Source organism: Notechis scutatus, chromosome 12, assembly GCF_049901735.1.
Source record: "Notechis scutatus isolate UNSWTSFEM ecotype Mainland chromosome 12, rNotScu1.2, whole genome shotgun sequence".
Classification (NCBI taxonomy): Eukaryota; Metazoa; Chordata; class Lepidosauria; order Squamata; family Elapidae; genus Notechis; species Notechis scutatus.
Genome location: NC_142020.1, coordinates 16,575,184 through 16,636,131, shown reverse-complemented (window position 1 = coordinate 16,636,131; position 60,948 = coordinate 16,575,184). Strand labels below are relative to the sequence as shown.

Here is a 60,948-nt window from a genome sequence, read left to right as displayed (position 1 = left end):
TGTGTGAAGCTTCATTAGGGTTTGAACTGAGTAGCTCTGAAAACCAGAAGCCAGACCACATTTCATGGACAGAGGAAGCCAGACGAGCAGCCCACCCGAGAAGCCACAGGCGGATGGAGACCACAGAGAAGGCAGCTCTTGAACATGGTTGCCTCAGCTAAATGTGACACAATGTTGGCATTTCTCGGTGTGTCTGCCTCTTTTCATTTGGGACTGTGACACCTGGGGAAACATTCTGACAAGTGATGGAAGGAAAGGCTTTCAAAAGACTCCCATTTCCTTCCCTTCTTTCATTTTTAAAAGAATGTCATCTCCCCAAATGCTTCACAGGATGTTATAAACATCCTTGAAAAGCCAAAAGGAAACCCTTCGAAACTGCCAGTTAATTGCCGGAAGGTCTTTCTCCAAGACCATGTTGGCTTGGCCATGTGGGAAGCCACCGACTAGGTTCTCGGTTAGAATCCCCTGGAAATGCTGGCGGCCTGGTGCCTGTTTTGGAAATAGATTTCCAGGTGTCTGAGGGGAGGCTCTGCATTGTGGCCCTCATCTCTCTCCATTGCCCACAGAGGTCGTCTTCTCCCTCAGACCTGAGGCTGGGGGTTGTTGGGGGTTTTTGTCCTCCACTTTCTGCAGCCCTCTTCTGCTCATGCAGCAGCCACACCTGTCTTTCCAGGTGGAGAAAAGGGGAGATCAGGTCAGAGCCCTGGCCAAGGGTCCTGCAAGTGCTACAGATGCCAAGAACAAACAGCCCAGCACCAACCGAGGGCAGTGCAAAGAGGGAGCGGAGGGTCAGCCCAATGAAGAATGCTTGCCATGGTTGATGGCGGTGGCACTGCCAAGGGTGGGTAGGAGGGAGAGAGTCTCAGGAAGTGGGTGATTCCTTGAGGAAGGAAGGAACATGGACTGCAGAGCCTTTCCGCTCTTTACACACGCAGCCCCCACCCCGAGGATGCCCCTGTGCTGGAGCGCTTGCATTATTAACACCACGCTAAAAGGTTTGCTCCTATTTCTCTCCTCTCCCCTCAGTCTGCTGGCTCAGTCATTTCAACTCGGCTCTGAAGTTATCAGAAGCAAATCTGAAGGCCGAGTCCAGTTGCTCTGGGCAATGTCAGGCGGGTTTCTATCATGCCATTAAGGGGAGTTGGCAGCTCCTCCCTGCTCTCTGCTTTCTTTCGGGGCTGCAGCAGGCCTGTGGTCTGGGGATTGGCCCCTCTCTTCCTCTCCACCTTTTGGGCGAGGTCTAGCCCCAGGCTTCAGGCTGGTCCAGCAGAGAGGCTGCCCCTGAGGCCAAGGGAGACTAAGGGGCATCTCCCACGCCTCCTCCTGGAGAAACTCTCAGCTGCTCTCCCTGCAGGGGCTGGCCAGGGGGCTTGCAGACAACCAAAGGGAGGGGTCCAAAGGGGGAAAGCGATGAGCAATAGATTTGGGACGGGCAAAAGCCACCCATTCCTAAAGAGACGGGCCTTGCTCCCTGAGAACTTTCGGACTGACTGCATCTCAAAGGTCAGCAAGGTTTAGGGACTGAAGGAAATAAAACCTTTTTTAAAACGAAAGAATGCTTAGCTCTTGTAAATGTCTCAGCCACCCCAGGGTTTGTGTAAATGGAATGGAACTTTTAACTATCAGCTGAGATTAAGAGTGAACAGACATCCAACTGATTATATCCAGGGGAAAAAAAACATACCACTTTATGTTGCTTTCTCATTACTCCTGTTTAAAATTCAATTCCTGACATGCATGTGTTCTATTAAGATTCCTAACAGGCTCTTCAGCCCCTGATCCCTATCATAGATGACCATAGATGAGGTAGCTGAAAAGGGTCCAGCCTTGGACGACACCCCCTCCTCTTGTGTAATCTTCCACTTGGAGAGATGCCCACTTATTTTCAACCTGTGCTTTTAGTTCTTTTAAAAACATGGAATGATTGCAAACAGCTCAAAGCTCCAGTGATGACTAATTCACTGCAAAGGAACTTCACTTATATTAGCACACAGACTAAAATTGGAACGATACAGAGGAGATTAGCATGGTCCCTGCACATGGGATGTAACGTTGATTTATGGATCTGGGCTTTAGAAATAAATAAAACCCAAACAAGCCAATATCCACGGCTTGATGGTCTTTTCCCTTCTTCATTTTAAAAGTCATTTTATACAAATATGCTTTCCTTCTTCGGAGGTCAAAGGCAGATCTGGCATCTAAATGCTAATGTTTCCTTGCACTTAAGGCTAACAGAAGAGGATGAATTTAAAAGAAAATTGACACAGTTAAGAACCGGGGGAAGAATTTTCCTTCTACAGTCTTTGCAACAGAACGAGCAATTCTATATTCTGGTTTTAAACTGTTGACTTCATTGTGTCTTGCACAGTCCATTGGTCAGGACAATTATAGCGCACTGCAGAATTTGCCGGCGGTAGGTGTGCAGCTCAGCACAAGGAGGAAGGAAGACAAAGTACCAGGTGCTTGTAATGGGTTCTTGAGTTTGTCAGGTTAATTGGGGCTTTTGCTTATGATTGTCCTCCCCTTGTCACAAGACAGCTGGGTTTCTAGAGCTCAGAAAACAGTGTGTTTTACTTAGCACAGTAGACATTTGCTAAGGCAGACCAGGATGTTGAGATAAGAACAAGACCGACCGACGGGTGAGAGGCAGAGTAAGCTGAAAAAAAGATTGACAAAGCAGGACCAAAAGGATCTAAGGAGATATATCCAAAGGATATAAGGTGAATTTGCTCCAATATGCCTTCTTCCATGTGAATGTGAGAATTTTTTTTTAAAATGGAGGTGAAAATTCATACACCTTGAAGGCACGTTTCTTCCAATCTTCCCCCTACCCAGCAGTTCAGCCTACTTAATTTCTTCTAGGATGAATGTCTCCAGAGAAATGGAGCAGAAGATTGAAATATTCAAAAAATATGGAAATCAGTTTGTCCTGTTCCTGAAAGTCCCCAAGGTGAGAGATATGGGATTAATTCACTGAAGTATGGAAAGAAATGCCATAGCAGGGCCTTGTCGATTCCAGGTTTTTGATCCTTTGCTGCTACACTTTTGTGTTTCAAAATTACTAGAATGAGAGAGTGTGGAACTGATCCCTTCTTGGAAGACTTAATCTGTGCTACAAAAGATTGTCAAAATTCTGTCTGCAAATGCACAAATCATTCACTGTCTGGTTGATATCAAAAGTCTCATCATGCACCTGGACCGGCTGAGATGCCACCCTGTCGCTAGGGCAGGGCAGAATCGGTGTTTTATCCTAATTCTATAGTGTACAAAGTTGAACTCTGAAGTTGTGAACTGAGCCAATCCAACATAGCAAAGAGTTCTGTTCTCACTTCTTCCAGAAGAGATGGAGAGAGCAGGGGAGACAACCCACAGAAAATTCACACAAATCTCCCTTGGAGCTGAATTGCATTTCATAGGAGGTTGGGTTGGAAGATGGATTCTGTGGAATTCTCTGGACTTTGAGGCTGTCCCAGGCTCAATATCCTTCTCTGGAAACTCTGTCGGTCCCTGAGCAAAACCTTGTTGAGCTTCAAGGGATAGAAAGAGGAAGGAGAAGGCTCATTTCTTTTGCTAGCATTTACACCGTCCCTCCTTCAGGCTAGCTAAGGAATTACAGCTTGCCTTGTGTTCTTGGGCATCATCCATACCAACCCATATATTTGTATATTTAGCATTGCATGCTTGATTTCTATTAGTGCAGGCCCATATTGGGTTCCTGCATAGTTCTCAGAGGTTGTGCTCGTGCGTGTGTGTGTGAGAGAGAGGGAGAGTATTAAATCATGTTTTGTGAAATTGAGCTTGCAATTCATGACATGTCCTCCTTTTTCCGTTCTCTGCAAAACATTGGCACAACTGAGGGGCTTTGAGCCGGACAAAGGAGTGAAATTTCATTTCTATTCGGCATCCAGGAACAAAAAAACAACAACAAGCCTAAGCAGTTTTTGAAAATAAATGCAGCTTTTCTACAACACCAGCAAGAGCAAAGAAACCACTCCTGCACAATTTTGCTCCAAGGGACTTACCAGCCATTTAGCTCAAAGAACAGCAATAATTAAAAAAGGAGGACGCTGAAATGCCATCAGCAGAATGAGCTGTTAAGGCCCACTGGATTTTGTCGGCTACAGCATAATTGCTGTACCGATTGGCATGGCTCTTTTCTCCAGGTCCTCCCCCACCCTGGGGCGAAGGAAGAAGTCTCTGGCAGGGATTCTGTGGGAGACAATTAACGTTTCGTTTCTCAGCTTGAGGTAGGCAGGAGGAGAGCACCGAAACTTCCAGAGACTGTCCCATCCTAAGACCCTTCAGGATGGCTGATTCAGGGTGGATGCCTACTGTGCTCCAGGCCAGCACGTCCCACCAAGAAGTCGCACGAGGAGACCACTAATCAGGATCTGAGCCTCTTTAGTGGTAACACAGACTGGCAAAGCCAGCAGAACTTCCGGACATGGTTAGCCCCACCTGAGGATTGCCACACGCCAGGTGAGCATGCCCTCAGAGGAACAGGTAGATTTTCTGGTCATGAACCATTGCTCAACCGGGAGCTTCGGCCCCAATGCTGGGCTTCTTGAAAATTAGGAAGTTCTGAGAAAGGCCTTGCTTGAGGAGGGACGGCATCATAGAAGCAACAAGACTCAATACAGCCCCACAAGGTAACCATTTAGGGGGCAAACACTTCAGACATTGGAAGTGGGGTGTAGAAAGCCGCAGTCAACCTTTGGCAGGTTGAAGACTGCCTAGAGAGGTCTTACTTCATCCTGTGGCCACTTGTGATCCAAATATAAATATCCCTATTTAATGCTAATAGAGCTTCAGGTCAATTTAATATCCCTTATTAACATTTGCATCGGCAAACCTTCCTTAAGTAATTAGAGGAAGAGAATTACAAACACTTTGCTGGGAGGGATAATTTGAGGAAGATTTGCAAAAGGCTTAATTGGGGTCATCTGGCAACTTCCATCTTGAGGGACATCCAAGCCAGGAAACCTCAGGACTGCCTGATAAAGCAAGTGATGGCCTGGCTAGAACTATCTCTGAAACAGCCAGAGTGGTTGTGAGGCTCATAGTTATTAGAGGGAAGTTGTGGGAGGCCTCGGGAAAACTTTTTTTTTCAACCAAGGGCATTCCTGTTTACTTACTCACTCTTTTCTCCCTTCCTTGACTATCATATAAAGGCCTTTGTGTGTGTGTGGAGAACAATTTTCAAGTGTCATTGATTTGGCCCAACGTTATGGGAAAGGAGTTGAAGGATACATCTCAAAAAGTTAACCTTTGATGCCAATGGCTGGCTGGTCTATATTACCCACATGAGGATGGGGTTGCCTGATCAAGGGCCCTCTTGGAAGGGAGTAGATTTCCGGAGTAGATTTCCGGAAGAGTCCCAAGCAAGGCCATTCCAGTGTCTGGGTTCATCGCTGCTTTCAGTCAGTTTCAGTTTTTATTGTGGCAATGCAAGGCTGCGCAAATGCATGTTTTTCCCCCTGCTAGATTCTGAAGGATTATAAAACGATGAAGCCCCTTTCCAAGGCTGCTCTGAATCATTTAGTCACAGCATGAACACATGATGAATAACACCCTATTCCACTCTGCTATTCATTTTTTTAAAAAAACATGTGGTACATCATGTGCAATTAAGTCACATTTCAATACCTCTTAATTTCCTGAGATTAATGCTGGGTGTTTCAACCTTGTGCGCAAGCCTTTAAGAAAGCCAGATTTTTATTAGCTTCATCTGAATATCAAATTATTCTGAGTAATAAAGCAACAATGATTTAAATTTTGCAGACAACCTCTTTACTGATGAAAGGAAACTCGCAACGACCCTGGACTTCTGGAGAAAGGGCCATGTGGATGCCATTGATGGAGCCGACGAATTTGTAATTGATCTGAAGACACAAGTCCACCCAGATCCTTCTGCTCTCGGTTTTTTGGAGAAAGGTTCAACCATCAACTGAATGGCAGCTGTCATTCTCTAAGACACAGACTTCTTTCCTAAAACTATGATGGGTTCCAGTCCCTCAGAGCATTTGAAGAACTTGGAGGAATGTCCCCTGAGAGAGGCTGAGGCCCGCTCTCTGTTGTGGTGGTATGTGGGACAAAGACAGGAAGCCCGTCACCAGCAGAATAATAGAAAACGATGTCCAGCCAATGAGCAATTTCAGAGGGCAGTCAGAGACCTGAAAAGCTGGTAGGATTTCCCTTCTCTTGATGGGTTCCCCCTGGACATCCACCCATCAGGAATGCTTTGATTTTCTGCACTAAGAAAGGGGATGGAAATCATGGGCTCAGGGGCCCCATCCGACTTGCCAGAACGAAACAGACTAAATCCAGACATCTGTTTTCAGAGGTTAAATATGTGAAGGGCATGATCTACTCGAGCAAGAGTGCTTTTCAGGCCCTTCTACAGAGAAAATGTGTGGGCAGAAACCTGAGTTTTGAAGGCTAATAAATAAGTAAAAACTAGTTTTTAATTTAATGCCACTTGTCCTTTGTTCCGGAATTCTGACAAGGATGTTTCCAATTCCTGTAATGTCTGTTTTTCATGTTGGCTCTTTGGCCGTTCACTTTTAATCTCCTCAGTTTAGTTCATTTGAAGGAATGAGTTGCCTAGCAGGAGGAGGGAAACTGGGGGAGGAGAAGGCTCGTTTGATATTGTTTCCTCCTTTTATGCTTTCCCTGTTTAGGGGGGAAATGCATCATCAACGCACCAGAGAAGATGACAAAGTTTTGGTCACCTCAGACTTCAGTTTCCTCACTGGGAACTTATGAGCAGCCGTCGAAGTGGCAGCTGGGAGCCATTCCGATGACAGAGCTGAGCAGTTTAAGTAATATAATAGCATTTCTTCTATCCCATTAAATTTCTAATTTCTTTTGCAAAAAACATGCATTGAATAAGGGGGAAAAAACAACAACTCTCCACTGAATCTGTGGCTTATTCTATTTAATTAGCTGCCTTTTATGAAAAGCAGGCAAACATCAGCTGCACTTAAACACACGGAGGGAAATACGTTCTGGTTAGGCAGCTCGCCCGTCTTCTTCGGATGGGACCATCAATCATTTGCTGCGCTCCCTCTTTCCTGGGTGTGGAGAAGTGCTGGATGAAGAGCTGAATCCGTGGGACCAGAATCCGTGGGAAGGAGGAACCGCTGGGGATTTCGGGGGGTCCTTCTAATGTTTGCAGCCAGGGAATGTTTGAAATTGACTTCCAAACCATCAGGAACCTTTGCTGTCATTTGAAATATGCGCCTGGTGTACTAAGGAGGGCTGATGTGGGGGGGAGAAGCTGCAAGAAGGGATCTTCTCCCAACCTTCACCCCCAGATGGGGAAGGGGCGTCTCTCGAACCAGCTATTAGAAGAAAGCAGAAAGAGCCATGCGGCTAAAATCCCAATCTGTTTTTTAATTTGTTGACATGATACGTATCCCATCCATTCCAGCCCCTCTGGGCAGCTGGCTCCAAAATAGAAGAGCTATCATAAAGTTGCTAGTTGCTAATATTATAAATTGCTAGGGGCTGAGGAATACCCACCCCCACATCAGATGAGGAAGATCGAGGTAGAGACATCGAAGAAGCATTTTACCTGGAGAAGGAAGGACCGTGCTGGTACGCTTGCAAGGCCTCCAAAACCCAGGCCATTGTAGGGCCCAGAAAAATGGCCTGGAATGATAGGAAGGCAGACCCCAAAGAGACTGGAGAGCCACTTGTCTGAATCGAAGAGGGCAAAGGTGCCCAATCTTGGTAAGTTCAACTCCCAGAATTCCTCAGCCAGCCACGTCTTAAAGTTGCCAGGGTTGGACACCCCAGTTCTCCTGCTTGAGCAGGAGGTTGGACTAGAGGACCTCCAAGGTCCCTTCCAACACTATTATTCTGAATGTTAGGTGGAAAAAGGATGCAAGGCCATTCCTTAGCCTGGAAGGATCAATGATTATTCCAAACTTGGTTGCTTTGTAGCATCTGACGCCTGTCTTCCATTCTTTGGTTCGGTACCTCAGAGGCCTCCTTTGGAACGAAACATTTATGAGCTGATGCAGACTGTGTTTACCCACAGAAGACCTGCCTGTTTCTTTTTCAAAAGGAAAACCCACCTTTACCTGGGCTTCAGGTTTCCCTGGTCTGGCCGCGTGCTTTTTCTTTCATTTTGCTTTTGTCCGATTTGTATCTTTTAAACAGCTGGGAAAAGGGGGAGTGACAGGCCGTCAAAGTGTTCCACTCTCATGGCAAAAACAGCCCGTTCCTCCTAAAACGCCTCCCAACGTTAGCAGCCGCCATTGGCAGATCAATCAATGGAGGCTTTGGTAAAATAGGAGTGGGCTGAGCTCTGATTTCCAGGCCTGGTGGCAGCTCCTGTTCAGAGGCTGGTTCCTCCCAGCTTCCTCCATTCCACTTAGTGGTGGGCAGAGGAGCCGAAGGCTTCTTCTCAGAAAGACAGAATTTATGGGAGTCAAACATAGTCAAGAAACGTTACCTCTCAGCAACGCCTCCCTTTGAAACAAGATCAACACGTGTCTTTTATTGTATTTCGTGATCTTTCGTGTACCTCCCGTCTCCCTCAAGGTTGGGGAATTCTGAGAGCTGAAGTCCACACGTCTTCAAGTGGCCTAGGTTGAGGAGCACCGGCCTACAGATCACGATAGCTTCTCACATTCTTTGTTATTTTCAATCAATTAATGCTTGCTTTAATTTATATTCCATCTTTGTATGCATATGGCCCTGAAGGCGACAGTCAGTTGACCCAAACAAACCATAATACAGGCAAATATGAGAAGAAGAGGAAAAGAGGGAAGCCGCAATCGTTGTTAAACCGATTCTGGGCATGTGGGCATGGATGAAGCCTAGCAGCTGCAGCTGGCAATTCCACTCCTCTGATAGGAATATTTGCTGCCCCAAAGCACCACTGCAGAACAAGAAACATTTAGAAAAAGAAACAGCCTCTAGGCTCTCAGCTGACCTTCTTCCAGCCCTCCCTCTTCAATCCTCGGTTTGCAAATGGCAGAAGAGAAAGATCTGAAAAGGATTGGCCAGCGCAGCTCTCAACATCTTCCCGGAGAGCTGGAAACAACGTTGCCTTTTGATGCAAACAGGACTGTGCAGATGTCAGGGAGGACAGGGGTCATTTACCCCTCCCCCCCTGAAATGGCCGAGAGAGCTGGCCCTTTTGGACGCGCGTCCCTCCTTCAAAGTTGTGTCAGGCTCCATTGGCTGAAGCCAAAGGATCAGGCTCCGTTAAGGGCCACTGCGCTCGGCTCCAAATGAACGAGATCGCAAGAACACACAGAGCACTGGAGGTGAAGGAGAAAATACACAGAGATACAAGGCGACATGGGCAGCACCACGGCCTGATGTGAGAAGAAATGAGACGGCAATCAATGCAAACCTCGCGATTTCACACTCAGGAAATGAAGCAAACGCTATTACAGCTTAATGCGTTGTACTTTTGGAGACCCAGCAGAGTTCAGGCTGCCTGGATTTGCACACGGGGCCAAGCCATGGTTTGTTGCACAAGTCGCTGTGTTGGCCTTTCTGGAGAAAAAGGCAGGAGACTCACTAGCTCAAGTGACCATCAAATGCTTCCCTTTCAATTAGCCATCAGAAACCCAGGGTGTAATTCTTACACTTTGCGAAGCAATTTCCAATTGTTTAGCTCATTTACTTGATTCCTGCCTTTCACAGTGAACTTGTGGTTCGATTGGCATAAGGCAACGTGAATGATTAGAATTAACCCCCCACTGCTCATTTGAATTGCATAGCCAGAGCCCCCTCCAGGGCAGCCTTCGTTTCTACTATTCCTTCCTTTGATGGGTCATAATATGATCCCTTTCAAGTACTCTAAGTAATAGCATCACATCAAAGTAGTTTCCCCTCTTTATCTTATTCACAAATTGTTACAGTGCATATTAAAGGCGAGACAGTTTTAATATCACTTCCGTACTAATTTGCCAGTTGAAAGGTATCATTTTCCCTACAGCCGTTGCCTTCTTCCTCACCCCATTAATATCTTGGCCTCATGAATATCCCTAACTTAACATGTGTTTCCAGCAGTTTTTTCCCCCTTCCCCAGTCTAGGCAAATAATAGATTTTTTTGAGACAGGTCTAAACAGAAGTGGAATGCTTTAGATTGGATCAGTTCATGCTACAAATGACAAATCTAATTTTCTAAGGGTGAAGGATGCTGCACTCTATCCCTGGTCACCTGTGGGTGGGGCAAAAAGGACGGGATGTCCTACATCCACCTCGTGTCACTTGTGTCCTTGTCACAATGACATCAGGACACGTGAGCAATGAGGTCATGGTGGCTTCTGTTGGAGATCCATGAGGCCAACTCCTCCTTCTGTCAAAGTTCAAGAGAAATGTTCATATCCTCAAAGTGACCAGCCCTAAGCCAAGTTTCTTTGGGTCATCCCTGAACACGTGACAATTGGCATTGGTTGCCTGGCATGTCAACGGAGAAAATGCCCTTCTCACCCTTCAATGGCTGCCTTTCAAGGCCCAGGAGTCTGGCAGACCAGATGCTCCCTAAAGAATTTTGCTGGCCAGGACTGCATGAGGACGTTTTAAAGATTTGTTTGTAGATCAGTTGCGGGAAGAAAATATCATTTGTTGTGTTCTAAGAGAAGGTGATGGATTACTAAAATGGTTTGTAGTTGTTATGATGAAAGGGAAAATCATTTCTTTGTTTCTTTTCTTTTTTCTTACTATATTCTTATTTTCCTTTCTTTTCTTTTCTGCAATTTCTACTTTTGTTTTTATTCTTTTATTGTTCTTAGTTTGTATTCATTTTTATCTTTTTAATTGCCATGATTAATAAAAATTGTATGTCTAAAAAGAACATTCTGGGAGTTAAAGTCTGCACTTCTGGAAGATATCTAAAGAGAGGGAGAGGCTGCCAGAAACCAGAGCAAAAATGCTGCAGTGGGCTACCTCAAAGCCAAGCAAACCACAGGGTGGATTGTCCCAAAGGTGCTTGTCCAAGAGGCAACTGGACTTCCTTTATTTATTTATTTTTGATGGTGGAAGATGGAAGGAGTTACATTCCTTGTAGTCATCTGGTCATTACCACTCCCTCTGAGAGCCATTGAGGCCACTTGGAGGTTGATCTGTGCCCGAAGTGGGCGTGGAGCTGCTGAAAGGATCGCCTTGTAAACAGGGGAGAGGTTGTGTTGTTCAAGGAAAAACTAAGGAAGTCCAGCTGCCTCTTGGACAAGCACCTTTGGGACAAGCATGACCTGGAGGACTGAGAACCTCCATGGACACAGGATGGCTTCCGAGCATAAAGTAGAAACCCCGCCCGGGTGGTGGGTGAGATCAGGAACAAATCAGATGTGGAAAAACTCCTCCGAGTTTAATTTCAGTGAGATTATCCTTTGTCCTTCGCAGGTGGAGGCGATGGGTTGCACTCGATCAGATCCTGCTTTCATCTTCGCCTTGAGGGACTTATTGACTTTGGTTGGTGCTTGTAATTTATTTGCAGTCAAGAATACTGATTTTTTTTTTTGTCTGTTTTGTTAGTCTTTGGAAAGTGAACTGTTCCTGCTGGGATCTTGATCTCAGTTTATATTTTTGAGCTGTCTTTGCAGAATACCCGACTTCTCAAACTTGGCCACTCATCCTGAGCTGCCATTGATTAAAAAAAAAAGGGGGGTGGCTGGCTGCTATTTTTGGGAAGAAAGGGACTGCCTATCAGAAATAGTTGCAATCTGTACTTAAACCTTTGCCTGGCCAGAGCCTTATGTAAGAGAATTAAACAGAATTAAGATTTCTATACAACCCACCGCATCCCAACCTCCCTACTTCCAGAAGTCCTGCCGCCCAGAGACACAATGGCTGCTGTTTCGCTCCCTTTATCTGCAGCTCTGGTTTTGGCATCATTAATAGATGAAGAGCCCTTTTACCTCGCCTTCCTTCCCTCCTTTCTCATTCTCTTTCAGAATACTTAATGGTGAAGAACAGTTTTAAAGTTTTTTTTCTTTTCAGCCCAGGAAATGAAACGAAATAGAAAGGCTCATTTGGAGTGTTAAAAAATTGAGGAGGTGATGATGGAACCTGCCCCCCCCCCCGCCCAGCCGACCAGAGAAGGCGCTCCTGTCTCAGGGACCGAGATTTCTCAGAGGTCCCCTGCAGCGACCAGCATTGCCTCCCCCCCCCTCCAAACACGGCCCCCTTTCAAACCCCTCCAGGAGCAACTAGGGCGCCCACCCAGCAGGGTAAGGCAGGGTGGCCCAATTTCCGCCTCTTTGTTCTCACCGCTTCTCATCACTTCTTTGGAGGAGGGGAGATATAGAGGTTGTGGGTGTTGGCTGGCAACTCTGCAGTTTTGGTCCCAGCACATCTGGAAGGCTTCAGATGTTCTATGTCCTTTTTCCTCTTCAGAGCTCCGAGTGGTCTCCATACAGGACCCAGGTGCGTCTGGAGCAGAGACCCGGCATGGCTCAGGGGCCTTCTTATGTTTTCCATCCTTCCTTCAACTGGTTCCGCTTTTTAATAACAGAGTAACAGGGTTGAAAGGGACCTTGGAGGTCTTCTAGTCCAACCCCCTGCTCAAGCAGGAGACCCTAGACCATTCTGGACAGATGGCTGTCCAGTCTCTTCTTGAAAGCCTCCAGTGGTTTTTACCTTCTCCATGTAAAGTGAGCATGTTGGTAAAATGGAGGGCAGCTTATCTTGATCGCTTGTGGAGGATTTACTTGGGATTTATGGGAACACAATTTTGTGGCTGTGCTGGAGGGGCTTTGGCTTTGCTCTCCCCCCACCGGCCCCGCTCCGTATTCTGCAAAGCAACTGTGTCTTGATCTCCGTGTTGTAAGGAGGGTGCAATTCAACCCTCTTCCTTTTAGGGAAGGAGCACCCAGATTTACACCTCAATTGCCAGCGACATTTCCAAACGGGACCCTAAGGTTGATGATCGACATCTCCTGGAGTTTTCTTCAACCTTGATAATGAAACATCTGACAGAAGTAAACCTTTTGAGCCATAGACCCTCCCTTCAGGACCTTCTCTCCCGGCCCACCGCCTAGTCTCCTTTTAGGTGGAAAAAGAGATCTTTGTCATGGTCTTTGGCAAAGACTTCCAGGGCTGCATTTCAATCACCGTCTCTCCCAACTGGGGGCATCTTGTGCTGCTGAGACCCACCCTCACAACAGGGTCTCTTTGCAGGAAGGGGCCAGCCATTCCCTCTCTCCCTGACCCCTTCTGCAAAGCTGCCGCGTAAATTGCCTTCTCTGGAGGCTGTAAATCCAAAACCCGGGGAAAGGGACAATAAATTATGACATTTTCATTTTATAGGATAGATTTTGATCGGCTTGACCAGCTAGCTATTCCCCCGCTCCCCCCGATGCTGTGCAGGCCGGCCACAGCCTTCAGCCAGGGAGAATGGAAGACATTGGGGAACCAGGTCTAAGTCATCGTGTTATCTGGTCAGGGCCTTCAGGGGCTAATATAGCCGTTGGGTGAAGCTCTGAAGAATGGCCTGGGGGGCAAACCCCTCTTCTAGGACTGTCCCCCCAAACCCTTGGCCTTCAACGGAGGCTGCCTGCATGATTAGGACAGACATCTTCTGACTATTAGCCTCACCTACTCTCTCATCCATAGATTTGCCATGTCCTCTTCAAACCTTCTAAAATGACTATCCTCACCTCTGATGGCAATGAAACCCATTAGAGAAAGCAGCAGTCCCAAAGGAGCTTTTTGCTCCTCATCCAGGGAGCTTCTTAAATTCTGACTGAACAGTTCAGTTCTTCAGTCAGAACTGAAGAAGCTTCTTGGATGAGAAGTGAAACGTCTTCAAGGACAAACCAAGAAAATCCAGTTGCCTTTTGAAAAAGCACCTTCGGGACAACCATGACCTGGATGGCAGAGAATCTTCAGAGACAGAGGAAGCAGCATCGACTTACGTTCTCTTTTTTCTAGCAGATATCTCCCCCGAGAATCACCCTTGGGGCTCTTTGCTTCTAAATGGGTTACGAGCCCCGAGGTGGAGGTTTGAGGGCAACATCTGAAGAAGGGCGAGGAATTTGCACAGACACCTTCTCTCTCCCTCATTAGACACACGGCGGTAATCTCTCTCCATCTTATCTTGAGTCGTGTCAGTCGAGGAAGGAGCTCTACTGAATGGACCCGGAGAACAAACATATTTGATTATCCGCTTTATTTCCAAATCACCCTTTAGCCATTGACAGAGTCTACTCTTCATTGCGTGTTTAGCCGAAACATCAATATGGCGTGTGAGTTTGCCAATATTTGCAGAAGGATTTTTGCCCTGTCCACGTTTGACATCTGCTCCGTTCTAGTTGCAGAAGGCTAGTTTTGTTTTCCAAAAGAGAGAAAGTCACGAAGGATGAATGGAAAGAGACCGACCAGAGGGGAATGTGTGCAAACATCAAGATTAAAAAAAAAAGAAAGAAAGGGGGGAGAGAGAGAGAGAGAGAGAGAGAGAGAGAGAAGAGAGAGAGAGAGAGAGAGAGAGAGAGAAGGTAAGTCAGAAGGAGGTAAATGCACGGCTGGGCTAAGGCCATTTCCCCCCTAGTGACTTGTCACATCTTCTAAAGACACCAAACATCATTGACCCAAAGTAACAACCGTGAGGACAGGGTTTTATGGCACTCCATCGATGGCTGATAATGTGGTGGAGATGCTAAAAGTCACTTGGGAAATAGCCGTACAGAACAAGAAAGGAATCTGTCAATTTCACCGTCTCATTTTCGCAAGTCGGTTTTGCTCCATTTTTGCAGGAGTTTCTTTTTTTAAAAAAAAGCCAGTTTGTGCCCATATTTCCCAATAGATACACCTTGATATGGAATTCTGCCTCTAGTGCAGCTTTTGGGCCACGCTTCTCTGAATAGGAGGATTTTTAAAGACATTATTCGTTCACACACAGAGAGAAAACATAGATCCTTCTCACCGTATTTCCATAAAGGTTTTAAACAGGAGTACAGTGAACGATTTGGAGACCTGCACATCCAGAAGGAGACCGGGCTGCTTCAAGAAATTAAAGCGCTTGCATTAAGTTCCAGCTGAACTCATTTCTTTCTTCCGTCTAATAAAGTGCCATTTCTACATGAATCTTTATGATAAACGATTCCAAAGCCAGAGGCTGTGATGAATGATCTAACAGAAATGCAATTCGGTAATAAATAGGAGAGCTATATTTTCCATCTTGGTCGAAGGAGGAGGAGGAGGGATGGATGGACCTGAATTTTATGTCAAGGTTGCTTTGATGGGGAACTTCAGGCTTCGCTACTCCCTCTAAAGACAAGAAGGGAAACTGGATGGAGTGGACATTCTTCATCTGATCTCTCAAATCAGCAGCAAACAGTCATCCTACTCCAAGCTAGGTCTGCAGGCACTCCAACACAGGACTTAAGGAAGAGAGCAGGACTGTAGTCCATTCTCCATGTTGCTGAGATGAACTAGGTGGATGGAAGACACCCCAAAACTGCAAGTTTGAGCTTGACCTAGCCGAGGTCTGGTTCAATAGAAGAGAATCTCCGTGGCTCAGGGTCAAACTGCAGAGTCCTTGGTGCCCTCTGAACTTGGCTGTTTTCTTGCAGACATTTCGTTACCCATCTAGGTAACACCATCACTGGAAGGGAAGGTGGGGTTTTCTCCCTATTTAAATAAGCAGCTTCCTTCCTTTCAAGGAATCTGGGCGTGCTCCGTCCTCTGCCTCCCAGCAGCCCTGAGAAGGGATCCCTCCTCCACGCAGGAGAACAACTTCTCCGTTCTTGCAGGCTGTACCGGTTCTTTTCCGATGGCGGATTTTGATGGGGATTCTGAGATTCTCACTTGGCTCAGAGACCTCAGGATCTGGTTCTACCTCCCATCAAAGAGTCAAGAAATGGACTTCGAGACCCCCAGCTTCTCCTCCATCCTGCAGGACCTAGAGGTGAATGTATCATTCTGATGAATGTATCATGCTGGGTTTTTCCCCCCCACAATTGCCATTTTTCACGAGGCTGTTTCAGTTTAGTTTTCACTTCTTCCATGCTGAAAAATTGATTGTTGCCAACAAAATCCAAAACAGCCAAGGACTTGCGATTTTGATGGATTTTATATCTCTGTGTTTCTTTCCTTCACACCAAGCCCAAGGGGTGTTGCTTGGAAAATTGAAATTAATCAAAATTAAAGGCTTTGATATGATTTCCTGCCAGAACCTAAATCACCAAGATGGACTTGCTTGATCTCTTTCTGGCCCACTTGGTTTATCTCTATGGAGTCGATAAAATTTTCATTCTCTTTGTTTATTCATAATAATAACGGTATGAAATGATTTGGCTTCCCTGTTCTTCCACCAAATTATTTTTGTTTGCGTTGATTCCTAAATATTGGACTAACTTCAAGCGATAATGCAGGATGGAGGTCGGAAATCTAAAATATCATCTGCTGGCTAAATATTTCGTGGCATTTCTCACCACTTATTTTGACATAAATAAAGATGGGCTACTAAAATATTTTCAGCTTCTGGGAGCCTGTCAGAGCCTATCAATGTCTCCTTGAGCCCCTTCCTGACCATAAACCAAGAAGCTGCTTGGTTTGGGTAGTCAAGCTTGCTCAGAGGAAGGACTCACAGCGTGTTTATTGCTTGCTCTTCTACCTTGTTGCATTCTGGATGTTCATTTTTCCTGGAAAGCACTTATTTGTCCTTCAAAGGGTCTCCACAAACTATGGTCAACAAGTCAAGATGACGGGCATGAAGGCACGTAGGAAATAGAAGCAGAACTTCAGCAGTACAGCTGGCATCTTTTGACCCTTCCTTGTGTGCCTCCCATGGAATCTTTGCCATGCCCCAATTGGGCAGATCTTAGAAAGGGATTATAGACGGAGCCCAGGGTTCACTTAGGGACTCAGTTGGCCAAGCAAACCGGCCCCTCAGAGGCCTCAAATGCTTCCGGTGGGGCTAGAAGAGTTGGACTCCGGGGTGTTCAACAGTTGGGTAAGATTTACACCCTGCTGCCTGGCCGTCTCCATAGTCCACCCTCTTGCTGGCTCTCTTGGCTCCTGCTGAGCTTCTGACAGGACTTACCAGGGAGCAGAAACGGCGTTTTGCTCCTCATCACAAAGGTTTCTTGCTTTCCTCTCGAATTCCAGGCTCACCTCAACCTCTTAAGTTGGGCTCCCAGATACCCCATTTCTTGAAGTGAGTCTACCCTGGAGAACATCGCAGGACGTATGTGGATAACGAAGGTCATTTCAGTGAGTTGTTCTCTTCACCTCATCTTCAGAACATCCTGCTCGGTGGAAGTTCATTCCTATGAATAATCGTATTGTAATTTGTTCTGCGTATAAGGTACATGCCTTAGATCTGTTTGGAACCATTGGAGGAAATTCAATTCCTCCTGCATATTAGGGGATGAAGCTTCAGACCCAGCTAGCTCCCTAGAGAAGAAAGACCTCAGGCCTCATGACTTGAAGCGGACTTTGATAGTGGCCACCAGAACCCTCTGAACATGGCTGCCAAAATTGAACAAAGGGGGAATTACTACATCCTTGGAAAGAGATCCTATTAAGATATGTTATAATTTAAATTGAATTGTATTTCAGTGGCAATTAAAATAAATTTAATTTCTGCCTTGGCCAACGTACTCTTCACCCTGTCCATATTCCCTTCCTTGGAATGGGCTCTCAAGTGTCCAGTAGAAGGCCCCTGACCCATGTCTGGGCAAAGTGTCCATGGGGCCCCACAGAAAGGAGAGCCCCCCTCTTCATAGAACGGTGAGCTCTCCCTCTCTGGCAGCAAACGCATTACATCCAGTGAAGGCAGCCAAGCTCTTGTGAAGGGAAATGACAAGGCCTCTATCAACTTATCCTCAGATCACTGAACAGGGAAATTAGCATGGGAACCAGCAGTGCTATGGGAGCAAAATTAAATCTCAGAGACTGGCAAAAATCTGGCTCCAGTTGCAAGCCTTTTGACCTTTCCTTGCGAAGAGGCGAGGGCCAATGGAGCTTCAATTACTGGGAGCACGACCTCCCTCCAGTGTTCTTCGGCTACTCAGTAATCTGCTCACAGCCTGAATTTGTCCCTGCAAACCTAGACATTTGCTATCTGATCTGCTGGCACAGATAAACAGCTGTCTCCCCCCGCCCCACCTCCCCAATCTAAATGCATTGACTTCCTGGTAGGGAAGATAGCCTCCGCGAGTCCATCTTAGATTGCGGATTATGCGAACGCCTTGCTTGCCACCTTCATCCTGGTTTGAAGCAGCCCTCCCCTTCAACGCTGGGTTGGTGCATCTCATTTCAGGCAGTGCACAGATCTCTCTGTGCATGTGGGCTCTGGGAAGTTGCCAACAAAGGGTTAGAAAAGTGGAGCCGTGCCAAGCTTTGGTTTGGAGAAATGTCGAGGGCGGTGTGGTCAAATCTCTTGATCAAAGCAACTTGCCAAATTAGATCAATGATTTGAGTTGAACTAAATTAGGTGGGTCCTGTTTTTATAACGAATTGACTTCCTGAAGTGAATCAAATGGGTTACGGACTTGAATCTCTGCACCTGATCAGCTCCTGGACTCAACCAGTCCAAACCAGCTTGCTGACCTGGATCAGATCAGATTCTCCCCCTGCCCCTCTGGCTTCCCCTCCCAACAAGGATGCATCCAGTCCAGCCTGTTGCTTCCCACAACGGTTGACACAACTCCCTTCCTTTCAGTCTCCCTGCTGTCCCTGTGAGCTATTTTAGGCTGAAAGGAATGTTGAATATTGAGATGGGACTAAGTTGTGCCCTTCTGGTGTTCTTCCCACTACAGTTTCTGTGATTCCCTGTCAGTCCTGGTCACAGCACCCGTGGAAGGTGAGAGGCCTGGTCAAAAACACCCCAAAGCCCCCCAATTTTGGGGAAGGTTCCCTGGGGTGGGGGCTCTTGCAGGCCAAGTTCCATCTTTTTGGAAGCCCTGAGGCACCCTGGCAGATAGACGAGACCAAACGCCCCCAGAGACCAAACTTCCCAGCCTCTGACTCCCCACTAATGTCTTCCTAAGGTTATTCCGCCTTCCCCAAGCCAAGAATCACGAACCTGACAGCGGCTTGAGAGCGGCTTCGATCTTGAAACAAAGGGGTGGGTGTGATACACAAGGGCTGGTTCACAAGGTCTTGCTTATTTAAAAACAATCACTGGCGCCTCCCTTTCCTTTCTCAGAATAACTTCTTGCCTTCTGGAGCAGTCCGGCGATATGATTGGGGCCTCTCTGAAAGCTGCTCTTCAATTTATTCATAGAAATCTCTCTTTGGCCAAAGGCCTGAATGTGACTGATGGAGAATTATGTCATCTCTAATAAAACTTGAAATTGATTTGCACTTCCTGCCTGCCAGGACAAGACAAAACTCTACCGCGCAAGGCTCCGCCAGCCTCCTCGTTGTGGTTGAAAAGGATGCCGGCTCCCGAAACATTTATAGCTGCCGTGGAAAGGAGTCACATCCCTGTCTATAGATAGATACCCTTGATATGCAAGGCAACCAATTGGTTTCCTCATTGCACTTTCCCTTCCTCTGCCAAAAAATGACCCTTCCTTTCCAAAGGCAGCTCCAGGCTACCTTTACGGACCAAGCCAGGCCCCCTTGCTCTCCCTGCCAATTGAAGGGCCTCTGGGAACCTTGCACCCTCTGGGAAGGTTAAGCCGACCTTCGTCTGGACTCTTTCCAAAAGCTTCGGGAGATAAGCGCCTCCTTTTCCTCCCTTGGTCGTGTGACAAAGGCTCCAGTGACATGATCTTGGCTCACTTCCTGACCTTGTCAGAAGTTGCCCTTGCTGGGAGCCTTCTCATTCTGACAAATATTGAAAGGTTGGGAGACAAACATCTGCTAAAGTTTAAGACTGCCAAGGGCGCATATTTATAAATGCGGAGTCCTCGTTGCTCTCTGAGCTTGGTTGTTGACTTGCAGATATTTCATTGCACAAGTAGGTGGCATTGCCAGGGTGAGGGACAGTGGAGTTTGCTCCTTGTGTACAGTAGCTTGCCCTGCGAGTGTGGGGTGTTTGCACGTGGTTTTCTCCTTTCTAGTTTCTTGATGAGGGCGTTGCATATGTATTTGTAAATGATCTGCTTGACAGGTTAGGTGATCAAAGTTGTAGGTGACTTTGGTGAATTAGAGGGGACGGCAGACACCTCAGAGCATGCGAGCCAGGAGGGTCCCAGAAAGGTACAAGAATGAAGTAAAAAGGACAGGAGGGACTAATGTGAGGACCTTCATTGGGTCAGTAAAAAATCAAAGGTATAAAAAGGAGGAAACCACATTTGGCAGGATCTGGGCATCTCTACGGATCACAAACCGATCACAAAGCAATAGCTTGCTGGCACTAAAACTGGGTTTTGATAGAGGAAGGGGAAGAATTGTTTGGAATTCCTTCAGAAGATAGGAAGAGAAAGAAACAGATTATACCGAACATCAACAAGAAAAAAACCTTAATGGATTTTGATAATTGCAAAAGCTGAGGAATGATGGGGCAAACCGCCTTGAGAGCAATGGAGGACTTTAAACAGAATTTGGACTGCGTGCAGTTGGGGGTTCTACATTGGTGACGAGGGGGTTGGGCTGGATGATCCCTAAGGTGTCTTCCAAGCCTTTATGACCGCCCCACCTGGACTCTGCCGTCTCCCTGGTTCCCCGTTCTTCTATTCCGCCCCATGAGTAGCCCTCAAGAGCGAACGCTGCCTCCCAGGAACCTATTCCAGGCGGGGGAACACGGGCTGATGCTTCAGAAGGCTGCCAAGGGGAGAAACCATCGGAAGGATGCCCTTCCCTTGCTTCCAGAAGTTGGATTCATGTCGAAAGAGAAATCTAAAAGGAATTCTCCGGCAGAATAAGGCAGAACAATTTTCTTTTCAGCGGTATGAGCAACTGCAGCTGGTGTGCGCAGGAATGCAAACCCATCACTGATGCTGGATTTCAGAACTCTGGGTTGGATTTATTATGCTACCCGATCATTTTGATGTCACATGTGTATCACAACATTTCCTTCTGTTTGCACAGCAAGCTTGGAGGGGATGGGAAGAATTAGTTCTCTTCCAATTGGCAAAAGCAACTTGATGTGGACACCGGCTCCAGTGCAGAGAAAGGTTTAGAAAAGGGAGGCCGTTGGGCTATTGATCAAGAAAACAAAGCTAACCTTCAGAGCAACTGCTGGCGTGGAAGAGAGAGTCTCCCTTTCTTCTCATCAATCTTCCTCCACACCCACCTCCTCCTCCTCCACAAGGGAGGCATCAATCACTCTGAGGCTTCCTCCGAGGAGGTGGACGGAGATCCGTGCTGATCTGGTCAACTGGGGAACCTGTCTCTCAAGGCCTCCCTTTGGCCCTGGGCTCTCTGAAGCAGCCTCACTCCACTCCGTTTCCGAGCGTGGAAGGGCAAGGCAGCTTCGTCAAAGGAAAAGGGAGAACAAGTTGGAATCCAATGCCAAGCGAGACTTGCGAATTGCCCTCCATTCCAATTAGCCGGGCAAAAGCTTGGGATGAGCCGTGGTGGTGCAGTGGTTGAAGAGCAGTGTTGCAGGCTAACTCTTTATATAGCTCTTTAATTTATATAGCCACCCATCTCACATATATGACTATCGGCAGCTTACAAATAATTAAAACATTAAGCAGCAGAAATAGTGCAACAATTAAACACATGATATAAAAGGTCTATAAGGAACATCATCAAATTCATAAAACTCAAGGCCGGGATAGTCACACCAATCAATAACAATCCCTACACCATGCAAGTGAACTTCTAGAAGAACGTGAGAAGCCAAAGGCAGCTGAAATGGTCCATTTTATGGGATCACTGCCAAAGAAAAGAGAATCTGAAACTCTTGCAAGACCAACCTTTGGGAGTCCTTGTCCTAAACAAATCAAACAAAACACAACGGAGTTTGACCTTCCCCCAAGCATGACACCTTCTGTGGTATGATTTCTACCGCTCTCTGGTCTCAGTCTTTGTATTCAGAATCAAGGACATTGGCTAGCCATGCTTTGGAAACCTGTCTGAAATGATCCCAATTCTTCTTCCGTGGTCCATCTGGCAGATGTCCCTGGTCTTCCTCCTCCTCCTCCATATTTCAGCAGAGTTTTCATTCACAAAACAAGTGGTAGCATTTAGAATCAGGAATGCCACATTTCACTCTTCTTTAGTTATGGACGTAGTTCGGTGATATCCATGACATTGTCCCAAAGAAGTCCTAGTGAGCCATCAAGAAGAAACCAGAACATAAGGAGCTTGAGTTGGAAACTTGAGGTCCAGAACTAACCCAGAATGTAAGTAGAAACCATATTGTATCACATCAACAAGCTGAGTATGTCATATCCTCCGGAGTTAGAGGTTGTATCACTTTAGGAAGGCCCTGGGCACGACAGCTCCAGCTCTGAGGCTGGTTTCCCCACAGTTTTACTAGACCCCAACCACACAAGAGGGCAAGACAGCAATAGAACAAGACGTTTAAAGATTCAGTCAGAACCAGTTTTGTAGAAATAACACCTTGAGCATCAAGCACAGAGTTGTTCGTCATGACCTTTATTTATTTATTTCCAGCATTTACATCTTGCTGACTCTGGAAGGACGCCTGGTGGTTTACTCAAAGCTGCACATGGAATCTATTAAAACCATCAAAGAGGCTCTGTTCCCTCATCGGCCTACGTTCTCAATTTTCTGAAGAATATTTATACTTTTCCTTATTCAAAAGTTGCCTTTGTTTGGATCAAATAAAAAGAGCTCATCCTTTCTGCACTGACCTTATTCCCATAAATAGAAAGTAGGCGAGCTTCAGCAGGCAGTCAGCTTAAAATGGTTGGTTGTGTAGCAATGAAATAAGAGATTAATTTACTGTAATTATGAAGCAGCGAATCTGTTCAACTGACTGGAATTAAACTTAGCGAATGTTTAGCATTTAAATACTGCATTTGACACCAACGTATTTCTTACTTTCAATTAACAGCAGTTCCTCTATGCTGAAGAAGGCTTCATTGCCAAATTGTTGTGAGCACACACTCACACAGGCACACAGCCCACCACACTAGAAGGGAAAAAAGAAGTCCTATTGTTGTTAATACTTTGGATAATTTGGAACGGAGAAGCACTCCCATTAATCTTAGCAGCTGTAAAGATCCTTTATGTAAGGACAGTAAACAATACACTTTCGGAAGATGGAAGTAACCTACTTTCATAGACTGCTAAATGGGATTCAAGTGAATATTCAAGGAGGAATAAAATTCCCCCAAGAATTCTTTCTTCTGAACTCGACCAAATCCTGGAGTTTTGCCCCAGAGTTGCTCCTTTATTTCTAAAAGACCTTCTGGTACCAATACAAGAGAATCTCTGTAGATCAGGGTGGGATTGTGAGCTTGCTAGAAGGCAGTGGGACTTGTGGAGAGGAGGGGGAGGAGGAGGAGGAGGAGGGGGCTATGGGCCTCTGGTCTGGGTGGTTTTCTTGCAGACATTTCATGATCCAGCTGGGGAACATCATCAGTGACAACGTTCCCTAGTTGGGCCATGAAACACCTGCGAGAAACCAGCCCAGCTCCGAGAGCCCCAAGGGCCCCACAAGCCCTCTTGTTCTTGTTTTGTTCCTCTGCCTTCCTCAAACTGCTGGGTATCCTTTCACAGCTCCGTCTCGGCACTTCCTCTCCTACCAACCAAAATCCTAATCTGCTCTCTGGGGACCCGTAATTTGGCCAGGCTGATTTCCAGCCAAAGATGGGAATATTTTGCACTGATATTGTTGATTCAAAGTGGTTGCGCTCTTTAAAGCACGCGCAAAAGTTCTGAGGAAGAGGAGGAAAACTTCCCTGAATCACAGGTGGAGCTTGTTCTGCCCCTCCCCCCCCAGCAATAGCAAGTAGATTTCTTACCTGTTAGTAGACCCTGGATTGTGAATCAAGGTCTCTTGGGATGGATTGGCAGAGCAGCTGCGCTGGATCCAGGATCTGCAGTGCCATCCTTGGTGTCTTGACCCCCTTCTGCCATTACCATTGCATCATGGCCTCATTTGCGCGATGGGATCACAACGCAGGGGTGTCATTACGGCTTGCATCGATATCTAGGCCAGCGCACCTGGATGCACACACTGCTGGAAAAGGAAAGAAGTGGATTTTCCACCCAGAGCGTTGGAACACCTTGAAATTAAAGTTTCTTGTTTTAAAGGTCAGGCCGTTCCTGTGCAGAGTCTAAAGAGAAGGACATTTCAATTCAGCAGAGGAGAAAGGCCTTCTTGTTCACAGGTGACTTGTGGACTTGGGCTTAGTGTGCCACGCTAATGAAGGCCTCCCACGCACCTTCTTTTTGAGTCCTGCTTCCAGGGGGGCAGCCCCAAGGCCCCAGGTAGCATCTGTCATCCCCAGCCCACCCAATTTCCACCTCCCCGCCTGGGAGGAGTTTCCCCCTGGTTGAAATGAGAGACTCAAATGCAGGGAATCTGAAATGCCAGGCTCTGACCTTTCCTTCACTCATATTTTCCACTCTAGCTGAGCATTAACCTCCCAAAAAGGTTCTTGGACAACTGGGGAAGGGAGAGGAGGCGGGGCGGCGGTCCTTTGAAAGGAGCTGAGCAGATTGGATGGCTGTTCAGCAAAGGTCTTTCATCAACCCCAGTTTGATCTTTAAATCTGGTCACGGGGGATGCTGCTGACCTTTCACAGGGGCACAGAGGTGTGGCCTTCTCCAGGACCACCCCTAGATTTTACCCCCCCCCCTTTCTGGCTTCCTCATCCCTTGGCTCACCTCTCACCTGTTGAAGTTAATGACCTGAAGCTCCAAGATGCTCTGATAACTGGTCTTTCTGTGGAGCAGAGAAGGAGATGCATTTTCTTGCAGCAATTGGTCACCCAGTACCTGCAAAAAAAAAGAACGGGCTGAATCAGGTTTGGTGAGGCCAACTCTGGCAGGTAGCCAGAGGGACTGTAGAAGGCCTTTTGCAGAAGTTTTGGGGTTTGGGGGGGTTAGAACAGTCACCAGAGCTCAGGAGCGTCAGGTGCCCTTTCCACGAGGATGCAATGATAGAGAAGACGTCACCGTAGCTTCTCCTGGACACCTTTGCTCCAGTTTTTTGGAAAATGGTCTGGCTTGGAGGGGTTAAAGATGGGGGCGATGGAATGGTGCTTTTCACTCCCGGTCCCTGACCATGTAGTGGGCATAGGAATAACTTGGAGAAACAGGTGCAAGAGCCTCAAGCAAGGCAGTGGCTAGATAAAGGAAGTTTGAGTCTGGGGCAGGTCTGTAACCCGTGTGAGCATCCCAGGCAAGACCCCTCCCCCCATGCTCACAAAGGCAAAGGGAAGCATATAAGGACTTGCAGGATCCTGGTACTGTAACCTTATAGTAAGTAGCATAAGCATCCATCATTTGGATTTCCTAGCCTGGCCCAGGAGCTTGCAAGAGCTGGCAGATCACAGCTCCCTTTTTCTGAATCATTTCTAGTTTATCATAATCCTCCTTAAGGTCAGGGGCATAGAATTGGCTACAGGAAATAAGGTGGAATCGGGCAATTGCCAAGTAGGATGCAATCATTATTTTCCATGATTCAGAAATATACATTATGTTGCTTCCGTATAAACTTATCTTTGCTTTTTTCTCTCCCTTCTTCTTCTTCTTTCAGCCACATCATCCTGAACTAATCACAAAACTTGACTCGATTTTTCCAAGCCAAAGTTAGAGAGATTCATCCATCTCGGGTAATAAATATATTATCCAGCTGGGGACTTGCAAAGGAAATCATTTTCAGTGGTTCAGCGCAAAAGTGGGAAGTGAGGCTGAGATTTCCTTCCTCTCGAAGGTTCTACCTGCCTACAAGGAAGGTAAAAGGGAAGGAAAGTGGTTTTCGTTGTCGAGAGACTGAGGGGAAAGTGATGTGTCGTTTAGGCTGGTGCTGTTTGCTGAGCACGGAAGGAGGCGTTGACTCACTAGGTCGGGTCTCTGGAGGCCCAATTGGGCAGCGCTGCAGAATTGAAAAGATCCATCACGGGGTCCGTCCGTCTCCATGTTGAGACCAAGAAACACCAACCAGGACGATTAAGAAAGACGCCTGGGCTCGCCGATCTCCAGGTCTCCGGTGCAAGGAGACCAGCCCGGTTATACTTTGACTTAAACTTTGATTAGGCCTCTGTGTTATTTTTACTGAGCTATCTCTTTCGTTTCATATAGTTGCAAATTAGTCCAACCGTATTTCACTGACAGGCCACTGAATCTACATATTAGCAAAACTACATTAAAATGCGGTGACATTGGTGGAGCTACAAGAGAAGCTCGTTAATTAAAAGGAAAATTCCCCCCATTAAAACTAAGCTGGCAGAAAAGAGCCTAATTTTAACTCCTTCCACCTTGCTAAAATCTACTCTTCCTAATTAATCAACCTCACGATGGTTAATTAAATCCCCAGTGGAACCGATTGTAGGTCCTGCCTTCTGATGGTTCAGCTTAGACTTCCAGCTCAGCCCTATAGTGAGATTAGGATTGGAGACCCATAAGTTGAAGGAACCACAGATTCCCTGCCACCTGCTCTGTCCCTGGATTGACCCAAAGTCCACGTCATAACTCTAGTCATTGTTGAAGCCCACGAAGAGCCTGACATTTGGCCCACAAATGGTCCACTTTGAATTAATTTCCTCTCTAATTACAAGGCGGTGATGGCCTGTGCTGTTACGTGAGGCCAAATACATTGATGGAGGGTTTTGCATAATGTTGACAAGCAGATTATGCAATGCAGGACCCAGTTTGGCCACCTCTCAGCTCCACGGCCTCAAGAGCACAGTGGCGAGTCCCATGTGGGATCTGATCCACAACCATGTGTGAAGGGACGGGATAAGAAAAGAGGCAGGCAGGGAGGCACCACGTCAGCAGTGTCCTGTTCTGAATGACTGACTTGAAAAAGGATGTTTTATCGCTCAAAAGATGCACCCCGCTCCAAACAATGAAAATGGGGTCTGGAGAGAAGGTCTCAATGAAGGAAGATTCCAAACGGGACCTTCCATGTTCCATTCCAGCTGAATTGCCCTGGCCGTCAAGAAAGGACCATGCACGAGCAAGTCCAGTCGATACCGTCTTCAGAAGAAGGGCACCCACTTTCCAAGAGGGGAATCTCAAGGGGATGGCAGATCTATTTAGATCTGCTGATCTTTCATCCTTCCGAAACTCTTTTATTTTCAATAAACGGAAAATGTTTGACTTTCAGTTCTTTCAACTCGGATGTCTGACCTGAAAAGGATGGAAGCCAACCCAACGTGTTATTTCAGGGTTGGTTCAGTTTTAAGCAAGAGAAATGGATGAGGACGGACCACAGTGAAAGCAAGGAAGGCGTGAGCTTCCAAGCGGCGTCTCTGCAATGCCGCTCCCCCTCCCCACTGCCCAGCCCCCAGGAAGGGGAGCTTCAACTGGAACAGATGGAAAGACAGGAAGCAAAATCGTGCAGTCAGATGGTGGTCATCTGAGTCGGGTCTCTTTAGGACGTGGATCTCGCCAATTTCTTTCTGCAGCCTGTGGAGTAATTGTGCCCCAAAGAGTGAGGACTTCATAGGCTGGTGGTTTCAGACGGTGGAGAACGGCTGCACAGCTGGTTAAGCATCTGATTACAACTCGGAAGGCTGAGCAACCTTGGTGTTGGAATAGATAATTAGATAACAAATTGGGGGGGGGGATAATTTGAGAGAGAGAGAGAGAGAGAGATGACAAAACCGCTGTCTTCCCCAAGTGGAAATCAAATCTCCATTTTCTTTGGAAACCTATTATTCTCTTTTCTAGGTGGCCACGGAATAAATCATGTTGCCGGGAACTCCAGACAATAACGGGAAAAGGGTGGGTGGGTGGGGGGTAAGAATCCAAGTATGAGGAGAGAGGTAGAAAAACATGAAACCAATTTTGTGAGTCTCTGGAAGACTCCAAAGATGCTTGCTTCAGCAACATAGAAACCGCCCAAGTCAGGCTCTGCCTCCCCCCGTTTCCCCATTTATCCAGCTGTCCATTTTATGCAGTGGAAAATGACGAGCGTTTAAACATCACTGGTGGACGTTCTGGAGAAGGCAGGTGGCAATGAAGCCAAATCTTCTTGCAAGAGGTTTTTCTTGCCCAAAGGTCTGCCGGGAGCATCCGTGGGATTCTCTACCCCCCCCCCAGCTCTTACAACAAGCCCATCCGATGGTTGAGTTGCAGTGATGATCCTCCCCGGTGGTTGGAGAGAGGAAACCAACGGCTGCATTTATACACGGAGCTCTCAATTTACACAGGGAGTGGGGTGGTGGTGGTGCTGGTGTATCTTTTTCTATTCCCCCCCCATCCATACCCCATGTCAATCAAGCTCTCTCCTCCCTTGCAAGAGGCAAAGGCAAGGAGAAAGCGGGGAGGGAGCCTCATGTCAGGCAAGTCCTGCCAGTCCTGATGGGAATTCTTTCAGATCTGCAGGTTGCAGAGTTCAGCCACCGAATGTTGCAACTCCTACAAAAATTCAAGGAAATGAAGAAAATGTGGGCTTCCCCCCCACCTCACATTTCTTCCCTGCTGTTTTACCTAACCCTTCCCTTGTTTCTTCTTCTGAAGTGGGCCTGCTGAAATGCCCTCCCTTCCCCCCACAGCTTCTTTTTCGTCCTGGCAGGGGGAGGCTGGCCAGGTCCCGTCATGAGATGTTTCCTCCAGCCTGGGAGGCTCCGCTGCTGCTCTAAATCCTGGTGACTGGATAAAACTTGGGGTTCTATCATAGTCCCCTCCACCAGTGCATTGAGTTCCCGAAGACATTTGGGGGTTCAAGAGGCTCTTACGGGGAGGTTCCACTTTCCTTTAGCCAGAAATTTCCAGGACAACCTACTGTACACCAATACAAATAACAGAAATCTGAATAAGGACATTGCACACCTAAACAATAAAAGCAGCAAAAAAAGGTCCATGCAGTGTTCAAAGGTTGATGTATTTGCATAATAGATAATAACATATTAGCCTACTGTGCTACCGTCAAAGTCCAGGAAAAAATAACCATGTTTTCCTTGGTGCAAACAAGTCAGAATTAGGAGGGTCTCCTTGAGAAAGTCCTTTCCAAATTGGGGCTGCCAGCAGAAAACGTTCCCTCCCCACTAATCGATAGACCCTTAAAGTTTATCCCCTACAAGTTTATCTCTGCTCTTCGCAAACCTTTGCTTATTTTGCTCGAAGTCTAGTATTTCTGGATGGCAACATCTTAACCGAGCCAATTCCCAGTTAAATGTCCAAGAGCCGATTCTCCATGGGTGTCTTTCTTTGGCTTTGTTAATTTAAAAGCTCTGTATTGATTTGCTCTCTCAAGCTAAAGCTCCAGGCTGTGCAATTTCTAACAACAATCTCCTTTAATTGGCCAAAATCCTCATTGAGCCAAGAGAGGAGGAGGAGGAGGAGGAGGAGGAGGCAGCACCACTGCAGAGGGAACCATGGATTCTTTGGAACCTCTCTTGGTCTTGTCTTGATAGTGGCTGCTGTTCTCCTTCGTCATCCTCTCCCAGAGGACCCTGTAAGGAAATGATGGCTGGAACTACCCCAGTGGTTGCCAAGACACCAAAGTAAATTGTCCATCCTTGTTCAATCCTGGACTCTTTGAGGCTTTGAGACCAGAGCAGAAGAGAAGTTCCTTCAGCTGGATTGGATACAACCCAGGGCAGAAGAGAAGTGCTGGTTTATACCAGATATTCCTGGTAATTAAATGGTCACATCTCCTGGTTTGGCCCAGGATGATGACCTCCCACAGACCCAAGAAGCTGGTCTTGCAAAGCCAGGTAAGCCTAACCAAGTCAACAGCAAACCAGTTTCATTGTCTATCTGCAATCACTGACCTGGTTGAAGGCGTCGTCTGAACCCATCCAAAGATCTTGGGTTGCCTTCTCTGTTTTCCAGGCACGGCCACCTCATTGTCGCTGCAACAATGGATGCCGTGGAGAATTAAACAGAAAGAAAGACTGCCTGTGTGGCGAGACGTTGACTTCATAAGGAAACCACACACCCTTTTCCTTAATAACGTTGGGTGCCAGCCAAGAATGCCACATCCTTATTTGCAAGCAAATTGCTTACAACTGGATTTTAATTTAGTGCTCTGCACCACCGCAAATGCCTTTTGTCGCATCTCATAAACTCTCGCAAAGTCCAAGCAGCAAGAATACAAAGAAAGCCACACAAAGTTCCTTTCCTGAATTTACTAGCTGGATTTCATATGATTATCATTATTTGGAGTAGGCAAAAAAGAGAGGGAGGAAAGAAAGTTAAGCCGATGGAAAGGGGCAGAGAGAGAGAGAGCGACGGGACTTCCGGTGAGGAAGCAGGAGGGCTGGTCGATCCAGGACTGCAGCACAAGAGCCACATCCATGCGGGGAAGGACCATCGCTTGGTCCTGGGAGCAGGCAGCAAGGGGGAGGCCTCCTTGCAGGGGTCCTTGGTGCCCTCGGAGCTCGGTTGTCTTCTTGCAGGTGTTTCATTACCCAACGCAGGTAACCTCTTCCCTACATTTCAGCCCTGAGCACAAATTACGGAGCCCTCCTTTCTTAGCCAGAGGCCTTCCTGCCCCCGCAGGCCCTGTGCAGTGAACCCCAGCATGTCCTAACACCTAGAATAGCAGTTGGAGGGGGGCCTGCAGGTGCAAAGGCAGAAGATCCCGCAAGGGCTGCACTTGGCTGGTAGGCCTCCCAGGGTCGACCTGGAGAAATTGGACAACACGTTTGTCTGAAATGCCTAGGAGCATAAATGTCTCCTGCTTGAGCTGGGAGTTGGACTAGAGGACCTCCAAGGTCCCTTTCAGCCCCATGATTCTATGAAACAGAGGCGGTCTTCCTGCCATCCACCCAGCTACCAGCCTCTCCTGTCTGTTCAAGGCTCCATCCCTGAGCCAAGAGGAGATTCCCAAGAGGTGGGAACCGGGTGGGGCTTTCAACTGTTTCACCAGGTAGGCAGGTGAGTCTCAGGTGCATCCTTAGCGGCCTTTCTTCGCCTTTGAGGTGGGCTTGTCAGGCACCCATGGTTGTGGTCTAGCTCGGCCGGCATCCCCCAACACACCCAGGACATACCTGGGAGGAGGAGAAAGATGTTCTCCCCACCTGCAACGCAGGACGACTTATAGCAGCCCAGGAGCTGCGACCTCGCTCCCAAGGAAGGAGAGAGGGGAGGGTTAGGGCGACGGCTCAGATCAAACCAGGACCACAAAGTCATTTTGGCTTTGTGCTGCCCTAATTCTGTTCCTTTTGGAGCACAAGAAAGATGAGGTGAACCTGCTGGGAACAGCTGGGTAGAGACCAACTAAATGTGACACCTGTCAACAGCTGTCACTTTCCAGGGCTAACAAGTCCGTGACAGCTTTCTAGGGTATAGTAAGGAGGAGACGGATCAAATGAACCTCCCGAGAGAAATATTTAGCAGCTGTAAATACCCACAAGTGACGAATGCCACCGCAGTGCAGGCAGGCAGGCAGGCAGGCAAGTGTCTGGCTCAGATGTAATACGCCCACATTCACACCCAAGGAGTGGCAGAGAGGGGCCATTTCCCAAAGGACCTTCTCATTTAGAGGAGCAGCAGCAGTTGTGTACGCACCTTGGATAATTCCTCCTTCCTTCCTTCCTCCCTCCCTCCCTTTTTCCTTCCTTCCCTCCCTCCCTCCTTCCTTCCTCCTCCCTCCCTCAAATGGGTTACGGAACAAACAGTGTCAAGGGGGGGGGGGGAGCCCAGGGGTTGAAGAAACCTCCCTGGCAGACCTGATCTGCCTCAGAGCCCTTGATGTCACAATCTGTTTCATGGCCTGCTCCTCTTCCAGGTGGCTGAGGGGTGTTTTTTGTGCCTTTTGTGGGCACAGAGGGAAGGACGTTCCTTGAAATGCCAGAGTTTCACCCATTTTATTCCTCTCCCATCCTTGGTAGAGCCACCTGCATTTCCTGCGATAGGTTTGGGGCCGATCAATGGGGGCTGGGGGTCAGGATGGACCAGGAGGATCAGGACTTCCTCAGAAGGGAAGCGGCTTTGCGAGGCGCCATTGAGATGCTGAAGAAGCGAAACAAGAAGAGCAAAGAGAAGCTGCTGGTCTCCTGGCAGAAGCTCCGGCAGATTTCCAAGAACACCAGTGGGAGAAATAGAGCCATCTGGGAGCAAAACCTAGAGCTTTGGACAAAGACCATGGACCTCTTTGGGGCCATCCAGAAGATCTTTCAGGAGGAGCAGGATCTTTGGCAAGAGGAAGTAGACGAGTGGAGAGAAGCAGCGATCCTTTGGAAAGAAGAGCTGGATCACTGGGACACGTTCTCAGGAACTTTTTAGATCTTTTTTTGGGGGGGCAGAACAATCTCAAGATGAAGATGGAATCCCAACCCTTGGCCACATTGTTTGAGTTGACTTGAACTTAAGGAGAGCCGGGGCTTGTAATGCACACTTATTATTTCTCTCCACTTCTCTCTCTTGTTATTCATTTAAGTATCTATTAGGATTGTTTCCTAATAATCATGATGTTCCTTTCCCCCTCGGAGTATCCAAACACATCTCCTCTCTTGATTAATGAGCTTGTTGAAATCTTGCTTGTTGGAGCTCAGGGGGAACCTGCAGCCGGTCTCCTGTCAGGACCTGTCAGAGAGCTGCAGATGTTCTAGGTTTGTTTGCTTAAGATTCCCTGGCTGCCATAGCAGCAGAGCTGTGAACAAAGGGAACATCAACAGAACAGGAGGAAGTGTTGCAGGTCAGTGGCCGTTCCTGTTGCTTGCATTCCTTTGAATCCGTTCCTGGAGTCAAAGCTATCTTTTAAACTCTGAAGAAGAGCCTTATGTGGTCCAGAAGCTGGCTTCTCCCAGAGGCCAACCAAGTCCTTCCCTAGGAGCCCTCAGGCAGGACACAGACTCACCACTCCCCCACCTCCCTTGAACCCCAGAGCTTCAGATCCGCCTCCCCTCAAGCCGTTAAGAGTCGCCTGTTCCCAACATTTCCCCGTTCGTACCTGCTGTACAAATGACTGTGTTTGGTTGGCCTCTTCTGGAAGAATTCCTAGCAGCAGGCAGGGAGGAACATATTTCCCCCAGAGATTGAGCTAAATCTTTGGCTTTCAGACCCAAAGACGGTCTTCATCAGCATTTCCGGAGACCCTTCACAGCAGGCACCTGCGTGAAGACAAAGCCCTTTTGTTTTTTCTGTGCTACGGATCGCTAAGATTCCCTCTCGCTCCTACTCAAGGTTTTGGGGTACAGTGTTTGTCTATCGACCCCTCTCCTGCGTAAGCATGACTAGAACACAGGGACCTGGCTGTCCTCCCAGTCTTGGGGGCAGAGGGATAGGTGGCTGAGCCCCCTTTAATGGGGGATTTGGGTTTATATGTTTGCTTTGGGTTGCTTATAATTTCATAGTTGTATATATATATTTTTGGTCTTGCTTTTAATTGTAAGCCATCTGGAGGCACTTGGAGTTAGACAGCTTATAAACACTTTAAATGTAAACTATGTGAAGATAGAAGGTCTAATGATGCCAGCAAACTATGGGTAACAAAGTGTCTGGGGATAGAATCAGGGTTAGGATCCCAATTGTGAATGTGACCAAAACTAAGACCACATAAAGGGAAAGAAGATCTTTAGGTTCGTCTCTGTGATGGCAACCAAAGTTGAGTCAATTTTCATTAGGGTCGGGGTCTCTAAGAAAGCCGGAGGTGGGTGGATGAGGAGCATAGCAGGCGATCCATATTTTCTCTTACAATATTCCAAATAGAGGCAAAAGCCTCCTTTCTAGTTTCTTCACCTCACCTGCAGTCCTAGAGAAGGTGGGCGAGTCCTCTCTCTAAAAGTTCTCCAAATTTCACAAAGGCCCCACCTACTGACAGGAAGTTTGAAATCTCCCTTTAACTCCCTTTTCTTTCCCTGCTTCTAGCTTTGGTCCAATGGATAACAGGAAGAAGAAGCTGGACTTGTCTCCGAGTCATGCAGAGTCCTGTGACGGCAGCCCCACTGCCCCTTCCCCATCCTCTGGCCACAAGGAGAGCTGGCACCATGCGGCCCCCTTCCCAGCCCTGCAGAAGGAGATGGTCCAACGCAATCTGAAGGAGGAGAAAAAGGGCCTGCAAGAAGAGATCAGGGAGCTCTGGGAGAGGTGCAGGGAACTGAGAGGGGAGATCAGGGGCTTCCAAGAAGACAACAAGATCAAAGCTTTATGGGGAGACATCCATGTTTTCAAGCACAAGAACAAGTCTTTCTTGGATCAGATCAAAGACTTCTTGGAAGAGAACTGGGTTTTCATGGAAGAGGTGAAGCTGTTTCAAACCCAAAAGTCAGATGTCCGAGAGAAGGTGAGAGTCTTTCAGGAGAAGGTAGAAATTTTCCAGGAGAAGATCAAAGGAGCAGAGGAGGAGATGTCCTCCTTGGAAGAAAGAAACGAATCCTTCCGTAATGTCATCAAGGCTTTTCAGTTGAAGAACAAGGAGATCCAGGAGGCGAACAAGGGGATGCGTGAGAAGAACAAAGCCCTGCAGGAAAAGATGGAAACGGTGGAAGAGAAGAATAAGGCCTTTTGGAAGGAATGCAAAGCCTTCTGGAAGAAGGACAAGAACTTTTGGGAAGAAGACATGGCCATCTCCAGGGACAAAATGAGCCTTTGGAATGAATACATCGCTCTCCGGGACAACGACCAGGCTCTCCAAGAAGAAAAAAGCAGAATGTGGGACATGGTGGAAGCTCTCTGGGATGCCAAGTATTCCATCTGGAAGCAACTCAATGGTTTTCCGGAAGAAGCGCCACATGACTTAGGAATTGAAGTGGTGGGGAATGGGGCCGATGGCGACCACGACAGTGTCCCTGAAGAAGACAAGCAAGGGTGAAAAGATTCCACTGGTCAGGATGACACAAGTGAGGACATCTCCTAGACATTGAACTCTGGCCTGCACAAAAGGGCTCCTTTGACATCAACAGCTGAATAAAACCTTGATGGAACTCCATGTGGTGGCTTCTGTGCTTTTGGTGGAAATCTCTTAGAGAGAGAGATTGGACCACTGGGTCACTGGCAGTCATGCAGGTGCCCTCACTTAATGCGTCTAGTTCTCTAAACTCCAAAACAGACTGACTAGTCTACAGGTCTAATTTCAAAAATGCTAGCTGATGGATAATTCTATCTTCCTGTTCTTTGTTTTTTTTAAAAAAACCCATCCTGATATTGTTCTACTCTGTGAGAAAAAATGGCAGAGAAGGCAGGAGCCTGCCTCTCACTTAGTCACATGTTGAAGATTTGTGTTTCTGTGAGACAGGGTGTCCCCTAAAGTGGCTTACAATGCATGTACACAAAATTTAAATAAAGCACAATTATTTATTCATTTAAAATATTCGTTTCCCACTTTGCTACTTAAAAAGCAGTCAGAGCAGCTTGGAAAAAAAAATAAACAAGAGGCTCCCAATGCTAATACAATGACCTGGAAGAACCACTGAAAGTTTGCTCAGCGGAGGAAAAGAGACACCAGAAGGAGGTACAGTCAGGAAGGACGTAGCCTGCCTCCACCTGGATACTCGAGCTCCCTTCTCAGGTGCAAGTGGAGATCTGGGCAGCAGAAACTTGGGCTCGAAGCAACATTAACATTGAAACTGTCTTTCCTCATCCTTTAAAAGCTCTCCATATTCAGGGTGGGGGAGGGGAAGAGAAACTGGGTGAACACCTTTTCCAGAAGGAGAACGCCTACGGTCCTTTTCCAAAGGAAGGGTTTCCTTTCAGTGGGGACAGGCGCACCACTCCTGAAAAAGGCCCCTGGTGGGATTCTTCCTCCTTGCACCTAAGCAAAGGGAAATATTGTTTGTGTGAATCGGAGGACGGAACATGCTTCTGGGAAAAGGACGATAGAACTGAGAGAAGACATTTGGACATCCGACATGCTGGCGAGCTTATTGAAGCCTGGCATATTCCCCAAGCGATTCCATCCATGGACACCTAGACCTAAACCATCCTACGAGTCCCTCAGAATTCAAATCAACCAGCGATAGCCCTGACCTCAACCAACCCACACAACACCCCCCCCAGCACTTCACTTCCCAATGACCCTCACCTGACGTGACCTTGCCCCGCATCACAAGTCCTACTGACCACACAAAGCCCTTATAAGCAGGAGGACGTGACGTTCCCTAAATTCTGCTGAAGGCGTTGCTTAGCCTGGTAACGAAACATTCGGAAGCCAACCACAAGCTCGGAGGACGAACCTCCATCCTCGAGACTTCCAAACCCACCTTCTTTCCCCAGGCCATGACTGAATGTGGAGGGACACCAAATCTCCTTGGAAGGAGAGGTGGCATTTCAGAGGTTACTTGTCAAGCATGTCAATTTGTCAGTCAGCTTCCCAGGAAGACTTTCCCTACTCAGGTGGACACGAAGCTACAAGTAATTACATTAGTTTTCCTGCTGTTGCATGGTGTCGGAGCAAAATTCTCAGGCCCCATGCTGGCTTGTAGCCAGGAACGTTGCAGGAAGAATCCATTCTCCAAGGGCTTAATTTGATTCGGGTTATTTTAACAAACTGCCGCCATTCTACCGTGTGACTTCAATTCATTTTAATAGCAGAAGTGTTGCATCCCAAATAGCCGAACGCGGGGAGGGGGGAGCAGGTTTAAGTCTTAATAAGACATTTCTCCCTCCCTCCACCTCCCCTACTTGGATGAAGAGATTTACCCCCATTGATTGTGAGACATTCGCCTTGATGGACTTTCTTAGGACGGCTTACGCAATGATTTTAAAAGTAGGACATCATAAAACACAACAAAAGCCAATAACTATTTTCAAAAATACATTAAAATCAATAGCAGAGAAACCAAAATGAGAGAGAGAGAGAGAGAGAAAGAAAATGAGAGAGAGAGAGAGAGGAGAGAGAGAGAGGCAGAGAGGCAGAGACAGAGACAGAGAGAGAAAGAAAATGAGAGAGAGAGAGAGGAGAGAGAGACACACACACAGAGAGAGAGAGAGAGAGAGAGAGAGAGAGAGAGAGAGAGAGAGAGAGAGAGAGAGAGAGAGAGAGAGAGAGAGAGAGAGAGAGAGAGAGAGAGAGAGAGAGAGAGAGAGAGAGAGAGAGAGAAAGAGAGAGAGAGAAAGAGAGAGAGAGAGAGAGAGAGAGAGAGAGAGACAGAGAGAGAGAGATCCTCAAAATATCCAAGGAAAGCCTTTTTCTAATAGCAGAAGAATATGAAGATGGGACATCCCTCGAGAAGTCTACCCAGAGGAATATCATTTCAGAAGACGGCTGATTCTTGAGGGTTGTCATCTCCAGTAGCCAGAACTTTCCAGGAACTTCCCACCCTTAACAGGTCCTGCCAATGGTCAACCATGGAGCCATTCAGCTGTAACCCACCAGCAACATTTCCTGTAAACATTTTAATCTGGTGCTATCTCTTCCTAGAATTCGGAAGATGATACCTAGTCTAGAAGTTACCTCTTCAAAACCTCCGTGGGTGTTTCTTCCTATGCAAGGAAACGATTTAGAACTTTAAGCTGTTAGTCCCTAAGATGAGCTCCATTCTTTGGACCACAAGCGGCCACTTGAGCTTGGTGCAGCATTTATCATAGCCACCAAAAAGGGAAGCCATCACAATGCTGCCGTGTGAAGTCCCTCCTTATTTGACACAGTCCATAGGCTTGGGAGTGGCTGCAACCTATACCACTACCTGGCATGCCCTAGCTCAAGGGTGGGGGTGGAGAAAGTCAAGACGAGAGCCCCTCCCCCTTTCTTACAAGGACCTGCCTCTTCTGACTGCACATCCTTTTACTAATCCAGGGAAGGATGGATTTGTTGCGCGTGGCTCTCTAGCGCAGCAGGCCTTAAGATCCCACAGATGCTAATAACATCTTCCAGAGTTATCGGCAGCAATGAAAAAAACTTTCATCAAAGATCCCCTCAGTTAGAGGAACACAAACACCAATTTATGTCAGTAAAAGAAAGAAAGAAAGAAAAAAAGAAATTCTTCCAAAACCACTTTAATTCTGGCTTCTAGTGAAAGGGGTATTCCCCCCCCCCCCCGGTGAGTCTGGAATATGCATTTATAACATTTTAGAGTTATTTTACTGCAGACCATAAACGGATAGTTAGGAAGAAGCAGAAGCAACTCAAGATGCACTTTTCCACCATGGGAATCCTTGGCTTTTCTCTCCCTTTAGAAACCCCCCACCAGCCCCCTTCTGAGGCCTCAGTTTCCCCCGCGTGGAAACTCGCCCGGTTGTTAGCTCCTTCCAGTGGCAGGAAATCCTTTTCCACCAAACCACCAGCAGGTCTGAGAACCCTTGCAAGGTGTGAATAGGGCGTGGTGCCACCCCCTTTACACACTTCCTTGGGAACCCAACCCACTGACACTCCTGTGCCCCCCCTCCAGCCTCTGGCGCCGCTGCAGGGAACCCACCCTGGCACGGAAGGCTGTGCTGCAGGCAGGGGGGTCTGGAGAGGGCATCTTCTGCTAAGAGATGCCCACTTAAAGAATGCAGGCGAGGGGGTTTAATCTCGGAGCGTATGGATCACAGCCCAAAGTCAAGCCGACAATAATTCCATCCCAGCCCACTTTTCCTCCCCTGCCACTCATTCCACCTGCAGCCGTGCCAAAGCCTCTGCCTGTTTCTGCAATGACTCCAAAATTAATAAAAGCGCCAGGAAGGCAAGGAAGCCTGGGTTTCCCCCCCCTGGGCAGGCATGGAGAGGAAGCGGGGAGGCTGCTTGTGCTGGGGTCTGCGCCTTCAAAGTGATCCCCAACATAATCTGATCAGCATTCAGATATACGGTGTATGCAAATCAGAGCTGCATTGCAGTCCACAGCAAAGGATCCGTAGCGCTGCAGCATGCAGGCTCAGGTGGGGCACACTTTTCCTCCCTTTTTCGACAAGCGAGGCCTCTGGGCAGGGCAGTTAATTTCATGGCTCAGCTGCACAGGCCTCGCTGGCCAATCTAGGAGTGTACAAATGCCCGCCCCCGCCTCCGACCTAGTGATACAAGGGGACGTATGGGGTGCGTGTGAAACAAAAGTGTCAGCAGCCACATTTTAGGTCTTGTGGTTTCTTACCAGGAGAGGGCACTAGGGAGGGCTGGAGGGAAATATCTGCAGCTCTTGGGAGCCTCTAGTGGCAGAAGGAGGCATGACACAGAATGAGCTTCCTACCTATGCCCAAACCGGACGTGCTGGCTCTCTTCTGCCAGGAGAAACAAGCTAGGCAGTGGACCTTCTGAGCTCCCCCTTCATTACTCCAAGCCTGTGCATGGCGTAAGGTCTCACAAGGCATTTGTACGGTTCCCGCTCTCTGAACATGGCATGGAAAATGGTCTAAAACATCAAAGGTTCCAGATCGGGTCCAAAATAATGTTACCCTAGAATTTACACAGGCTTTCCGAGTCCCAGTTTTGAGGTGGACGTCCCTTTTCAATCTGTCCGGAGCAGCTTCCTCCAAGCATTCACCCTTTGCTCTCCAAGTCTGCCACGCCTGGAAGACACGTCTCATTTTGCTCTACGCAGCGACTCGTGCAAGAGAGGACAGCCCTCTTCCTTGCACAGAATGGAAAGCGCCGTCTGTGGCACCACCACACCTCCCTGTGCCCAGCCTGGTCTTCCCCCGCGGTGTTTATGGCTCTGCCAGAGGCGGGTTGGGACCCTCACGAACGATGGAGCTTCAAAAGGGAGACCAGCGCAGCCGCGTTCAGAGTCCTGCCGTGTCCTTGGGAGTGGAAGGGGACAACTCGCCAACTTGCTGTGGGACAATGGGACAATACTATTTAATTATTATTATTATTTAAATACAAATATTAAAGTATTTTGCAATTCACGTTTCACTCTGTCCCTGCTCTTGTATCCTTCCTTTAATGATTCTGTCCCGCTCTTGTCCCCTGGCGGTGGTGAATGGCCCTGGACCCTCCTGAGAAGGAGCTCTTTGCTTGAAGGGCCCATTCAGGATGGGGGTCCGATGCTTCTGCCCATTCCACAGCTGACCAGAAAGGGTCGATGGCCGAGCACACAAGCTAAGGCATACTTATCTCTACCAAGAAGGTGCTATCTTAGCCTTGAATGATGGGTGAGATTTGCTACTGTCTGTTTTATTTAATCTGAAGGCATTTCCCATGTAGTTGCAACCTTATCGACGCGCCCAGCCTTGGAGAAAATCTGATTCCTGCTAAGATTGATGCTTGCAGGCCTTAGCGAGTATTTCTCCCTGCCTGGAGATATCCCCCCCGCCCACCTTCTGTTTGTTTGGTGGCAGAGAAATCTTAAAGGACTCATCTATTCCTGGCTAAATTAGAAGATAATCAGAAATATCCCAAATCCATTTGAGAAGCTGCAAAGTCATTTGAAATGCGACGGCTTTAACCAGGCACATTGGATGGGGCAGCTTTTTCCATTAAGGTCTGTGTTTTATATTGACTGTGGTATGAGATCCAGAGTCACTTCTCATGAGATGGGCAACTATATAAATTTGATAGATAAATAAAGGAAGAGAATAAACTTCCGAGGTGCAGGTGCTTGGTCCTTATGAGACCCAGAATGCTGAATCAGGGGGATTTTGAAGCTCGCTCAAACGGTTCGTTCACGGGGCCCTTGGTGCCGTCTCTGCCTGGTTGTTTCCTTGCAGATGCTTCATTACCCATTCATTAAAAAGCAGATAATAAAATAAAAAGAGCAGCAATGTCGTCAGTCGGTGCCTGAAGTTCTAAAAATAACAATTTAGTGATTAACTCTGAAAGATTAAAAATCAGGGAAAGCAAACAAAATACCCCGAAAATAGCCAGTGCAAAGCATTGCTGAAAGATAATTACGGCTTGGCTGAGAACCCCTGAATCACCTTTTGTTCCAATATGCGAGCGATCACCGCCCAGCTCTAATCCTCTGCCTTAGATCATCTGTGCGGTTCTCCCACTTCCTTCAAAAGTCCTGAATCAACTTTTCGATGGAAGCTGAAAGTCCCCACAGTAATAACAGCAATTCTGCAGCAAGTGCATTTCTGGATTTATGAGGCTTAATTGGCCTTCTCAGAGAGGAAGGCAAAGAAAGGGATGGAGATTCAGGCGGCTTTAATGAACCTTTCCCCCCCCTCCTCTTCCACAGACTCCATGTTGTTTCCCCTAAGTTTACTGACTTTAATTGTTCTTTGTTTAATCTCGGGAAAAATGCAGCTGAGATTTTCTCCCCAAAGGTGGGTTGGATTGAGGTTGGCTGCATGCAAACCAGAGGTGGAATTCAGCTGGTTCTGACCAGTTCTGGTGAAATTTGGAGTCATTCGGAGAACCGGCCAATCCCACCCCATCTCTTCTCTGCCTCCCATCAAGTCCCAGCTGATCGGCTGGGTCTTCTTTGGTTGCCCTGTACAGGAGAACGGAGCTGGAAAGCAGGTCAGTGGGTGGAGAGAGAAGGGGGGATTTCACAGTAACCTTCCCCTGCCATGCCCACCCAGCCATGCCCACCCAGCCATGCCCACCCAGCCATGCCCACCCAGCCATGCCCACCCAGCCACGCCCACAAAGCCACATCCAAAGAACCAGTAGTAAAAAAATTTGAATCCCACCACTGATGCAAACAGTGGGAGCCCGTTCTGTTCAAAAAGCTGCACAGAGCCTGGGTTCAAGGCTGCAGATTTTGCAGGCAAGAAGCTTCCAGGCCACCATGAGGCTTTCAGGGGCAGCCAGGTGACGTTGCGAGGCCTCCTTCCAAGAGAGTCTGGGCTCCACCTGAGCCTCCACAGAAGAGCCACAGAAGAGGACGGGGGCCCTTCAGGGTGAAGCAGTGACAGACCCCACAGAGGCCAGAGGGAGAGGGCTGCTTTCAAAAGGTTGACAGACAAATAAATAAATAAAATAAAGGCCAGTTCACAGGTGAAATGGGAAAACAGGACTTCCTTCCATCTGTGATCTTCGATTCCCTCAACCAAATGCCCAGTTGTGTCCACTGTTTGATCTGAATACTTCTGTAATGAAGACGTCCACTTCTGAAGAGGAGGAGTTGCTCCTCAGTGCTGCTCTTGGCTTAATTTTGCATTTTCCCCTTGAGGAAAACCCTCGTCACTTCCCACCACTGGCAGCCAAGGATGGCCTGAAGAGGGGCCTCTCGTAGGTCGCCCTTCCTGACAACCAGGAGAAAGCGGGGGGGCTCCGTCCTTCTCCCTGGGGATGATACCATTACAGAGTAACAGAGTTGGAAGGGACCTTGGAGGTCCCCCTGCTTAGGCAAGAAACCCTGGACCATTTCAGACAAGTGGTTGTCCAATCTCTTCTTAAAAACCTCCAGCGTTGGAGCACCCACAATTTCTGGTGGCAAGCTGTTCCACTGGTTAATTGTCCTCACTGTTGGGAAGTTTCTCAATTCCAGGTTGCTTCTCTCCTTGATGAGTTTCCATCCGTTGCTTCTTAGGTCCTCAGGTCTTTGGAGAATACGTTGACCCCCCCCCCCCACTCTTTGTGGCAGCCCCTCAAATACTGGAGCACTGCTATCTTGTCCCCCCTTCTTTTCATTAAACTAGACATACCCAGTTCCTGCAACTGTTCTTTACATTTTTAGCCTCTGGTCCCCTAATCATCTTCGTTGCTCTTCTCTGCACTCTTTCTAGAGTCTCAACATCTCTTTTGTATTTTAGTGACCAAAACTGGGTGGAGTATTCCAGCTGTGGTCTTACCGAGGCATTATAAAGTGGTATTATTATCCATTGGAGCCCAGATCTTCGGTGGTCTTTAGGCATCCTGGCGAGTACACCATTCTTAAATCGGAATGGCTCAGCAGCGTTCAATTCCAAAAAAGCACCAATCCTGCCAGGTTTGGCTCCTGGCTTGGTCCACCCCACCACTTGTATGAAGTTCTGGCCAGTAATGGGGGTGCCAGAAAAGCACCAAAATTATATCTCTATGGAATTCAGTATAGTGCAGATAGGTTGGAAATGACAGGTTGGTTGGTGTAGAGAATACGCAACAGCTGTAATTTTCAAGGGAAGCAATACAGGGAGTTTAAAGACAAACATACCCCAAGTTCTTATAGTTTCAGCATGGTGAATGATGCTGAGATGGTTATTTTTAAACCGTCCCCTGTGTAAAACTCTCTGCTTTGCTGTTTCAGGGCCCTTCCAGAGTCCTTTTAACATTGTTGGTTAGGCCTGTTTCTGATGCTCGCTGGCAGAGAGAGTGCGAATGTTTTATCAGCTCAGAAAAAGAGAGAAAAAGAGAGAGTTGTGCATAATCTCCCTGTCCATCCATTATGCTCATTTTCCCCGTCTTTGATAACATTGTTCAAGTAAAAAAGCAACTGGGGAAAAGCAAGCTATTTTCAAACATCAGAGGAAAAATAAAACACCCTTCGCTTTTCCTTGGTGTGTTTCAAACATTGGTGTGTTTTGTGGGGTGGTTGTTTGTAGATTCTGATCAAGGGGTTCAAGAGAAGCTGCCCAGCTCTTCCTTCCCCTGAAAAGCAGCTTGGAAGTTCTCCAAGGAGGGGCCTCATTCCTTGAATCAAAACCTGAGTTGGGGGGGGGGGACATGCAACATAATGTGCTGACTATGATTAAAATGTTGGCAACTGATGCAAGAAACAGGCATCTCTGCAGGCATGATGGAGGATGCGGAGGGAGAGGTGGGCGCTTGGCTCCAGGTGGGTGTTCGGAGGAACATTTTAAAATGCAGCACACATTTCTCTAGCCTGCTTTCCCTGGGAGATTAGTTGAAAAAGAAGTCAATAATGCCCTCCATAGGTGAAAATGTTTATTGCGAGGAGTGTGACCTAGAAAAGACACACACACAGACACACACCTGAATTCCCTCAACAGCCGCTTGAAAAATAATTCATCTTCTCCATCAACTCTATGATCTGTTCTCATTTCATAATTTATCTTGATCAGAGAAGCCTACAAATCTGAATTTCTGCAAATTGGATTCTTCTTTTTTTGATCAAAGAGCCTAAGAAATCTTTACGTTGCTAAAACGCTTCTGTCTGCTTGTAACCTTCAGTTGGGCGAAGCAGCGCACTGCATTGGAAGGTGGCATCCGGCTTAACTGCAGGGCGAGGCCGCATGAATCCAGCCAGTTGTGTTATCTCCATAACGGCCTCTTCCCTTGAGGGAGGGGGGTCTCAGGCCCTCCCAGATGAGGAAGAGGAGACCCAACTCAAGACAGCTGCCCTGGCTTCTAGGCATCCACCTGCCTGATGAAGATAACCCAACCCTTGGGGGGTGCCTTATTGGTTTGTTGGTTTGGATTGTTAAGACTTTAGCCCAGATATTTTGCTAAGTGTGCCAACTCCTAGCCAAGCCATCAGAACGGACTTGGTTGCATTCTTTCAATAGCAGGAACCGTGAGAAGGATCTTGGAGTCCTAGTGGACGCTTCAATGTGAGCAACAGCCAAAAAAGCGAATGCAATCCTAGGCTGCTTTAACCTAGGGATAGAATCAAGATCCTGTGAAGTGTTAGTACTGCTTTGTAAGGCCTTGGTAAGGCCACACTTGGAAAATGTTAAGACTCTGGAAAGAGTGCAGAGAAGAGCAACATAGATGATTAGCAGACTGGAGGCTAAAACATATGAAGAAGGATTGCAGGAACTGGGAAATTCTAGTTTAATGAAACAAAGAACCAGGAGTCACATGATAATCCGTGTTCCTACATTTGAGGGGCTGCCCCAAAGAAGAGGGGCTCAAATTATTCTCCAAAGCACCAGAAGGCAGGAGAAGAAGCCACGGATGGAAGTAATCAAGGAGAGAAGCAATATGGACCTGAAGAGAAATTTGCCAACATTGCAAACAATTAACCAGTGGAACTGCTTGGCTCCAGAAGTTAGGAGTGCTCCATCACTGGAGGTTTTCAAGAAGAGACTGGACAGCCACTTGCCTGAAATGGTATAAGGTTTCCTGACTGAGCAGGGGTTGGACTAGAAGATCTCCAAGGTGCCTTCCAACTCTGCTCTTCTACTGTTCTCTAGCTCAGTGCATGGAAGGGATCTTTTCTCCTATCGCTGCTCTCTGTGGGTTTCTCTGCTGGGTTGCATTTGAAAGCTCGTCAGCCTCACGATGATACCCAGCAAGAGAGAGACGCAGGGACCGTGTGGGGTGAACTGGGGGCTGTCAGAGTTCTGCTCACCCGACTCTCACTGCACCCCTTTGCACAGCGGAGATCAAAACCCTGCATCCCGTGTGCAAAGGGAGAACAGAGCCAGCCTTAAGGGATGTGCGGGTGGCTGGCAAATGCATCATTTTGACAGTCAGGAAGGGGCTTTGTAGGCGCCGGCATTTGTGGTTTGTTTCCATGTTCTTCACTCCAGACAGTTCAAACGGAAGGAGCTTCTAGGAGAATCAGAAAGATAAACTGAACAGCAGCATTTTTTTAAGAGGATGAGGTGGAAAGGAGTTGCGCAAAGACTGCACCCAACAAGGAGCCATCTTCAAACAGCAGCCAGTGCCACTGTGTTGTCTCTTCACACACACACACACACACACACACACACACACGGACATAACTCTCTACCATCAGGCAGGAATGCACGCATTCAGGAAGGGAAGGAGGGTGTTGTCAGAAAAGCAAACCCTTAAGAAGAAAATAGGACATCCAAGCGTATCATTTTATTAAAGCAGGACAACTGAGCCATGTCAAATTCATTACCAAATAGGTGTCTTTCCCTCTTGCAGAAACACAAATAGGAGGCTGCCCTTCCTGGCTGTGCTGTGCCCCTCCTCAAGGAGCTGGAGATAACAACCTATCTCTGTGTGTTTGTATTTGTTTAATCTATTAGGAATTGGAGTAGTCTAACAGCTCAGCCTACATAAATATTTGCCAAGTTTTCAGAGAGGCAGTACCTGTCATGTTTTTCACAGGGCAGCTGTTGTGTGGTTGTGTTAGCTTTGTCAGTTTTCCAACACAGGTAGTCCTCATTTAGAGACCGTTTGCAGTTACGATGGTGGTGAAAAAGTCACTTTGCAACCAAATCCTTCTTGCAAGCTTGCAGGTCTGCAAAGCGAAGGAAAGTGAAAATAAGATCGTAAGCGCAATTACGGTGTCACGCAGCCACTACTTCACTTAAGGACGAGTTGCCAGTTCCAATTATGGTTGCTAAACAGAGTAGCCTGTTCAAACTGCAGACCTGAACTCTGAGTTCTTTTTTTTTTTTTCCCCTGCGGTGAATGGAAAACATTACTCATCCTTTGCTTGTCAGGATCAAATACTACAAGAATGAGGCAGTAGGCAAATCATGTCACCCCAGTGTCCTCGTCAAAAAGGAAATAAACGAGGAGGTCAGATGAGAAAGGGAGGGAGCTTCGCTTTTGGAAGGTTTATAGAAAAGGTCGGGGAAAGGCGCAAAATGGCTGGTGGTGGCCAGAGAAAATGGACACCGGATAGGACGTTCTTGGTTCAAGTGGGAAGAGAGATTAATGAGTGGCCCTTGATGGACTCGTCCTGCCAACCCTCCTCAAGGCAGCGGAGCGAGGGGTTTGCTTACTTCACCAAGTCCTCAGGCTGACGTGGTTGGCTCTTGGCGGCACCAGAACCCTTAACAGCCTCCGGGAGAAGAAAGGGGAGCCCCCCCATTTCCTCAGGAGGATTCCTGGCATTTTGGTGCCTCTACCTGCTGGGTCAGGATGCAGAGGAGGTGGGCGATCTCTGGGGCCCCTTCCTGGAAGAGAGCCAAGCAATGGCATTGAGAGAAATGGGCCTCTTACATGTCTCTATTACCCAGGGATCTTTCCTAATGATGATGGATAACCAAACCTTTACATAGGTGGTTCCTGTATAAACAGAGAGCAAACCCCACTCCCTTCTGGCACTGATGATGTTACCTCTTCGGGTAATGAAATGTTTGCGAGAAAACAACAAGCTTGGAGAGTATCAAAGATCATCTCCTCCTCCTCCTCCTCCTCCTAATCCTAATATGTTACAAGCTACATAGACCAAGAGCAGCAAAGATAAAGTAGGGACACAGAGGAAATCGTAAATTTTCTACATACACCCTGCTGAGCTGAGGAGGTGCTGAGGCAGCTCCCTGACCCTTTCCAAGCCCAGCCTTATATCCCCGGATTCCCCCACATCCCTGGGAATCTAGACCTGCTCTAGGATGGCTCGTTCATGTGCTGCTGAATCACCTACGCAGAAAAACTGTGGGATTTACCAGAACCTGAGAGGTGAGTAACAAGCCTAACCCTTCAATGAATCCCCTTCCACCTGGGTTATGGGATCCGTGGAAACTAAGGCTGGGTTTTCCCTCTGACAATCCATAGGATGAACCATCATTATCTTTGTGGATGAGGTGGACTTTTTAAAGGCTTGAATGAAGGAAAAAAAAAATCTGAATCTGGCAGAGATGGTTTTTATTCGTCACACAGAGCCAACTTATTATGAAAATTATATATTCTGTGTGCTTTGATGCGCTTGAAGTTCATTCCCAAGGATTTCAAGCTTTATTCTCTGTAAAACATTGTCCCTTTTATGCTTTTCTCTCCAAGTCCTTTTTCCGCTTTGGATTTTATTCCTTTGCAGATTCATTAACCAGGTGACACAAAGCACCTTATCTCTTCTGACATCTTTTGTTTCAGCTACGTTGGGATGTTCCTGAGATGCCGGGAGATGAATGAGCTGGCTCTTATCCTTCCCCACCCACCTCTGGGTTATTTACTTGTGCCAAAGCTGCTCCTGGCTGGCTCTATAAAAGGGGTGTCAGACTCTTCAGGGCTGCCTTTAATGGGATTTTGGAGCCTTGTAAATCACCAGGACATATTTGTGGTAAAAGATAAATTCCCTGATAAGGAGATGCACAGCAGCCTTCCTCAGTCTTCCGAAGTTGGGGGTGAAACAAAAGGGGCCTGTTAACTTGTGGAATTTGAGCACCAGGGCGTCCATTTTGGCATATTTGTCAGGGAGAAAACTCCATAATAAAAGAGAGGGCGGCTTCATCCATTGTGCTAAGCCATGGTTTGCTTAACTGTGATTTCTTGGTCGCATTCCCATTTGGCTGAACTGCATTGTGTCTTAGTCCCAGAGGTGCTTTTTCAAAAGTCAACTGGACTTCCTTGTTATTTTCTTTGAAAACGTTTTGCTTCTCATCCAAGAAGCTTCTTCAGATCTCCAGGAGCATCCAAGCTTCTTGGATGAGGAGCAAAATGTTTTCAAGGAAAAAACCAGGAAAGTCCAGTTGCCTTTTGAAAAAGCACCTCTGGGACAACCATCACCTGGATGACTGAGAAGCTCCCTAGGCATTATGTGACTCTAGATCCCTGGCACATCCTCACCTCTTGACAGTCAAGGCTGCAGGCAAATACACAACAGTAGAGATACGCAACGCCCTTGAGAAACGGCAAAAGGCCTCCTCTGCTGTCTCATTCCTTCTTTGGCCGAGGCCCAGCACCCACCTGCAAATCAGGTCTGTGGGGCAGAAATGGCACTTTGGGACTCAAAGGCCAACCTTGCTCTGTGACTCTGAGAATTGGGGAAGACATTCTTCTTTGGAAGGAAGGGAGCCGGCCCAGCTCTTCATGACCAGCATGGGGGTTGACGAGGTTTCCATTTTAATTCTTCCTGTCACTTCGTAGAATCCCAGAATCTCTCCTGGAAAACAGGGGGGTCATTTCACGCTCCTTCTTGTTTGGCCTCGCTCACCAAGTGGAAAATATGGCCCCCCCTTACCCCTCCCCCGCCCAAAGTCTCCTTTCCTTTTGAAATGTAGATGTAATTTGAAATGTCAACAAATCAACAGGGCTCCCGCAGAGGAGATAACAAGATACCCATGGCCTTCTATAATTACAATTGATTTCCTATCATGGCTTTCATTAGGAAGTATTTCTGGGCTGCTCAGTCCACGTTGGCCAGGTTAACACACAATAAACTTCAAACGGCTGGTCGTAATATCGGTTGCGTTGCCAGCCTGCCCTTGCCTCGCCCTTCTTGCCCCCGCTGGAGCTCGGCTCAAAACGATCCCAATGAAAAGCAATCACTCGGCTGCAGTCTCCAATTGATCTTTCTCTAATTTCTCAGCTCTGACTTGCCAGCCGACTCTGCAGAGGCAGGGAGGCCGGATTTAACTCGCTTCATCCTCGGCCTCCGTGCACTTGTGTGCTTTGGCATTTGCGTGTGGTGTGAGGCCAGCCAGCCGCTCCGGCTGGCACCCTGCATACAGCTGTGCTCCTGTCTCTGTCACGAATGGGCCTCCTGCTCCAAAGGCACCGAGGGGGGAGCGAGGAAGCCGATTGCAAAGAATTCTCCCCACCCTGGACCTTGCCATACCCCACAATTGAGTCTTAACTGCTTGTCCTGAAGTGAACAGGAGGGCGCTTATTAATCGGTGGAAATCACAAGGTGCTTTGGAAGCCGGAAGCCCTGCAGGAATGATGCCTGGTTCACAGGAGGCTATAATGACCATCTAATGAGCCAACTTGGCGTTGTCTTTTGGAGATCTTGGGAGGGTTGGCCATTTGCTGCTTAACAATAATGGCTTCCCTGGGGTGCTTCCCCCTCCTCCTCCTCCTCCTCTTCCCTGGTGAATTCTCTGTCTCGTACAGGCATCACATTAACCCGTGCCACTTGCTCCTGGCATCCTATATCTTTCATCTCCTCCTGAGCACTCAATCATGGCACCCCTGGAAAAGCCAAAGCACCAATTTGGGTAGCTGTCAACATCATTCTGCGGGTGCAGCATCACACAGCCTCCGTGCGCCCGGACAATTCCTGTGGGAAAGTGGGGCCGAGTTAAATCTCTCAGATGGTTCTTCACCTCTGCTTATCTATGCAGAGCAATCCTCTCCGCCTTTCTCCTGCGTGTTCCTCCTCAGCCAAGAGACTTTGGGATTCTTTGACCGCCCCTCTGGAAACCCCAATTCCCCTGCCACTCTGGAGGACAGTTCCTTCTGACCAGGGGGGACAGCCGAGGGCCTCCATGGACCCTGTCCTTGGTCTCTCTGCTCCAGGTGTTAAGGGTTGTGTGGTTGCCAGTGCTGAATGAAGCTGAAAGTAGTGAATGGTTGGATCCCAAGAGGAAACAGCCGCCTCCTCCTCCTCCTCCTCTCTCTTGCTTCTCACCTCATAGAGATTGAAATTCTCCTTTCTGAATCACCTGCTTGCAAAGTGAAATTGCGTGAAAGGCTACATCAAGTTGGGTCAAGACATTTAGCCCCCAACGTCTCCATATATAGTTCTATAGAGAGTCTCTACACCCACCCTATAACTTGGTCAACTGGAAACCTTTGCTATTTTTTTGTCCTCTCCTCCCTTTGCCCTGGGTGGAGAGGTGGGGTCCTGCTTTTACTTTGCTCCTCCAGGAATATTGTGTTCTCTTTTTCACTCTTTCGCTCTCTGTGCCTCTTAAAGAAGGAACAAGTGTTGTTAGGTTTGAGAAACACATGATTTCTATGAAATATTTACAATTTGATAAGCCTATGCATATGAATCTGTAGAAAGTTATGTGGCCTAACTCAGTGCTTGAAGGGAGCGGGGTTTGCAGAATGGAGGAAGAGGAGAAGGAGAGGAGGAGGGGGGAGAGGAGGGGAGGAGGAGAAGGAAAGGGGAGAGGAGGAAGAGAAGTAGCGGGAGGACGAGGACTGTATAGTCCTTGGTGCTCTCTGAACTTGGTTGCTTGCTTGCAGATGTTTCACAACCCAACTAGGTAGCACCATCAGTATTAGTGTGGCATCTAGAGCTTCATGTAACTAGATGCCATCATGCAGCACCTCAGTCTTGGACCTCTTTGATGAGGACAAGCTGAAGGAGAAAGAGCAAGGAACACAAGAGGTTCGAGAAGAAGGCTTCTCAAAGTTGCGGCCTTCTTCCAAACACCAACTCTGGGGATGTTCTTGGCTTTGAAAGAAGAAGATATCTTGCTGCAGGAAAAGAAGGACATAAAATTAATATTCAAGGAGAAAAATCAGTGTGCAAAAAGCAAGTTTTATCTTTACACATGAATGAATGTGATGAGGCAATTGTGCCAGATGGAGCTAGTTAGCTTCCCGTGGGAAATTCCGACTTCTCTGCATTTTCTGAATCAGGCCTCTTGGAAAGCAGCAAAAGTAATGACTGTAATGATCTTGGAGATTCTTCAGAGAAGGTGAAGAGACACAACCCTTTGCAAGCCACGAATGAACGGGCCCTGCAGTGGCCTTCCTGCCTCGGCTGCCGAATGCATTTAAATTGGAGCGAGGCGAGAGATGGATTCCGCTCTTATTTTAGCCACAAAGTTCACTGTCGCAAAACTAAAGTACAGCCTCTTCTGGATCCCTGCTAGTTAAAGGTGTAGAAAATGGCCTTGGCTGAAAAATTAGCACAACATCTCTCTAGCGAACAACAACCTCAGGTCAGGTTTGATGGTTGGTTGTAAAAATAATGTTTTCCCCAATCAATGATCCCATCTGTACAAATGTCAAATGGGCAAGGCAGCAGAGAGCCAGCTGTTCTCCGACAAACATTCAGCTGCTTGGCTTGGAGACACCCAGCCTCAACATCTGCGGAGGGGCCGGCAGGGAAGTGATGCCACGCAGATTGTGATGAAAGTGTGCAGAGGACGCCATTTCCATAATGATGCCTGCGATCTCAGTGTGGTGTCTCCCACATGTCCATGCTACACATGCCCTGAGCAAACTGTATGTCGATTCATGGAGCAAGGAGAAAGAGGTGGAAAAGGAGAGAAACCTTGTGGCTCAGGATTGAAATAAAGGGTCCTCGGGGCTCTCTGAGCTTGCTTGCTTGCTTGCAGATGTTACATGACCCAACTACCATCGGTAACATTCGTGAGTCTGGGGCTTGCTCCAAAGCAGCCTGCCCATCCTTGGTGATGTTACCTAGTTAAGTAATGACACCACTGCAAGCAAATAACTAAGCTCAGAGACCACCAAGGAGTCCACGGAAGAGGCTTTGGCACACCCACCCCAGTGTGTGGAGGGAGCAACCCCTTGTTTCTTTGGTTTCATGTCTGGTAGAGAGTCTGGGCCAGCCTCCAAGACACCTGCTGAGCCCTGGCCTGAGGTCTGGGCCTTATCTTCAAGGCTCTGGGGGAGGCCTTGGATGCCCTGCTTGATCTTCTTTGCAGAGTCTGTTCAAAACCCAGATCGGTGCATCCGGAGGAAGCTGCAATAGCGGCCAAAACAAGCAAACTGCTTTGCGTCATCTGGCCCACGAAATCATGCCCTCACTTACCTTCCCATTTCCCTGCTGCAGCGGCCAAAAAAGCCGACACAGTTCTCGGCTGCATAAACAGAGGGATGGAAGTGGAAAGTGTTAACAGCCCTTTATAGAGCCTTGGAAAGGCCACGCTTGGAATCCTGCATCCAGATGTTGAGGCTCTGGAAAGAGTGCAGAGAAAAGCAACCGAGAGGATTAGGGGAAGCTAAAACATATGAAGGACGGTTGCAGGAACTGGGTATCTCCAGTTTAATGAAAAGAAGGGCCAAGGGTGACATGATAGCAGAGTTCCAGTGTCTCAGGGGCTGCCCCAAAGAAGAGGGAGTCAAGCTCTTCTCCAAAGCCCCTGGGGGCAGGACAAGAAGCAACGGATCAAGGGGAGAAGCAACCTAGAACTAAGGAGGAATTGCCTGACAGTCAGGACAATTAGGGGAATAGCTATTCTCCAGAAGTTATGGGTGCTACAATACTGGAAGTTTTTAAGAAGAGACTGGAGAGCCATTTGTCTGAAATGGTACAGGGTTTCTTGCCTGAGCAGGGGGGTGGACTAGAAGACCTCCAAGGTCTCCTTCCAACTCTCTTCCAACTTGGATTCCTAGAACACGGATGTTTGGAATGATTGCCATCTCTTCAAGATCGTGGGCATATATTCACAAATAATATTTCCCCTTGGTTTACGCCTTGGGCTATGTTTCCCCTGAATTTAGTTTTAAGGCTTTCTTTTCCATTTGGCAAAACAATAAAAAAATAAAATACATCTATACATGTTTTAAAAGGGGAAGACTTGGGAGGCATCTAATGACTTCTCCCGTCTGTCACGTTCAAGTGCCATCCCTCCAGCGGTGGCGGAGTCTACGGAGTCTTACGGCGTTGCCTTCAAGAGGAGGGGTCTGCACCCCCTGGCCGGTTGCAGAACCAATGAAGGGCCCGAGCAGGTTTCAGGGTTTGTTCTCTCGTGGCCCCTCTGGACGGGAGCGACCTTGGCCTTCCTTCCTGTCCTCTTCTTCAGCTCATCGGTCGGTCGCTTCTGCACTCCAGGGGTAAGGCAGGAGGCTGGGAAACCTCTCAAGCATGACTAAGGGGCTGAAAGCATTTTGGCTGAATCTGGAGCAGCCTGTTTTCCACTGGAGCTGATCCGCTCTGCCCGATACCTAGCAGGGCACACATGAGCCCACTCGCCAGAGGGCGTGGAGGAGGTCTGTGGGAGCAAACGCGCCCTCCGACAGGCTCAATCGTGCATCCAGCGAAATCCAGCGATTGCTGCAAGAGGGATTGGGCTAATCAAAGCGCCAAAGCAGCTTTCTCGTTGCTTTTAAACGAACCAGCAATTCCCTCTTGGGCAATTGGCAGATTCTGCCAAGGATGGAGATGGGAATAAGGCGTCTGCCCCCCCCCCACCCTCAGCCCCTGCAATGGAAGACTGTACAGGCAGCCATCAGGCCAGCTGTTGGGTAGACAAGCGTCACGCAAATGAGTGTTGCTCACAACTGAGCTGCTGCTGCGGCTGCTGCGGCTGCTTTCCAACCCCTGGGTCACAGGGAGCCAGCTTCCGGGAGGGGAGGGCCGTGTGGGCACCAGGCCAGGTGAGAGCCAGAAGTTTCAGAAGAACCAACAGGAGACTTTGAGCTTAGTCACAAACAAGCCACGGTCAGGAGTCAAGCCACGTTAGGGAAATGTCAGTGCAGGAGATGGCCAGGCTGGGCCTGAGGGGCTGGGCCAAGAGCCTTGCCCGCCTGGAGACCTTGCACCCCTGAAAGGGACCCAAGTCCAGTCCCCACCCTGACTCCAATCTGCTGACTCTGATCTGGCGCCAATTTGACTTCCCTGATCAGATCGTTGTGTGTTGGTTGCATGGACTAAATGCCTCCGTCCTGGCTCCTGGTTGCTGGCGCCTGACCTTGAACGGTGAGGTGGGTGATGTGGGAGGGAGGGAGGGAGGAGGGAGGAGGGTTTGGCTTCTGCCCTCAGTGGGTTTCCTGGCCTGAAGAGCATCCCCACTTTCACTCCTGGGCTTCAGGTCAGGGCTGGCAGAAGACGGCATGTTGGCTTGGGATACGCATGCCGCTTGGGAGACGGCATGTTGACTTAGCTGGACTTGGCATCCTGCAGATCGTTGCCAGGGCTGGCTGGCTGGCTCCCAAGAGGCCCCCTCCCCCCTGCCCAAGCTTGGCCTTTCCAGGATCTGAAAGATTGAAGCAGGGTCAGGATCGGTGGCTAGTGTTGATGTCCGATCTCCCCGTTTAACCTTGGGCATTGAAACTGCAGTCTGGGGTTGTTTCTTTTCAGAGATTGAGAGAAGCCCAGATTCACGACCATCTCCTGCTTTGCAGCCTTGGACAAACCCCCAGCCCCTTTTCAAATCCTGAGCGCCTCCCGCCCCCAGCCCCAAATCCCGTGGGCACCATTGAGCTAGATCTTGGCTGGGGGTTTTCTTGGTGTTTGTTTTGTTGAAATGTGTTGGATTTCTTCAGTTTACCGAGATGTAAATATTGGCCAGGGACTGGTGATCTATCGCCTCGCATGAAAGCCGTTTGGCACTTTAATTAAAAAGATTATCTAGAGGCTGTGAAATAAGTGAGCCCATAACATTTTATTCTGGGCTGGTCGATCTGATAAACCAGTTGAAGAAATGCTCTCCACTTGGAAAGCCATTGAATCGATGCACAGGGGAGGCAGCTCAGCACGGCCATGTGCAGAGATGGTTAGTCTCCTGAGGCGGGAAGGTTGCAGGGAAGGTGGCTTGATTTGGCCTCCTGAGTGCTGCATCACGCCTTCTCTACAATCAGCCCAGTGAGCGTTGCTGCTAAGCCTCACTTTCCTTCCAAGACCCACGAGTTGTGGGGGAGGCATTCTAGGGAGCACCCCCACTTTATGAAGGAGCCCCTCTTCCAGAATGTTTGGAAAACAAGACTTTCTTTCCTCGTGCCTTTGGCCCATATGGGGAAGCCAAACTATTTATCCCCCCCTTCCCCCCCAATAAGTCATGCATTGTGTTGGTTGATTGTTTCAATCTGATTGCTACTGGAAGTTGTGGTTGCTTCTTCATCACCAGAGGTTTTTAAAAGAGATTGGAGAGCCATTTGTCCGGAATGGTATAGGCCTAGGTCTCCTGCTTGGACAGAGGGTTGGACTAGAAGACCTCCAAGGTCCCTTCCAACTCTGTTACTCTGTTTTATCATACTTCACTCAGTGTGTGTGTGTGTGTGTGTGTGTGTGTGTGTGTGTGTGTGTATAATCTTTTTCATTTGACTGGAAGATCAAGTGGAAGTCATGGTACTGTCAGCATATATGTGCCATTTGTTTTACTCTTGGCCACGCTGATTGGACTTCCACAGCATCTGGCGTGGTTGCATGTTCCCTTCTCCCTGGTAGAGACTGGGCTGACTGAGGTAGCCTTGCAAGATGTTGTCTGTCTGTTGTGCTGCTGACCCACAGCTCCCTGGCAGCACCTGCTTTATCGATGGGTGGGAAACACCCAGCCCAAACAGGGGGCAACCACGGCCAGTCCCTCCGTCTGAAGCCCGAAGGAGCCAAATCCCGGTTCCTCTCAGACATTTGGCCAGCCTTCCCAGCTCACTTTGTTTTGTTGACACCAGGTGACGAGGAAGACGTCTGATTTCCCTTCGTTCACAAAGAAAGCGGAAGAGAGGGAACGTTGGAAGTCGGGGCAACCGGAGGCCCCGGCTGGTTGAGCAGTGATCCCTTCAGGCCTCCATGTCCGGAGGCCTCTTTCCAAGTGGGACTTCCAAGGAGACAAGCAGCCATTGCGAGCTCTCATCCGAAGAGCCTCTGGGGGAGAAGCCCAAGGCCTCCAAGTCCCAGGTGGCCGGGCAGGAGTCCCCCGCAGAGGTGGGTCGAGCTGCAAAGCCCGGTCGCACCAGGGGAAGGTGTATGAGTTTGCGCCTTGCTGTCCAGCCCCCCAGGCTCACCTGTCGCTTTAGATGGAGAGCCAGGTGGGAGCATGGATGCTCCGTTTCCCTCATGAAGGGGGCAGGAGAAGGCTGAGGTCTCCCCACCACCCAGGCTTCCTTCTCACGAGGCCACCGAGAGGGGCTCCCTTTCTGAAGGCTTTGCTGGGGGAAGGGAAGCGCCAGCCCTGCCTCCCTGGGACAGATGAGCAGGGCTGGTCTCTGTTAATGGAGTCCCCTAAGGGGAGGGGGAAGGGGGCGTAGAAGTCAGCTCAGGCACTGCATTTGCTGCCCCGTTTAAAGGGCTTCGCTTGGGGCCCGGGGGCTGCTTCCTTCCACCTGGAGGGCGGCTTTGGAGGTGGTTTTCTCGCCACTTTCTTGCAGTGGCCAAGAAATGCAACCCCCACCAGCACTTCTACAGTCGGATGAAGACCCAGGCCAGAGTGGCACCTTAAGGGACACCCTGGGCAGCTTCTTGGAACGCATTCCAGGAGGGTCAGGAGAAGAGCCTCGCCCCGTGCAGCTGGCAGCTTGGGCCCTTCCCTCAGCCCTGCCCCCTGCCGGCCCCCACTCCGGCAGCCCCATATTTCAGAGGACAGAAATGCTGCCCCCTCAGCAAAGGCGGAGACTTTCTTGGGGGGGGGGGCTCTCTTGGTTCCAAGGCCTGGGGCGGCCTCTGCTGGCCAAGGGGACGCTTGGTCGGTGGTTGCAAAAATCCTTTGGAAGTCCTTGACTTACAGCCACAACTTCAGCTGCTAAACAAGGCAGTTGCTATGTGAGTCGTGCTTTCCCCTGGTTGTTAAGTAAAGCGGCAGCGTTGTTAAGGGGATCCTGTGGTCTTTGAGCAAATCCAGTTCTCCCCATTGACTTTGCCTTGTGGGAAGCTGGCTGGGTCGCAGAGGACGACCACCTGATCCCGGGACTCTGCAACCGCCATTGATCCACGCCAGCTGCCAAGCGCCCAAGTTTTGGTCACGTGACCTGTCACAACTGTAAGGGCAAAGACTTTCCCCCAATGTCCTTGGGTGTAACGGTCATAAGTTGAGGACTATCCATATGCCTCAGTTGCCCTGGAGGTTCGCTTTTGTGATGACGGCTGGACTCTGCAAGGAAGGAAGCGCCTGTTTGCCAACATTTCCATGCCAGGGGAAGCAACGACTGGAAGGAAGGCCTGGGGAAAAGGCCTAGCTAGGGGGCTCCCAATCAGGAGGGGCCCCTTCTGCCCCCGTCTGCAAAAGTCCCACCAGAAGGTCCCCTTCAGACCAGGCAGCCAGTCCCTAAACCCAAACTTTCAAACGGCATAGGAAGAAGGGCAGCAGACGGGGAGAAGGAAGGGCTGGGCTTTCCGATTGATCGATCAATGGATTGTTTATATGGCCAAGTTGGTGTGAATTCTAAGGAGCCATGTAGATAGATTTTCTGCAGGAGGATCTGCCTCCAACTTGGCCCTTCCCATGACCCAACCATCATTTTTCGAGTTTATCTGTCTCAAAGCTGATCCTCTTCTCCTTTTCCTTCCTTCCTTCCTTCCTTCCTTCCTTCCTTCCTTCCTTCCTTCCTTCCTTCCTCCCTCCCTCCCTCCCTCCCTCCCTCCCTCCCTCCCTCCCTTCACCTTTCCCAGCAGGATGGGCTTCTCAAGGGAGCTGGGTCTCTTCAGATTATCCTACCCCAAGACTGGCTGCCTTTCGTGGCACAGAAAAGCCCCGTTTGGGGCTGGAACCCTGGAGGCGTTTTTCCAGGTGGGAGGGCGCTTTCTGCTGTGAGTCATTTCCCAATCCTTCCATGAAAACCTCACCCCACCGCCTCCACCTCCCACTTCTTTGGGGAAATCATTCTTAAAGGTCTGGCTGGAGAGCCTCATTTATTCTTAGCTCTTTGCTGCCATCTTTTGCCCACTGGGCATAGAGACAGACTTCGCCAAAGAGGCACGCAGGTACATTTTTCAGGGTGAGGTTTCACCTTCATATCTCTTACAACTATGGGGTTTGATGAATGAGTCCGAGGAAGTCAGCCTTCCTCTTTTTCTCCCTTTCCCCCCTGTTTTATGACGCAGTTCCTCTCAGGTGGATCCTTTCAAAGAGGGGAGAAGACAAGCAGAGGTGGAACGCTTGCAGTCTATGCATCCCGTACATCTCCTGGCTGATCTCCAAGGCCCATTTGGGACCGGTCAGCTCTGAACTCGGTTGTGTGAAGAAGAGAGCAAGGGAGGAAGGAGCAGCAGGTTGGAAAGGGTTTGACCCACCTGCTTCTGGCTCCAGTGACCCCTAGCTTTGGTGGCCGACCCATCTCCCTTCAATATAGCTTGGAAACCAATCAATCAATCAATCAGTCAGTCAGTCAGTCAGTCAATCAGTCAGTCAACCAATCAATCAGCCAACCAACCAACCAACCATCCATCCAACCAACCAACCAACCACATCCTGAAAACATTCCCCAGATCATGCAAAATAGGGCCAGAATATTTAGAAAGTGATCAAAGAATCTCTGTGTGAAGAGGATACTTTTGAGATGAATAAGTTTCACCCATGATTTGGGTACCAAATTTCTTAGGAATGATAAGACTCTAACCAATGACTGGGGTAAGCATAGAGAAATAATGGCTTTCTCTACTGAATTGAAAAAAAGGATCAATTGCAAAGAGGAAGTTGGTTTATTTATGAAACTTACATGACTGCCTGTCTTATATACAACGAGCCCAGGCAGTTCACAACCCAAACAAACCACAATAGAACCAGCTTCTGCGCATAGCAGGAGCATCGTCGCTCTCCCTAGCATGAAGCCATAACATCCACCAGGTCTACCTTTGTGAGTTCCTTCTTATCCTCAGTAAATGAACAGTTCCGTGTTAATCTCCGCTCGCATCCCACGCTAAATTTATTTCATTTTTGAAATCCTACCCAACTTTCTAAAGGCCTCCTTTCTTATTCCGGTTTTTCACTTAAAAGCGGATAAGCCCCAGGATCCTCTGTAACTAATGGAACATTCGATCCCTTTGCTCAGAGGATGGATTTGGAGTTCTTAGTCCACCGTTGCAGCTTCTGAAAGAGGCTTTTCCCCCCTCAGCTGATAAGAGCCCGCTATCTCTCCTCTCCCCCACCGCAAAACCTTCACATGCTTCATTTTAATAATGGATTTCTATTTAGATCAGGCTACAATAATTTCCTGCCTCCCTTTCTTCGCTCCCCTCTGTTATCCGGGAGGTGCGATGAGAATCTTGGCAATTTTGTCCAGTCATCACATTTCGCCTGCAGACTTTCTGATCGGAGTGGGCTGGTGGGAGCAGCTTTAAACAGGCAAGCACACGATGGCGATTAGGAGACATAAAACAAACCCCCCTTTCTCCTCCGCTGGGCTGCCTTTCCTCGCTTTGCAAGTCGGATGAAAGAGGGAGAGAGAGAGGGGAAATCAATACTCCGGGCAGGCCCGGTTTTGCATCAAAGCTCTCCAGGCTAATGAGAACGAGAATGGGATGGGAATAAAACTGGGTTTCGCTTCAGGCGCTTCTACGCTGAATGCACTAAGTGGGGAAGGAGCACCCATCCCCATGTGGGCGCTTAGCTGGGGCCGTGGAATGCATCTCAAGACGCCGGTTCACACACCAGGCTGAGCGGAGGCCAAACCTCCCAACAGATGGATGGATGGGAGGTGCGAAGCAGGGGGCAGGAGGAGAAAGGCAGCAGCCATGGAGCTGCATGGTCCAAGGCGGGGCTGCTGGTGGAGCAGGCGGGCACCCCTGGGTGGGTTTGGCTATACCACAATCCCACCTTTCAAACCTCTGTGGAAGAGACTTGACTCTGTCAGGGTTCCAAGTAATAGCCCCCTATCAAGCAGACGTTCTCACCGCTGGACCATAGAAGGAGGAGTGAGGGTCTATTTGCTTTGCAGGGGGGGTGGGGGGGGGGAAGCTCCTTCTGACTTCCTGGATAAAGGGCTCGTCAGGAATCCTCAAAGGGGGACTCCATCCTGTATGGCCATACGCCCCCCCCATCCACAGGTCTTCCAAGGATGGTCTTGGGAATAACTCCCCTCATGTCTCCCCACCTCCCCTTCCCTAAATCTTGCCCAGCAGGGCCACGCCCAGGATGGTCATTTACAACTGGTAATTCTTGACCAAAAGAAGTGAGGGGGAGGTCCCTTTGCTCAGCTGGCCCTTCCCCAAAAGGCGTGTTGATTTGCCTATTGTTTCAGCTTGGATAGACACCCACCTCTGGCAAGACAGTATGAAAATAGACCACAGCCTGACAGGTCCTTTTTTAACTGCTACACAGCAGTTAAATCAAGTAAACCTTAACAGAGTTCACACCATGCCACAACTGGAGTTTGCAAACCAGAGCAGAATGTCCATTTGGCAGGAGGCATGATGTTAAGCCACACACAAAACCTCTTCTGGCTTAAGATGGCAGGACACCCACTCCTTGCTCACTGCTTCCCCCCTCTGGGTGTGCACATTTCCCCCCACCCTTCTCTGTCTCTCCTCTGCCCTAAACTTGCTTTCCTTCCCCTTTCCTTCCTCTCTTTTGCATCCTTCGCTCTCTGACGCTCTTCCTTGCCTCTTCATGCACACCCACCCAACCACTCCTGTGTGTGATCTCCCGAGCAGGGGGCTGCAGGGTGTAGCCCTTTGTGTGTGTGTTTGTGAGTCTCAGCATTGGAAATCCTGCCCGGAGCATCTTCACCGGCTAGCAACTTTAGCCACCTTGCTTGTCCAGGGTGCGTTTCATTCCCCTTCTGCGTGCAGAGCTGCGGGGAGTGGTGGTGGTGGTGTCTGTTCTTCGCTGTTTTCCCAGTCAGGCAGGAGATGGCAGTAGAACTTCATTGTTCAGAATCTCTTGGCCTCCCAACCTCCAATTCGCTTAGAGAAACCCAGATTTATCTCCTCTTAATCCAATGTTCCTTTCAATGTTCTTAGCTATTAGTTGGATTTACTTTCGCGTGCTGCTGAAGATTTAAGAGGGAACAGGTGGTCCGTGATTTAAATTTACATTCTGGCCTGCCACTGCTGGGGAAATTAAAGTGATGTACTAGGCGAGATCCACCTCTGCTTCTTCCTCCCTTGCTGCCCCATCCTATGAGGGAGGCTGAGCACAGG

General features: G+C 48.4%; 1 protein-coding gene, 1 long non-coding RNA gene and 1 other non-coding gene across 3 annotated transcripts; 2 read left to right on the top strand and 1 right to left on the bottom strand.

The window, feature by feature from the left end:
• Nucleotides 1-1,969: 1,969 nt before the first annotated feature.
• Nucleotides 1,970-2,075, top strand: LOC113422442 (U6 spliceosomal RNA). The gene has a single exon (XR_003372264.2). It is a non-coding gene; the product is annotated as a U6 spliceosomal RNA (small nuclear RNA).
• A 20,374-nt stretch (nt 2,076-22,449) lies between these two features.
• LOC148129668 (uncharacterized) lies at nt 22,450-29,854 on the bottom strand. Its single transcript, XR_015745198.1, has 4 exons — nt 29,734-29,854; nt 24,681-24,784; nt 23,806-24,020; nt 22,450-23,718 (listed from the first exon to the last, which is right to left on the bottom strand). It is a non-coding gene; the product is annotated as an uncharacterized LOC148129668 (long non-coding RNA).
• A 2,001-nt stretch (nt 29,855-31,855) lies between these two features.
• CCDC70 (coiled-coil domain containing 70) lies at nt 31,856-34,718 on the top strand. The gene is made up of 2 exons (XM_026683267.2): nt 31,856-32,103; nt 33,776-34,718. Exons 1-2 carry the CDS (start codon nt 31,856-31,858, stop codon nt 34,716-34,718), a joined length of 1,191 nt encoding a protein of 396 aa, XP_026539052.1.
• The last annotated feature ends 26,230 nt before the right edge of the window (nt 34,719-60,948 follow it).

Bases quoted from the DNA above. Each gene is read 5' to 3' on its own strand.
- CCDC70 (XM_026683267.2), top strand. From the start codon at position 31,856: ATGGACCAGGAGGATCAGGACTTCCTCAGAAGGGAAGCGGCTTTGCGA. The intron at 32,104-33,775 runs GCAAGAGGAAGT...CCCTGCTTCTAG, and splicing joins CAGGAGGAGCAGGATCTTTG to CTTTGGTCCAATGGATAACA.